Source organism: Schistocerca serialis, chromosome 3, assembly GCF_023864345.2.
Source record: "Schistocerca serialis cubense isolate TAMUIC-IGC-003099 chromosome 3, iqSchSeri2.2, whole genome shotgun sequence".
In the NCBI taxonomy this organism is placed as follows: domain Eukaryota; kingdom Metazoa; phylum Arthropoda; class Insecta; order Orthoptera; family Acrididae; genus Schistocerca; species Schistocerca serialis.
Window position 1 is genome coordinate 256,204,126 of NC_064640.1, and position 72,089 is coordinate 256,276,214.

At 37.7% G+C, this 72,089-nt stretch overlaps 2 protein-coding genes across 6 annotated transcripts; both read right to left on the minus strand.

The window, feature by feature from the left end:
- Positions 1 to 2,105: 2,105 nt before the first annotated feature.
- LOC126470023 (BET1 homolog) lies at positions 2,106 to 38,399 on the minus strand. 5 transcript variants are annotated; one of them, XM_050097507.1, is made up of 5 exons: positions 38,283 to 38,399; positions 21,860 to 21,925; positions 10,878 to 10,987; positions 4,812 to 4,868; positions 2,106 to 2,500 (listed from the first exon to the last, which is right to left on the minus strand). In XM_050097507.1, the coding sequence occupies exons 2-5, from the start codon at positions 21,876 to 21,878 to the stop codon at positions 2,345 to 2,347; spliced, it is 342 nt and encodes a 113-aa protein (XP_049953464.1). In that variant the 5' UTR covers positions 21,879 to 21,925; positions 38,283 to 38,399; the 3' UTR covers positions 2,106 to 2,344. The 5 variants fall into 5 exon arrangements, with proteins under 5 accessions (XP_049953464.1, XP_049953461.1, XP_049953462.1 ...); XM_050097504.1 differs by lacking the exon at positions 38,283 to 38,399 and adding an exon at positions 38,071 to 38,209; XM_050097505.1 differs by lacking the exon at positions 38,283 to 38,399 and adding an exon at positions 37,968 to 38,100.
- A 12,876-nt stretch (positions 38,400 to 51,275) lies between these two features.
- Positions 51,276 to 51,722, minus strand: LOC126470778 (uncharacterized). Its single transcript, XM_050098786.1, has one exon. It carries the CDS (start codon positions 51,720 to 51,722, stop codon positions 51,276 to 51,278), a length of 447 nt encoding a protein of 148 aa, XP_049954743.1.
- Positions 51,723 to 72,089: the final 20,367 nt, after the last annotated feature.

A 72,089-nucleotide genomic window follows, 5' to 3' on the forward strand; every position in this document is an offset into this window, starting at 1 on the left:
CACCCAGTGTAGATGGATGTTTGATGTGGATGGAAACTGTCAGGATGCGCCATATTAAAACTTGTCCGAGTTTCCCCAGCGATTTATTATTTCCAGTTACAGTCCCCTCGTTCCTCTCGGTCTCCGTCACCGGGTCCCGCAATGCTGAGGACACCACTTTGCTGTCTGTGAAACTGCTTGGCACGGAATGGCTGCCTCAGCGACCCATGCAACGCCCTGCTGTGCATCGACCTCGTACGGTCGCGGAGTTGTGATGACGTCAGGATGCGCCAGCAGCCGACTCACCGAGGTCCGTCCCCATTGCCTCAGCGCCGCTTGCTGCGTGCTTCTTCGCTGTCGTGGTAAGGATCGCGGCAACAAGTGCCTGCAATCTGACAGCCAAATCTGCAGCCCTCACCTCGAGATGCCTCTGGCATGTGTTAGAAGCCAACAAGACTGCCCGTGGTAGCAAGCTGTGGTGTGGCCCACCGGTGGCTGGTTGCACCCCCGCGTTGGCCTCAGAGGGTCAAACCAGCAACCTACCGTGACTAGAACACTGGCGCCCTATCTGCTGTTGCGTGTAGCCGGTGGTGTGACACGCCCTGCCGTCCAGAAGAGCTGTCACACTTGAATGCCTTGTTAGTGAATCAGCACCTATTTATACGTGGCTGTGCGCCTCTGGTTTGCTAATGCGCCTCTCCGAGTCATGTACTCATAGGTGTTGGGCCAGTGGGCCCCTTCTGCTTGCTTTTGCGCCATGCACACCGCTGCGTTTACTCTTTTCAGCGGACCTATGGCTCTGTGGCCTCCATTCTACTTCACAACTGCTGGTAGCGTAACTTACAGTAAACAGGCCCGCACCTGGCTGTAACTTGTGTGCTCAGAAATATTTCACCGAAGCTAACCTTTCCCCATCTTAAACGGCGGTGCTGCTACATAAAAAAATCCTTGGGTAATTAGAGTATTGAACTTCAAACCTTTGGATTCGTATTCTAGGGTTTACCCATGAGCCACCGAGATTACAGCAGAAAAATCGGAAGCCACATTCCATCCTGTGTAAACAACCTCCACACAAAAATACTTTCACCATGTGTCACAACAGCCACTGTTGCCTTCAGGTATGCATTGTCACTCATGTGGTTCTTGACTTACTTGTGCCCTGCCATTGGTGAGTGCCAATGTGTACCATGACTCCATTAGTCCAGGCAACCATTTCCCATACTTTGAGCATCTAAAGGTGCTATTCCTGTACCAATGCTAATCACAGCCCTGTGACAAGTGGTAAGTAGACACACACATGTGGTGTAGTGGCTTCTGCACTCCATATTAAGGTAATGTTTGGGATGGAGGGGCTTCTCACTGGTCCTCATTGTTTAACACTGGACTGTCAACTGATCTGCAATGCCGTGACCCCATTATCCACTGTCACAATGCACGACAGTCAACAGTGACCGCTATCATCAACATGACATTGTCCATGGCAGTTGGCTCTAGTGACAACATTTTTCCCTCAAGTGAGGTACTCACAATACTCCCTTGACATCTTGGAAGGAAAAAACCTGAGATGGAATGTCCATTGAACCAGGCACCTAAAATTTGGCATGATTGAATGCACTGATACTGTGTGTCTCACAAGAACCATGCCACTGACCAGTGTTAAAGTTTGATGACATCCTAGTCACACATCTCATTACTTGTTAATAATAAACATTTTTACACATGTAGCAATCACCTGCTGTATGGAGGTAAGTTTTCCAGTAAAAAAAGAAAAAAAAAAAAGAAAAAGTCTTCTGGCAGCTTACTTGTAGCAGATGTATGGCTCACCAGTCGAGCTCTTTCTAATTCATTTCTTACTATGCTGTTTACATTAATTACACTTTACATATTTTTTAGAGCATATCTAGCTTGAATTCTTTATTATTACTGGGCAGATTGTTCACTACATAAATTCTTTAAACAATCTCCTAACTTTAAAATATGTGAAAAAGCATATAAAAATAGATTTGGCTCCAAAGGAGAATAACTGAATTAAAGATTCTCAAAATGAAGAATGACTGAATTTTTTGCAGGTTTCTAGTAAAATATTTCACAAAAATCTCATATAATGAATTACTGAAAGACAGACATTGTTTCCAACATAATTTTTATATTTTGAAACATTTACAGTATACACATTCATAATACAATACGAATTCACACAGTATGGTATTAGTACAGTTTACACACGCTCCGTGCATACCATAGCCAACAACCACCTTCCACATGAGAACAAAAACATGTATATCACAGTTTAAACCAAAATACTAGCCATATTTTTGTTTCCTTTAGTAATATTTGTACAGCTTTCCATTTTAAAATACAATCCTCATCTCATCTTTAGAACTAACCAAAGCGTAAAAAAGACTGAAAATGAAAAAATGAACAGATACAATATGTAATGGTTATGGCTTCCTTTTCCGAGACGAACGACGCGATTCATTGTGTTCTTCAAGAAGCCACCTGTTCTGTCAAAATCATCTGCCTAAAACAAAGAAAGGAAAAATATGAAAAACGCTGCAGTCATTGAGTTCACATAGTTGCTTTAGTGATGACGTATACTCTTCCCCAAGTACTGTGTGTTATTAAGCCCCTGCTTTTTCAAAAATGAGACGTGATAGCAAATACATTTTCTGATATGGCATTACCAGTGAAACAAAAACTTTTTTTTTTAATTTTGCTTACTAAATGGAACATTTAATGTTACATTTTCATAAAAGCAAATTACCTTTTAAGTATCTAATACTGAAATGACTGCTGCACTTTGGCTAATAAATATTCACTCTTATTATCTCTGTTCTGTACTGTATTGTGAAAGTTCCAAGAGCAATATTAAGTAATTATTCATAAGTGTAACTTTTGATTATGATTTAGTGTAGACACCACATTTGGTATTTTCATAAATAGCTTTGTATTTTTGGTGTTTATTCAGAAGCCATATCACTTACTTGTTATAAGCTCAGTGTTAGTTGCAGCTCAAGACATGCCATAGTTGCTCTGAGAAATAAATGGCCCAAAGTACTTTAGAGAATAATTTTAATGTCATAAGAGTGTTTGTCAAAACCTTTTATCCATCCCTGTCAAAGATACACAATGTGTTGCCTAATGGATGTCCATCTATTTTTTTAGCCATGTAATTCTGCATTAAATATTTTTCTTCAAATTCAGAGGTGCCACAAAAAGATAACATTATACTGGAGCAACCTCAATAGTGCCATCCATGTCCTGCATGTCTTAAAGTGAATGAGATTCCATGCTCTGGGACCAACATGTTCCACTCTGCCATAATCATCCCCCGCTTTCCATCAATAGACATCAGATGTCAATATGAAATTCAGGGAATGGGAATGACTAACAGGGGTACGAGGCACCCTCTGCGATGCACTAATCTGTGGCTTGTGGAGTACATATGCAAATGAAGATGTTGAAGCTATCTGTATTTTTTAGAAACTGCGATGCATCTAATAACTCTACCGTGCCTACCAAATTAACAGCCAAATGACAAACAAAGTTTATACAGGCAAACAGTTAATGGTGCTATCCCATAACATTGTATGTTAAGAGCTGGATAAGCTCTAACAAAAAAGCTATGACATTTTCTCTGGTGCAAGAAATAGAATAGAAAAGGTGTACACAACCTAGTTACAGATGCTGGTCCAACCAATATGTAATATACTATGAATTTGGAAATATTTTGTTAATGTACATTTTGAGGTGAAAGTAAATTCATAGCCTGAACTTTCTACTAGTTACTGAAATCTGTAGCACCACAAAAGATTTCAACCTGTTAGGAAACTGTCCTTTAGTGTATATCAGCAATGGTTTAGAAGCAAAAGCTCTCAATGTAACACTTAAAACTTACCAAAGTGTTTCAATAATATTTGAGTTAATACATTAACCTCCTCATCTAACATACTATAGCTGGTCTTAATGTCTTCCAAATGTAATGTAATGTTCTAGTAATAATGTGATGTCATCTTTAAGGACTGTACACAAGCCTGGGAATAGAGCCTGTGTCATATGATGAATCTGCTTATCTGAAAAGCACACAACAGTCACTTGAAGTAACATCATGTTTGAATAAGAATGTGGTCAGTATGCTGGTTTCAGTCAAATCATTAAAAAATAGGGCTTTTGGACTGTGTGTGAGTAAATCCACAACAATTATGAAAAAGATGACACCTTACAATGTTCTACTTTTCTTCCAGTAACTGGATGTAACTTATGTACTCACTGCACCAGGATGGTTCCATAATCAAAGCCACACTCAATTTCACTCTCTATCCTTAGTCCAGCAAATCTTGATACTCTGTTATGAACTCAACAGCAAAGGAACGTTAAATTCTTATTCTTTCTTGGCATTTAACTTTTTCTTATAAAACAAGAAGCTTCCACTTGTACAAGAATTCTGTTGCCACCTACAACTGGGACTTTTATAGGCTCCTGAAACAATCATTTTAATGTTTGGCACAGCCCCCAATTGAGAACTGTTTCTTATTACTCTTCCTCTTATAGCATATTGATTTTAGATAACTTTTTTTCCTCTTATAGCATATTGATTTTAGATTTTTTTTTCACAATACATTAAACGAACAGGTGGTATCCACTAAAGATGCTCCAAATACATATTTCAAATTGTGAAAGATGATCAACAATGTCATGGTAGTGCACTGATTGTGAAAACTGGTTTGTGCGGTAAAAATAGAGTAGATGCAAGTATTATTTTAATGTCAGAATACCCCAGATATTAAAGACATCAGAAAAGTTTAAAAAATTAAAAATAATGTCACACATACCATGTGGTTTAGAAGTTTCTCCTGATATTTCACTTCATTTCCAATTTCAAGTGTAACCTAAAGAAATAGACACACAAAATCTACATAAGTATATAATGGATAAGTACATCAGTTTATAACTTCTTGTAAATACAGAATTATCTGACAGTTAAGTAAAGGAATCCCGACATTTAGCATATTTTATATTGAAATTATGACAAATTTTGCACTTACATGAACAGAATTTTCCATCTGTGCTTGACAGAATATGACATCAATAGGAAATAATTCCCTTATGTTCTGCAACATATTATTTACTTGGTCATGAACTGGCCTTCGGTTTCTTACATCATCAGGTGACAACTGCATGTCACAGGCACAGACAAAAAATATTTTGCAGAACATCAGGAAAGTGATTCCTATTTAATATTACACACATTCTGTTGAAAATCTATTACAGACTACCATCTTTTTCATCTTCTGTAATACCAACTGATGATGACATTTTGCATATGAAATATAAGACATATTTTACAAATGAAATGTGAAAGTTCTTGGACTGACACAAGTATGGTGGTAATATGACACAAATATGGTGGTAATATCAATGCTATCCTGTTTTGTAATGATTTTGTTGTATGTTGTAAATTAATGTAAGTCAACATGATCAGCAAATTAGTTCTGTTTGCATGGTTTTCTAAAGTAGTCTACAGGTGTTGTGTGATTTCCATTCAAAAAGATGAACTAGAATATTGTTCATGAAGGTGTATTCCATCTTTGCAACTAAATGAAAGACGGATTTTTTCCCCCAAATGTGTCTGTTGATAGAATACTGTGTTACCACAAATTTATTTGTTTTGGTTGTCTTACAAGAAACAGAAAATCATCCAAAATTGGTGAAGTTTTGTAAGGAGTCTGCTCATTCATTTTCATTTAAGAAATGAGTAGCTGCATTCAAACATGTTGCACAGATCTTGAAGATGATTCCCATGAAGGATATTCAAAAAGTATACATCACAGATAATTGAAATATTGATAGCAGTGTAGGTGAAACTATTATTTTAAAAGTTTTTCACTACTGTTGTATGAATATTTACAATTGTTACTGCTGGTTGATGCTGTTGAGTTTTTCAGATTACTAAGGCACAATATGAATTACTTTCTCAATTAAACATTTACATTTGACTGCTATTTAAAACTTAACTTAATAAATATGTTAATGCCTCCCAGTGAGGTGCTGCAAATTTCTGCTACCAAGAGACTTGTCAATGACAAATGCAAATTCGAGAGATACATCTAACTTCTATAAGAATTACTGGTGCCCAAAAATCCAAGCACAACAGCCAGTATGATTTTAATTGATGTACAGTGAGAGGAGGGGATGTGAACACTGTGTCTCTGATTGCATTCATGCGTTCAATTGTACCAATGGTATCACAGTGTCATACCCATTCCAAAATAATTCAAGCTTGTGGTAGAGGTGCATGAAGGAAGGCATATTTAAGGTAAACATCTAAAATTCCATTAAATGCCATTTCTTGATACAGGAACTTGGCAAAACTAAACCACATTTTGCTTTTTTTTTTAATTTTTAGATACTACGCACAAAATATTTTCCTCAAACATAACTCGTATAATCTATCAAACAGAACACTATGGTGCCCCGATTTATGCATCCCAGTCATACTGAAATTTGCTCATAATTTTTTGTCACTAGAGGACAACCTTCAGCCTTCTACTTCCTCTTTACTAGATGTGAAATGAAATATTGCTGAGCTTTTCCCAAATTCTGCTATGTTCTAACTTATGCAATAGTTTAACATGATCCACACAATCAAATACTTTCATTAAATCAAAAGTGATATCTAACTGCACTCAACATTTCATTCAGTCCTTCAGGTATCTTATACACAAAGGAATTAATTACATTTTCTATTCACACTCCTCTCCTGGAAACAAACTGTGAGCTTGGCAATAAACAGTGTGTACAGAGATATGTTACTAGTTTTTTTCTAAATGACCTACCGTATTTACTCGAATCTAAGCCGCACTCGAATCTAAGGCGCACCTGAAAAATGATACTCGAAATCAAGGAAAAAAAATTCCCGAATCTAAGCCGCACCTGAAATTTGAGACTCGAAATTCAAGGGGAGAGAAAAGTTTTAGGCCGCACCTCCAAATCGAAACAAAGTTGGACCATTGTAATATGAGACACAATTTAGGTCGAATGAATGACGATACAGCTACAGTAGTTTGGTTCGAGTCGTAAGCTTAGCAGTTAAGCTTTACCAGGTAGGCTGCTATGCATCAGGCGCTCTGTCCGTATTTATACGGGTACCCTTCCTTTTTCACGTGCTTCGTCTGGTTTGAATCGATTGCTTATTTTTCTTTGATCTGATAAGTGTCGTTCTCCTTGTTGTAGGTGTTTACGTCACTCTAGGCTGAAAATGCATTATTGTACTGTGTCATGCATTGTTTGTCGCATTCTGATAATGTGTGTTTACGACCTGTCGCCGCTTGCGGCATGGCTTGCTTTTGTACGTGCTACCGCCGCTTACAATAAAAAAGAGGAATTGTCACATTAGCGAAAAAACTGAAATTAGAGTCATCTTAGATTTAAAAATCTAGTCAATTGTCGTGCTTCATTTCTGACTGTATCACTATTAGGCATAAGAATAATACGAATATACACATGACATGATATGTAATTCTTCCGCGTTTGCTGTTCTCACACACTAGTTTCGTAGTTTATTAGGCAGACAGGATTTAAATGAGATAGCAGTAAACACAAAAGAATACATGGCAAAATGTTTATATTCGTATTATTCTTATGGCGAAGAGAATACTGCATGTGATTCACAATTCATAAAAGTTCCTATTAGCAACCATCTCTTCTCACAGGTAGGAAAAAATTCAGAACGTAGAGTTGGCCATATTGACAAACATCCCAAACAGTCTTGCCAGTCAGATTTTTGTAGTACATTGAAATACTGCTACATTCGAAGATGAACAATACGGAATTTGTATTTACTTCGTTGGATAATGTACGAAAATGCAGTGGTCGAAACTCGGGGCGGAGAAAAAAAGCTCGTCTTACACCTTTTTTAAAAATTTATTTACTGACGCAGAGGTTTTGGCGCCAGTATTTATCTTTGTGCCTGCAAAGCATGCCTGTGTAGCGCTACATATATTCGAAGGCTGAAGTTGTGGTGGCACCTACGAACATTTTTCAGAACTTCTGCTTACTTTGCACTCGATTCTAAGCCGCAGGCAGTTTTTTGGATTACAAAAACCGGAAAAAAAGTGCGGCTTAGATTCGAGTAAATATGGTACTCAAAAACTTTTAAAAACAATGATAGTAAGGAAATCAACCTACAATTCCCTACATTCTCTCTTTTTCCCATTTTGTCAAGTGGCCACACCTAAAAGGTGCATTGCACAGGTACTTAAGTATGTGTTTCATCTCATCTGTGTTTGTTACATGTAGCTGTCAGTCAAAGTAGATGTCTTGAAGTTAAGGTTCTGTGTATGTTCCTGGCCAATAAAACTTGGATATAACAGTTGACAGAAAGTGATTAATAAATATTTCACACCCAACTTCTGCTTCGATATGCTTCTCACAACTGTGGATACAGTTTCAAGTTTGTTGGAGTGGTCATTTTCCACATAACCTATATAACCATCTGTTTATAAAAATTGTACATTTTTCATGCTGCAGTATTTTCCCAGTAGTGTTTTGCCTGTTATGTGATGAAGACCTTCGCATAAAAGGTGAAATCTGTCTGACAAAGTAAATATTAACACTGCAGGAAAAAGTATTTTGTTTATAAACTAGTACTGATATTGTAATGGAAAGCACTGGAGGAATGTAAATAATTTAAGAAAAATAAAGCTAACAGCTCAGTAAAGTCAGTCAATCTCCCCCCCCCTCTCTCTCTCTCTCTCTCTCTCTCTCTCTCTCTCTCTCTCTCTCTCCCCCCCTCCCCTGAAGAAAAGCATTTGTTTGAAAGCTAGCAAAGTTCTCAGTCTTGTTTCTGTATTTGACAACAACTCAGCACGTCTACTATTCAGCAACCTTTGTTCCTTAAATTATTTAAACTGAATTGATATAGTTTCAGTTTTGTTGTGAAAGATCAATAGTTGGCATAATGTGTGGTTCTAGTCTGTTGAATTAAATTCTCGAGTACTTCTCAGTGTTGTATGTAGTGAAATTTATTAACTGGGCTACATTTAATTTCTTCCAAATGCTATTTTAATAGCATTAGCCATTGAAATGGCTCCTTATCACAAGTACACTTTGGTTTGAAATATTGTAATTGATGAGAAACTATCAAAGAAAGTGATTCAAGTTGTGAGTAATGTGAACTTTTTGGCAAGAATAGCTTTCAAGACTGTCTTTGAAAGTTTGTATTAAAGTAGACCCACGCCACTAAATCCCTTGTTGATCACCTTTGGATATAATTCTACTGTACTGCCTCCCAGTATTACTATTTGTCCATCATGATCTGATAGACTATCACTCACCCCCAGCATCCCCCTCAACCAAAAGAAGAACCTATGGTGGTAGTTAGGACAGTAACAAGTTGATAATTAATGGAAATTTTGAGAGATGGATGAGGGTTCATAGCAACTGCCTTCAGAACAAGAGGGTTGAGGGCGATAGGAGGAAACTATAGGGTCCTGGAAAGAGTAAGACCTGTGATAACTGAAACCGTAGGATATGTAAGGCTTACGTGGTTCCTAGGTCTTCAGATAACAATGTCAATAACTATAATTACTTTTAGATTAAAGAAGACCACTGACCAAAAACCAGAAGCATTGGGTTGTTGATAGGCACGCACAAAAGAAAGAAAACTTGCTAGCTTTGGGAGTTATCCTTTGATGAGCTAGAGTAAAAAAAAAAAAAAAGGCACCACCCACCCACCCACACACACACACACACACACACACACACACACACACACACACACACACACACACACACACACCTGCCTCGGCTCCTACATTCCTACATGGTGGACTAACAGTACACTGTGTATGTTTCCTGTATGCATTACTCTAGCTCGCTTTCTTTCATGTGTGCCTAACAACAACTCAATGCTTCTGCTTTTTGGTGAGTGGTCTCCTTTAATCCAAAAGTATTTGCACTGAACAAGAACTTTCATACAACATCAATACATATAATTATTTTACTGCTTTTTTGAGAATGTACTGCAATGACAATGTCTGTTTCAGTGTCAATGTGACCTCATGAGGACTGCCTTCCTCTTCCTCTTCCTCCTCCTCCTCAAGTACTTTTTGCAAAGATGATACACTGTAGCAACAAAGACTAGTAACCCAATAAAGACAGGCTATAAACAGTAATCACCAACCACAAGTCAGTGCATGATGATATGGAAGAAAATTTTACTACATATAAAGGCAAATCACCTCTGGCATGTTTTCATGTTACAAGAACTGATGTCTATTTGTAGGTGGCATTCTAAGAGTGGTTGGGCTTTCAACTCATATTAATCAAATACCAGATACATTTGGCTGTAACAACATGGGTTTTATTTGGAATAATATCGGAATTTTGCTTTCAGTTGCCCATCTGGGACTGGCACATGATAGAAATTATATAACAAAACTTCAACACCAATTCCAAATGAAAATTGTATTCCATCAGATAAGATTCTGGACATGAACAATGAACACAAAGAACAAGTATTTAATGTTATAATTGATGAAATGAGCCAGAAAAGTCAGCATGGCAGCTTATAGCCCAATTGATATAATAATTTAATTTGGAGTTTTTTTAATTTTTTTTATTAAGATTCTTCCAATAAATTCACCACTGTCATTATAACTGATAACTAGACACAAAATACATGCATTCTGCTTTTAATGGGGAAAAGAATGTTTCCTGGGCCTTTTAAATATGCTTTACAGGAGTCCAGTAAAATAGCTATCAACCTCACATACATTTCAATATTCACTGTATGGTGATAATGTTTCCAAATATATTACATGCTTTAAAAAATATTTAAAAAATGAGGATTTCTGTGCTCTTATAGAAAATAAAACCATTATTCAAAGTATACATACAGCTTTCAAATCATGAATCTTGTCTCTTAACAGTGCAGTCATCTTTTCATTTTCTTCTTCCAGAATATCTCCATGGTCTACGTTTGTAGGAACTGGTTCGTAAAACTGTCCTGTTAAAACAACATTTACAGTACTATGAATTTTGTGAAGTACAGGCAAATATTTTAAGTAAAATGTTTACTAAATTAAATACAAATTTCTGGATGAAAACAAATTTGTTGAAAATGAAGAACAGACTGCTTCAGAGTTCCACATCAGTATGTGTGTTGCAGTATCTAATTAGTAATTACAGATAAAATATATGGCAGGCAGAAAACTGAAATTCCTTTTTTTCTGCACAGATAGATTTTTAATTAAAATATAGTACATATACACTGACAGGAAAAAGAAATCACAACACCAAAGAGTAATTAAAGTACAGGTATGAAATTTTAGGAGTACATTTGTCGAGGTATCATATTCAAGTGATTAACATTACAAGATCACAGGTTAATGTAAGTGAGAGATAAGCCATAAATGAACATTACAAGATCACAGGTTAATGTAAGTGAGAGATAAGCCATAAATGTGAAATGCTGGCACATTAATAACCAGTGTAATGGCCAGAATGTTGAATGCAAGCATGCATGTGTTGTGTTGTACAAGTGCCGAATGTCAGTTTGTGGGATGGAGTTCCACGCCTGTTGCACTTGGTCAGTAAATACAGGGATGGTTAATGATGTTTGTGGATGATGCTGAAGTTGTTGTCTGCTGATGTCCCGTATGTGCTCGACTGGAGACAGATCTGGCGATCGAGCAGGCCAAGGCAACATGTCAACACCCTGTAGCACATGTTGTGTTACAACAACGGTATGTAGGTGAGTGTTATCCTCTTGGAAAACCATTCCTAGAATGCTATTCATGAATGGCAGCACAACAGTTTGAATCACCAGATTGACATAGATTTGTAGTCAGCATGTGTGGGATATCCGCTAGAGTGCTGCTGCTGTCATACAAAATCGCACCCCAGACCATAGCTCCATGTATAGGTCCAATGTGTATAGCACATAGGCAGGTTGGTTGCAGGCAAACAACTGGCCTCCTCTTAACCGACACACGGCCATCACTGGCACCAAGGCAGAACCAGCTCTCTTCAGAAAACACAAAGAAACCTCCAACAACCTGCCCTACAATGAGCTCTCGCTTGACACTACAGAAGCTGCAAATGGTAGTGGTTTGGGGTCACTGGAATGCAGGTTACAGGGGGCCTGGCTCGGAGCTGTCCTTTAAGTAACCAGTTTGTAACAGTTCGAGGTATCACTGTGGTGCCAACTGCTGCTCAAATTGCTGCTGCAGATGAAGTACAATGTGCCAGAGCCATATGTCAAACACGATGGTGTTTTCTCTCGGTAGTGCCTTGTGGCTATCCAGAGCTTGGTCTTCTTGCGACCGTACATTCTCGCAGCCACTGCTGCCAGCAATCAATATTCCTGCCAAGTCTTTCTGCAATATTGCAGAAGGAACATTCAGCTTCTCATAGCCCATTCACACTCAGTGAGGTACTGATAATGGTGTCTTTGTCACATTAAAGACATTTTTGACTAGCATGAACGACCATGTCCAACCTCAAAGGAAGCTACCACTTACGACCATTACAGTGTGTATTTAAAGCAAACCTGATTTGCATCCTCATAGTGGTGCTACTAGTGCCACTCTTATGTGACTGGTGCAAAATTTGAACAGACATCCTCTTTCAAATGTAGAAACATGCCTACCAACTTTCATCTATTTCAGACAACTCCTTCTTGATATTGTGATTTTTTTTTCTTTTGTCAGTGTGTACTGTAAAAGTCAGTTGTTTTATCAATGAATTTAATGCACTATGTTATGACAGTAATCAGTACATGGTCTGCACAGAGCCGTGTGTGTTTATTTCTCAATGTAGTCATCTTTTAGATCAATTCACTCTGTCCAATATTTTTGCAATGAATAGTTTCTATAATGTCTGTGTAGTACTTCTTTAGATGCAAAACAAGGTCTGAGTCAGAGGGTACCAAGTCTGGTACCCAACAAGTTTTACTTCAACAAGTTTTACTTCAAACTAACCCCAGCTTTGCCATTACTGAAGTACCTAAGTGGACTGTTGCATTTTCCTAGTGAAAGATTTTTTTTTTCCTTTCTATTGCAATCATAGTCTCTTTCCTCATACATTTCCATTAAGACCTTTCTGAAAAATGATTTCAAGCTCATCTTTTTTGGCACAAAGCCACCAGTTTTCATTCACTGCTTTGACAGTTGTTCACTTTTGCACACAGTAATCAAGTCGTGTCTCATGCACAATAACAAATTAGGGCACAAAATTAATAACATTCTTTTTACAACAGTTTAAACATTTCTGACAATTTTTTCTCATTTTCTTTTGACTAGCATTCAAGATTTCTTACATTTAATTCATACAAAATAGACCATACTTTCCCTTCTGGTATGAATACAATGTCAGCTGCTTCATAAACATTTAACTGCTGATTACACAATGTCATAGTGTGCTATTTTTTTTATATTTACATCAGTGACTGCAGAGTGGCAAGTCCTTAATGTGGATCATCTTCAAGGGAAGTAAGGACATATTTGAATACAGCTGTTCACTCTTTTAGTGTTGAAAATGAAGCAGTAGGCTCTTCATAAATGAAACTCCATTGGTGATAAACACTCCAAAACAAAGATTTTAGTACAATATTTTACGTAATACATTTGAACAATAAAGCTCAATAAACAATACTATTCTGTAGATGACACTTGCCTAACAGTATTATGCAACATGCACCAACACAAAAATAACATTTTTTTTCCTACTTGCTCAATGATCTCTGGAACAAAGGATGAACTTACTACCACTCTCAAGCCAATTCCAATCAACTGAAGAGCTTGGTCCAGACATATTGACCTACAATACCACAGAAACACAAAATACACTTATCTGAAGCTGACAAGGGAACCTCCCCATCGCACCCCCCTCAGATTTAGTTATAAGTTGGCACAGTGGATAGGCCTTGAAAAACTGAACACAGATCTGTGTTCAGTTTTTCAAGGCCTATCCACTGTGCCAACTTATAACTAAATTTAAGGGGGGTGCGATGGGGAGGTTCCCTTGTGAGAGTAACATCTCAAAACAGACACTTTCTGGCAGAACCATTGTATTAGTCATCTACTGTCATCATTTGCTTGTGTCAGCATCAGTCATGTGTGGTACATACTTAAATGGTTTTAGAAAAGTCCTCCTTGCCAATGTCATTGTATTATGTAGTAATTTATTATGACTAATTTATTAAAAACTTTTGTATTATATTCTCACCAATGCAGAAATTGTTACTCCATAATATTTAAAATATTTTGGGTGTAAGGATGATATCCAAATGGTATACCTGCTGTCAAGTGATATTTTTCCAGACCTGGTTATAGAAACGACACAGTAATGGCACACGCCTCCCTAACTCTGCATAAAGCTGAAACTATTCAGTGGTGGAGAAAGAATACTGGCTATTATTTAGGTCATCAATAACCTATAACACCATATTTTTTAGTTGTCATTATAGAGCACCATTTACTTTATTTGTCATTTAAAGCATAATCCTGGCCACCTTGAAAGAGGGGCTTGAAATCTCCAGGGGCATGGCATTATTGTGGTGCACATGAGTGGATGAAATCATAACTGGATGACTACATCTTTCTGAGAAATCTAGAAAAAAATTCTCAAGAAATTCTGCAGCACTGAATGGGAAACTGAACAACGGAATGCAGATTCAAAGCTGCCACCATGCCTCGAATAGTACTTTATATGGTATAATAAGAAAAAACAGGTGGGGTGCTTTGTTAAGAAGTATGTTAGAGACAACTGCTTGACATCTGTAAACCCAAAAACTTAAAGTTGAACAGTATCTCAATAACACCAACAGCTAGTCATCTAGCGCCTCTTAAGATTTACGGCACAATCAATAAATGATTTTATTGGCCACATCTATTCAGAGGTGTTCACCGCGTATAAAATGGCTGACAATGTCAGACATGGAATGCCTTAGGAAGGAATAACATGCAACAGACGAAACTGAATATTTGTTAGCAATTGTAAGTGGGCGTACTTTATAATTAATAAATAAATAACGCGTTGGAGAATTTCTTCCATTTAGTTGGCCGACTGGGAGTGTCATACCAATATCGAAAGGCACAATGCATTTGATAGAACTATAAATGTGCTCTTTGGATGATTCCCAATTATGTCATGAGAAATTATTATTAGTTACTGAAGTAGATATACTACCAACAACACTCTGCTCAGAAATAGTCATAAGAAGCCCAACTGATTGTGGCAGCTGACATACTGAAGTGCAAGTTCTCAATTTTTTTGCTACTGCAGCACGGTAAAATTTTTCAGTACAAGCCTTTATCAGAGGTTATTCATGCTGTCGAATGTCATACCCAGTGACTATCTATTACTCCCAAACAAATTCTGTAACCAAACGTTGCAACATAAGCCATTGGGCATGCTGAACATGCACATTACTGATAAGTAGAATAAGTAGGATACAGTACTGTCATTCATGAGATTTCCCAAAACAAAAGCCAAACAAGATACCTTAACAATTTACATCCCTTCTCTTACTGCATGGCTGTAAGGTACAGCTGATGTACACACTTGTTCCATTTGTTCTTTAACATCTGACTTAATGATACATGATAAAAGATAAGGTTGATAACTGACATCAATATCATGCAAGATATTCTACACTTACATACAGTACTGATAATCTCAGGAGGTCTTGAGTCTAGATATTAAGGTCTTCACATCAAAGAAGGTTCTGAAATAATATTTTGGATTGGGGTTTGGTGACGACTGGGTGTGAACATTTTGACAGCCTGTAGAACTGAGCAAAGAGCTGTCAACAATTTTTATGCTAGCCTTTACAATGACCCTAAACTTAGGATGTTCGTGGATTCTAACACCACCTAAGTTACTACTGACAAGAGGATAAGTTCCAGCCCATTGATAGCACTGGATGGTAAGAATAATTACCTGAAAACAAGACCACTGATATGTCACCAAAAACATCAGAAGACACGAATATCAGAAGAAAGAGTCCATAACTTGCTCACACACTATGTTGGCAAAACAAGGGGGCACCATTATTTTTCTACACAGGAAGTAATGCCATAGTTTTGAGGCTACGACTATAACATGTGAACTATGCCTCCAGCTAATGGACCTAACTTGTCAACGTCATGCCTGTTGCCATACTATTTAATTTTATGTTAGATGCTCAGACTCTGTGAGGTCACTGTTGTGCATTACAGTCAATACAAGCCTTTAAAGAGGAGTTTACAGATACAGTTGGTGGTTAACAGTTGGTCAGAGGAAGTACAAATTTTCTGGCTGCATGTCAGAAGGAAATTGAATAATAACTTGCACGTACGGAATTTCACCCAAGATTGGAGCATTCATGATGTTACTATAGCACAGTAATAGTTTTTGAGAAAGAATATATTAAACTAAACCCATCAATCTATTGTGCTTGATGAACTCCCACCAAGCAATTACTATTAATTATGAAACATTCCACATCTGGCAAGGAGAGGAGTAACTATTGACGAAGTGAGCAAGTAAAAAGGGATCGTCACAAATTCTAGAAAGAACAAGATTTAGTGTGTTGCACATCTCTGTACTCATATAATTTTTCAACAGATTGCTTCAGATATGCTCTCCACCAGCTCCAAGCAGTTGTGAATCTCAATCAATCAACTTTGCTTTCTGTATTTTACTGATGCCATGGTTTTGCATATATTCAGAACACAGCATCCCAACATTTCGCCAGAAGATGATGGGTATGAAACTCATCGAAACATTGCGACAATATGACGCCACCACTCAGCTGATAACCTGAGAAGAATTCATCAATCAATTTCTTGGTTCAATGTTTGATTGCCATACAGATTCACAAATGAATGAACTTGATACTGGTACCCCTCTCCCTCCCCCAGTATTAAGAAACAATTAAAATTACTCAAAACAAACATAGCATCAGACACTGATGGAATACCAGTTAGATTTTACATTGAATTAGCCCTTTCCTCGATCATATTTATGGACAATCGCTTGTGCAGCAAATAGTCCCGTGTCACTGGAAAACAGCACAGGTCACATTATTTTCAAAAAAGGTAACAGATAAACCAATATTGCTAATGACAATTTCTTGCAGGATCCTAGAGCATATTCTAAGCTAAAGAATTATGATGTTCCCAGAGGAAAATTAGCTTCTCTCAAAGAATCAGCAGGTATTAAAAAATAACTGCTCATCTGAAACACAGCAGTCTTTATTCATAAATGACACCTTGCAATCAATAGATGCAAGTGAAGAATCCATGTTCCTAGATTTCAGTAAGGCATTTGACACTACTACATTGTCAACTACTAACTGAGATACGATCATATGAAATATCTTCACAAATATATGATTGGCTTGAGGAATATTTGACTAACAGAAAACAGAATAGTCTTTTACATTATGACAAAGTAAAATACTCAGAAAAAAATTTATATCAAGAAACTGGTGTTATACTGGATGGCGGATGTTCCACAGAAATGAACGTAACATTAGGTATGCCATGAGGAAGCATGATAGGACCTCCATAATATTTTCCAAGAACATAAACAATTAACCAGAGAGGATTAGCAGTACTGTAAGATTGTTCACTGATGATACAGATGTGTATATGAAAAGTTGGACAGTCTTAATGAATTACAGAAAGATTTAAACAAAATTTCCACTTTGTGTAATGAATGATAGCTCTCCTTAAATGTGAATAAATGTAGATAATGCCTATAACAAAGAGAAAGAACAGTACAGAATCTGATTATAAGATTGGTGAAGTTTCTCTTCAGAAAGTCAAATTGTATGAATATTTAGGGGTAATACCAGAAAGGAATATGAAAATGGGATGATCACCTACAATCAGTATTAGGCAATGTGAAAGACTTAAAAGTGTTGGAAGGATTCTGAGAAAGTGCAGTGCATCTGTACAATAAATTGCAAGCAAGATGCTAGTGCAACCAACTCTAGAATGTTGTTCCAGTGTCTGGAGCCGTTATCAAGTAGACACAAGAGCAGACACTGAATGAATTTAGACACATGCTGCTAGTATCATAACAGGTTGGTATAGGCCACACAAAAATGTAAAAGATATGCCTGGAGAACTTAAATATGAGCAAAGTGATGGCTACTAGGAAATAGAATGCTGATACTATCTGCTCTCCAATGAAAGAAGTACAGAACACAAGAGTAATATAATCAGAACTCTGTAAACTGTACTGTGGGAGGACTATGACTGTATCTTGCACACACATGCCATAATCAATTGGTCACATAACTAAATAAACTGAGATATGGCTTAGAAAAGTTTGATCTTATCTTTTTTAATAACATGTGCTGCTTTTCAGAAGCAGGTGAGAATTTTTAAGTGCCAACAAAATTAATGATAACAATGTAACCAAATATTATGGTTGATCAGGAGAAGGCAGTTCATCACAGGAAGAACTGCAAACTTGCTCAATGCAAAAAAGTGTATGAGGAAACTTAATCATCAGGAAGGTGTTACGTGTGCTTCGACAACTGGTAAGCGTGTTCCAGCTAAATTGTGTTTGAGTGAAACCTTGTATTGCCCTAAGAGATGCAAGGATAAGATAGCTCAAGAAAGAAAAGAGCAGACATCTGCTACCTATTTTAAGGCAGATTATGTAATGAAAGATATATCTATTAAAGACCAAACAAATGTCAGAGACAAAAAGAAACTTAAGTACACGCAATCTATTTCATATGCCAAGAACTAAAGTAAAAACTGAAAATGGAGCTGGCAACATTGTGAAAACATAGTACTTTCATGACACAGGACACATTCGCAATGGAACTAAAACCCTAAGATAAAAAAAAAAGTAGTTAACCGAGTAACCTCTGCTACCATTAAAACTGTGTACTTTGCACTAGGTAACACAGTAATCTCATAATGGCATTCCTTTCTGGGGGTCAATGCACAAGCAAATATTTGTTATGCAAAAATTAATTGTCAAGATCATGATACGAGTACCACCACAAACACCTATCAAGCCAATCTTTAAAGAACTGGGAATATTGCCTTTCCCATGCATACACATCTTAGAAACTGTTTCATTTATAAATAAGAATCTCACATCTCTCTAAAACAACTCATGATGCGAATGATAATCACACCTGTGATTATGGTAACATTCATCTGAGAAATCATTCTGATGCCTAACTTATGGAGACTAAATTATGTCTTCTAAAACTTTAATTTTGTCCAAAATGTATTAACCATTAATGTGAAATAATGTTCAATAATAATAATTTCCATGTTGACTTTGTATTGTAAAAAGAAGAACACTGCTTAGAAACTAATGTAATGAAAATGTATGTATATTCTGTCCTTTGAAGTGCATATATATTTAGGAAGCTACATCGCAAAAAGGTTTATGCTCATTCAGCTATGTACTGTTGTGTCTTTTATCTCATACCATGAACATGATTTCATGGATAAATAAATACATACATACCAAGGCATTATTGGGGTATTTATTTATTCAAATCTTCTACTGACTTCCTTCTATTAGAAAATATCTTGACAAACAGGGTTAGCATATCTCCTATTGAGGCAAATCCTAAACAAGAAGTCATTTCCTAAAGAAACTTCCTGCATAAAAGTCACAATAATGCCATGGAGACCCTGTAGTACCATATTAGTGAAACTAAATGTAAGGTTACGGAATCTATACGAATTCCAGCAAACTTTTAATCAATCTAATCTATATTCTTAAAACCTAATGAACAATACTAGTTATAAAAGTGATAAACTGAAAAGTCAACACAATTCCTTGGTACAATGTTCTAGAAGAAACAAGAGAGAATGGAGCATCACATTCACTTGCAGCCAACAGATGTGAAGAAGGCAAACCCAGGAACCATTAAGGAAGCACAATTAAGTATCATATTCAATAAGTACTGCTGTTCAATTTGCAGGAAAATTAACTGTCAAAATGTTAATAACTGGAGTAGCGTATCATAAGCGATTTTTCTGTATGTATAATCTTGTTATTAACGATGATTATTCAAGTGTGAAGTACATGAATGTCCAAGTGAAAATGTGTCATCTAGGAATGGCTGAAAAATTGCATCATGTTTTCAGAAACAAATAAACCCAAGATTTTATCACCAAATAAGACTTGTTGCTGCTATTACAAAAATTCCTAATTTGTTCAGTGATTCCTGCAGAATGCAAAACATGTTATATTTTCGTTTGGCTCAACAAATAAAGGTAATTAAACATAACTTTTTAAAAATTCCTTGCCATAGTTTTTCTACCTGGACCAGTTTTTGAATGACGAAAAAAAGAAAAATCTCATCATCAATACACATTATACACTGATAATCTGTGACATAGTCACAAAAGAATAACATACTCTCTTGTTAACAAAATTACTACACAGGACATTCTCATCCTCAGTTTCAAGAGCCTATATCAAAAATTAAAAAAAGAAAAATGCAGATGAGCAAAAGGTAAACTGTTCTGACATTTATCAGCTATCACTGCAGTAAATTGAAACAGCAAACTTTTCATTAAATATAATTTAAAACATGCGAATTTGTAAAAGTTAGGCCATGAAAATTATTGACTCATTGATCCACCCAATGTGTTTCATAAATTTTGTCATGAAGGAGAGTCTTCAGGAGTGTGGAAGGAATCAGTTATACATGAACAACCAGAAGCTGAAGAGTGGTATTTACAGTTCTGAGCCCAAATATTCTGATAAATTGCAGCAAGAGTGGCTAATGAGGTATTCTTTTACTTTGTGAATTTTAAAATGTATTCTAAGAAATTTGGGGCTCACAGACGGTCATCGTCAACTTTATACTGCACAAGATTTCGACTGGGCATCTGTCAGTCATCTGCAATTTAGCCATCAGTCTTCGGTGGTTCAGCTGAGGATGACTGGCAGGTGGCCAGTTGAAACATATGGAGTGTAGCTGATGACGACTGGCTGCAAGCTTGAAATTTCTTCAGACATTCTTCTACTTTGTTTTTGAATATCTGGGATTTTCAATTTTCTTCCTAATTTCTTCCAGTAAGTTGTTGTTAATTTTTGTACCAGAATGTAACACTACATTCAGAAACCTAGACAGAGACACATTGTCCATGTGGAAATTGTTTTTATTTCTAGTATTGTGGCAGTGAACTGTACAGTTCTGCCTTAATTTGCCCTTGTTACTAATCCCAATGTATTGACTTCTGTACAAGAATCCCCAGGAACCTGTAAAGTTTCAACAATATGTTCCATTGTATTTACACAACATTCTTATATGCGTGTTTCTGTGGAATACATAATCTGTTGACTTAACTGTATTGTCCTAGAAGATTATGCCACAGAACTGTATTGGGTGAAAGTGTGTAACATATGCTAGCAATCCCATCTGCATATAAACATGGAGAGATTACTAAGTGCAAAGCACCACAATTTTCATAAGAAATTTATCACTGAACATATCACCGATGCTTATCTATGACAACCGTAGTAATGGTTCTCAATTAAGTGTCCCCCCCCTTTTTTTTATAAACGACGTTGTGGCTAACATAGCACAAATGGGCAATCCAAGATGTCCTTCATACAAGTCAGTCTTTTGAAAGTACAGTATTATTACAAATTTCTTTATTAAATGGTGCTGTTATACTTATATTTTATTAAATGGTTTGTAATTCTTTTGTAGCCACAATACAAGAAAGATATGTTCATTATATTGTATGCTGACTTTTCAGTAACGCTGAACCCTGAAACTAAATATCTCATTTCCATGAAAATGTAGGTTAGGCACCAACAACTCAAAGCATCCAAAAAAAAAAAAAAAAAAGCTTTCGACTTTAGTATTGTGATTTGAAACAAAATACTGTACCAGCATGTGCCCTCCTCATGTTTGGTGTTTTTTTGCCAGAAAATGTTGGCGCCAGTTTGTCCAAATCTGCAAATTGAAATTTATTAATTAATTATTAAACATGTAATCTGTGAATACTGCATAAATAAATAAATAGATTTCCTTGCACAACATTAGTCTCCTGTATGCAACTTGCTTTCTAAATGATATTGGACAGTCTCTAAAATATGACAAAGGAGGAGGAAGAGGATGAGGAATGAAAACAAATTACAGTGTGACATGTCATCAAGGTCGTTAGAGACAAGACACGTGTTCTTTTGGAATGACAAAGTGAAAAGAATAGGCTGTGGTATTTTCAAAGGATTCTAATATAATCTATATGACTACACAGAGATTTGAACCCCACTTTCCATGAATATGAGACCAGAGTCTTAATCATTGTACTAAATCACTCGGTTAGGGGTGAGAGGAAGATAGACAGAAAAACAAGAAAGAAAGAAAAGACGGAAAGGGAGAAAAGTACGAATAAGCCAGGTAGTGATGCTCTGGCTCTAAAGATTTAGAACTGTTGCTTACAGAATCACAATTTGGCAATAGGAAGTTGGTGGAATACTTTAACGATAAAAGCTCTTGATTCCTAAATATTTCAAGAGAGTTGCCTCAAGGTTCTATGCTTGTTCCTTTATTGTTTACACTTTATGTGTTTGACCTGCACAGTATCATACCATGCATGTCTGTTCCTTACACAGATGATACCACATTCATTACTCCTGGAAGCAACAGAGGATCTAAAAGAACAGAGAAAAGCCAACCTTATAGTTTTCAGTATCTGATTTAACTTTAGAACACTAATACTATGTAATATGCATGTATAGTGGTACACTACAAGTTATAGTTCCATAATAACCATCATCTGCAATATATGTCTGTGTCACATTAAGTGCTTCAAGCATGCAGTAAGGAAATGAAATCCAGTAGGAGCAGACATGACTAATAGTTGAAATGTCAACAATGGGGTCAAAAGGCAAATTCACTACATCAAATTTACGTATAGAGTTTATAGAAAATCTGTCTATGTAAAGAATATGTGCCATTAGTGTCAATGGTTGTTAGAAGTTATGTGCGATGCTTGGGAGTTTTAGCACTTGTGTGTACTATATATATCTGTGAAACAACATTTCAGTTTAAATGTTTACTCTATGAAGGTGGCATACAATATTTGTAAGCACTGAGCATCAGCGGGCTAAATATTACTGTGTTTTCAGTGTAATGGAGAGGGTCCTAAGCAATGATGAAGAAGACAGAATGTGTTAGATGTCAATGCAGTCATGAGGATCCTGACTTTTCTCCAGATGAGGAAGAAAATGATGAAGATGAAAATCCATTATATAGAGTCCAAGAGACTGAAAGAGGGAACAACATAACAAAGAGAGATTTGTCTGCACCTACAAATAAAAAAAGAATAAGAAGTAGCTCGAGAAGTAACTTTCTTATATCTTATAATGAAGAACAAGCTGTGGCTACTACTCTTTTAGTAACTGAGAATAACAAATTCACTGGGAAAGCATGTTACTACTGGAAAACACAACCAATTAGGCAAGGTGGGAAAATACCAATTAAAAATATATTACCAAAGATCTGGAGCCACAAAAAACACTGATCCTCATCCACTGAGGTGCTCCCACCTCCTTTTGACTGAAGATATCAAAAATGAGATTGTTCTAAGAACAAATAGAATGACATCAGTAAAACTACAAAATAATGAATGCTACACTAAGGGATATCTGTAAGTAAGAATTTCAAGCATTGATTGTTATCTTGAGTCCCTCAGCTGTTATGAAAGATAGTCAGCTATATGCTAGATTAGTATTTAATAACACCTTCTGTGGTGATTATTATTGTGCCATTATGTCTGGAGACAGGTTTATGTTCCTAATATACTGCACTAGATTTGATGACAGAGAAACCAGGGAAGAACAGAGGAAAGGAAGTAAACTGTCATCAATCAAACATATGCAGGAAGCATTTGTAACTAACTGTATGACAAACTATAAGCCAAGTTCTTACTGCAGCACTGATGAACAGCTCATTGGCTTTTGTGGAAGATATCCTTTTATGGTTTACATGAACAATAAGCCAAACAAACACGGCCTGAAACTTGTCATGATTTGTGGTAATGCTAATAACTACATGATAAAGGCTATTCCATATCTTGTGAAAGGAACAACTCCAGATGGGATGGCAGCTGTTGACCATTTTGTAGAACAATTGGTAGGTAAAATGAAGGGCTCGTGCAGAAATATTACCGTGGACAACTGGTTAGTGAGTGTGCCTCTTGTGAGGGAACTACAAGCTGATTATGGTTTAACTGTTGTAGGAACAATAAAGAAAATAAAAAAGGACTTCCAACAGAGTTTGTGGACTTGAAATACCCAAGCAGGGGAGACTAAACATTTTTCTTATTTTCAGCAGATATGACAGCTGTCTCCTACAAACCTAGCTCAAACAGACTTTTAACTCTAGTTTCAGGCATGCATGATGATGCCTCTATTTAGATCATATAAAAGAGACAGAAGTAGTACTCACATACAACCAGACAAGGCAGCCAGTGTTACTGTAACTAACTGTGGTCAGAAAACATGAATGGCGCCAATGTGTTTGTCTTACAGCATTCTGAATATTGCATCAATAAATTTGTATATCATATATGCCCATCAACACTTCAAAAAGGCTTGAAGCAAAACTCTGTTGACAAGATTGAATTTCCTGTTGGAACTGCATCAACAATTTACACGTCCCTGGCTCATCCAATGAGACTCTGTGTCAGATCTGAGCAAGGACCTAAAGAATGCAATAAAAAGGGATATTACAAATGAATGTGCAAGAACAGCAAGGACCTCTTCCGCAACATGCCTGAGGAAGTACTGTTCTTACTGCCACTACTCCAAGAAACATGTGACAATAGTTTGCTATGCACCCTGTAACAAGCCAATAAGCAGCAAACATCAGAAAAAGGTGTGTATTGATTGCCCACAATGCTCCCATGTTTAATTTCATACATACAAACTGTGATTTCCATTTTATATCTAAATAACAATCTGCATACAATATGTCATAAATATAACAGGCTAAAGATCGCAAAATAGCCGCATATCTGAATAAAACTGAAAATGTAGACTTTAGTTTATGTAAGTCTAACACCGACTGTACGTTCATTAAACTGCTTACTGTACGCTTGGATTCCAAATTAACATGGAACCACCACCAGACTTTATATTTATTAAACTATCAAGAGTCATATATTTATTACAAAGATTTAGAGCATGTCTGAGTGAAAACATTATGCTTAGCTCCTATTATGCATTTTTTCATATTGACATAACATATTGCATAATGATTTGGGGCAGCTCCTCCAGGGCAAAAGAGGGCAGTCAGATGCATAGGTCATGTTTTCAAAAACAATGTCTACTGTACATCACTTTCCAACAAAGTGAGTATCATGACAGTCTCATCATTATTTATACTCAACTGCCTACTCTACACAAAAGAAAACAAAGAGGGCTGCAACAGATGTCAGTAACTTCATTATCATAATACGAGTCACAAAGAAATTATTGACCAGACAAAGCAAGACTCCTAATAGGTACACATACCAGGGAGTTAAACTGTTCAGTGCACTGCCATCAGAATCAGACACTAGCTCATTAAAAACCTTCCCAACTGTTATGAAATAGGATTAAATGTGTGTGTGTGTGTGTGTGTGTGTGTGTGTTTTATTCAAGCTCAAAAAAGATTACTCTGAAACTTAGCAAATTTCCTTTTTCTCTGTGTGCCTATCAATAACTCAACACTTCTGCTTCTCAGTGAGTGGTCTCCTTTAATTCAAAAGTATTTACATTCTACCAGAAACTTTCCTATAGCATATGTATTATTTACTTTGTTCAAACTAAGCCACAATCATTAGTATGTAAAATACTCCAAAATCGAAAAAAATAGAAATAAATGAAGCAATAAGGTGTTTAGTGGCAAAACTGTTGAGCTGGACAGAGTGCGTGGATGATGAAAGAAGTAGCGAGGACCAAAGTTTTAAGTTAATATATGTGTACATAGCAACAAGTGGTTGAGTGTCAGGTTACAAAACCAAAGATCCTAATCAAAGTCAACCACAAGACTTTCTTCTGTCAATTGTTGCTCCTTTCACCACTGGCAATACTTTGTTCAAGTGAAAACTGTTACGCTGCACTGTAATTCAGATTCTATATTAAACTGTGGGTCCCCCTTTGACTGGCTGTGAAAGTCAGTTCTCTGGTTGGAGGAAGACAATGGCATACTAGATACTGTGTTCTTTATAGATAACTAAAACTGCAATATAAATTCAGAAATGTTGAAGTATATAAATGAAGTCGCTGAAATGTGCATATTATGTTCGTACACAAAAAAAGCAAAATACTGTGGTGAACCTCGAATCTCATCGCATTTCTTTCTCTTTATTTTTCTTCTGGACATTTCAAATCCAAAACTGCTTGCATCAACAGTTATCACTATTTTGCAAAATACACATATCAAAAAGACATAAAAAACAGCATGGCTGAAGTTCAGAAAATAGTAAAATATTTCAAACTATACAGCACAGACCATCCAAATGAAGATATTAGTAAAAAAAAAAACTACTTTCAAGCTGCTTTATTTGGTAATCACAAGTTGGTGACACAAAAACACAAGTGAAATCCTTAACCTAAAGTACAAATCTACAAGTAAAATATAAGGCAACAGCTTATTAAATTTCAAATCAGACAAAATGCCTCTACTTCCATCTCTAGTAAGGATCACATTGTTTATTACTGCTATTTGTTGATACACCCATCTCACAAAGAAATACTGACATGCAAGAAGACAAGAATTAATGCATGCCACTTCTTTGAACAAAAAGGTGATACTCATGGATGTGACATTTCTGCAGTGCTGATGGGAACAGGTAATTTCAAGGCATCTTGTTTTGGAAAGCCAGGGGCTCCACTGAATGAAATAATGAACTGATAAAAATTAACTGACATAGCTAGTTTGAATGAGGATGATTTTATCATGTTAATAGGAGGATCAAACAACATCTATAGCAACAAGATATACAAGGTTACTACAGAAATGAGGAAATGTTCAAGTAATTTAATTTACATAAATGTACTTGTGAATATCCCACATCATGATGATTTACCACCCTGATGATGTGTGAACCACGAAATTAGTGCTGCAACAAGAATATCATTGAAGTATGCACTCACCTTAAGAATCTCGTTACTGTAGACATAAGCAGCTTGGAGAGAAGTTTTCTTACTGTCCATGGACTTCATTTAAATGTGCCAAGAAAGGCATTGCTAGCCAAAAAAATATGTACTCACATTTTGAGGAAGAGTGAATAAAAAATGATAAATGGCAAACAAATGAAGATTACAAAGTGTTTTAGATGAGTTGCAAACAATAATGTCATGGGCCAAATGCATGATACCATGTGGTTTAAACTGTATAAACCAGAAGTAAATAATCAAGTCATCTGTCAAATGCAAATTATGAAACGGTTTAAACCAAAGAGGACACAGAAGAATGAAGCAAAATTTGTACAAGCTCCAGATGTTCTCTTACCTATTAATTGTCACCAGCAAATAGATGCCAGATACAAGAAAGACACCAAATTTCTTTTAGGGTATGTGCTGTATTAGAAGTACTCTTAGATCAAGAACTAGAAAGTTTCTAAATGCCCAGATTTTGTTGTGTTACACCATAACATTCAGTCAATCACAACTAAAATTACCAGGTTGGAGGCATTACTCCAGTATAAACTAAACATAGACATAATTTGAATTACTGAATATTGGATATGAAATGATGAAATAAAATTAACTTCACAAAATGATGAAGTAAAACTAATCTTAATCTCAGGATAAGCATTAGTAAGTCATTCTAGGCAAGAGTTCTCCAAATATGGTGGCTCTGCTACCTTTGTGAAAGAGCAAATATAAATTTCTGTGATGTCAATAAAAATTATATTGACCAAATTAAAAAGACTTCAAAATTTCCATTACCAAGCTGCCAGAACTTAATTTCATAATTATTAACATATATCGAGCACCTAGTGGAAATCTTCCAGTCTTCGTGAGTAAACTAGAGGTTCTGCTGAACAGCATCAGTGCATTAAATACGAATATAGTCCTTTATGGCAATACTGATTTTTTCAAAGACAGTGGTTCCAGAGATGCTTTGATAGATGTGACCTATACATACAATATGATCCCCACAATACACTGTCCAACAAGATTCACACAATGTACAGACTCCATCATTGACAAATATTCGTCTCATACACAAGTTACAAATTCACAAACAGAGTACTGAGCATGGGTTATAGTGATCATGAGGGGCAGCTGCTGTGTATAGAAATGACAACAGGTTAGTAACATTTACACAAAAAGGAGTTGAAAAAAGAACATTTTCTGAACATTAGAATTCTTAATTTCTTAGAAGCTAAGGAAAATTGGGAAAGCATCTAAATTCAGAATAATGTGGATAGAATTTACATGAGTTTTCAAAATATCTTTCTTTACTACTCCGAAGCACCAAAGACACTGGTATAGTCACGCGTATTCAAATACAGAAATATGTAAACCTACAGAATATGGTCAGCAATGCCTATCTAAGACAAGTGTCTGGCACAGTTGGTAGATCAGCAACAGCTGCAACAATGGCAGGTTATAAGATTTAAGTGAGTTTCAACATGGTTTTATAGTGGGTACACAAGCGATGGGACACGTCTCCAAGGCAGCAATAAAGTGAGGATTTCCCGTATGACCATTTCACGAGTGTACCGTGAATATCACAAATCCGGTAAAACATCAAATCTCCAACATCGATCCGGCCAGAAAAAGATCCTGCAAGAAAGGGAGCAGTGGCGAATGAAAACAACCATTCGACACGACAGAATTGCAACCCTTTAGCAAACTGCTGCAGATTTCAATGCTGGGCCATCAACAAGTGTCAGTGTGTGAGCCAGTCAATGAAATATCATCAATAATGGCTTTCAGAGCCGAAGGCCCACTCGTGTACCCTTGATGACTGCACAACACAAAGTGTTACACTTCGCCTGGACCCGTCAACACTGACATTGGACTGTTGATGACTGGAAACATGTTGCCTGGTCAAATGAGTCTTGTTTTAAATTGCTACTGCTTCCCAATATATTTATTCCTTAATGAAATTTGTCATTAAAAATATATCACTTTTTCAAACCATTCATGGAATCAATACTAGAAATAAGAATAATCTTCACAAGGATTTAAAGTCACTTAGTCTTGTACAAGAAGGTGTGCATTATTCAGGAACACACATTTTCAATAACTTGTCAGCAGCCATAAAAAGCTTAACAACCAATGAAATTTAGTTTAAGAGAAGCCTAAAGGATTCATTGGTGGCCAACTCCCACTCCATTGATGAATTTCTCAGTAGAACCAACTGATTTGTGTGTGTGTATATATATGTAAGTACAATGCAGCTTCTTCACAATTTCAGTGCAGTAATGTGTTCATTGTAAATAAGTGTGTGTGTTTCAGTGCAGTAACGTGTTCACTGTAAATAAGTATTATAGTAGTTGTATTACACATTTATTACCTTATAAATAAATAAAAAAACTTTTTATTTTAAATTCAGTGCACTAGTATTTGTAAAATGACTCTTTCATATAGCGTTCATTAAAAAATGATGATCATTCCACTTGGGACCTGTGGACTGGTACATTAGCTTATTTGTTTTAGTTGTAAATATTTGTCATGTATTGTTGTTTTTCTGACGTGTTCTACATCCTGGAGGACCTCCTCACTACGGATCAATTTGAATGAAAGTAAATCTAATCTAGTCTAATTTGTATCAAGTGGAAGGACATGTACAGGTATAAAGATAACGTAATGAATCCATGGAACATTCATGCCAGCAGGGGACTGTTCAAGCTGGTGGAGGCTCTGTAATGGTCTGGGGTGTGTGCAGTTGGTGCGATATGGGACCCCTGATACATCTAGATACAAGTCTGACAGGTGACACGTATGTAAGCATCCTGACTGATCACCAGCACCCATTCATGTCCATTGTGCATTCTGACGGACTTGGTATATCTGGGATGCCTAGAATGTGCTGTTCAGAAGAGATCTCCACTCCCTCATACTCTTATGGATTGATGGACAGTTCTGCAGGATTAATGGAGTCAGTTCCCTCCAGCACTACTTCAGATATTAGTCGAGTCTATGCCACATCGTGGTGCAGCACTTCTGCATGCTCACGGGGCCCCTACATGATATTCAGCAGGTGTACTAGTTTCTTTGCTTCTTCAATGTATTTTAATGCAGCATTTCTAAAAGAAGTACAAACTGTAAAATCTAACAATAATAAGCAATGGGTGACTAAAGGCATTAAAATTTCCAATGATAAACACAGATTTCTGTGGTACTGTTGTAAGAAATTTAGAGGTACCCACGAGTTTGCAGATTATTCTAAAGCCTACAAAAGATGGCAGAGTAGACTGAGAGGCAAAAATTATGTGGAATGACAGTTTGGTAATAAATTCATCTAATAAAATATGATCCATGTGGAGAGTTATAAAGAAAGAGAATTGTAGTTCAGTATCAGAAAAAGAGAATGTATCATTATCACCAGAAGGCTCAAAAGCCACAGACCCAAAATTAGCCATGACAAAATTCAATGAATACTTCACTTCACTAGCTGAAGACCTCATTCAAGTAAATTGTAAAGGATCAGTCCAAAGTTTCTCTAGCAAATCAGTGATCTCGGATGCCTCAATATTTATCAAACAAATCCTGATGAAATTGTAAGGAAAATTAAATCATTACACAATAAAATGTCAACTGCCCTTGATGAAGTACCAGATTTCATATTAAAAGCATGTGCTCACAACATAGCAAAACTGTAGGCAAAAATTTTCGACCTCTTTCTCTCTAGAAATTGGTGTCTTTCCAGATACTCTCAAAATAGCAAAAGTTTCACCATCTCTAAGAAAAAGGTTCTTCTGATGGAATATCAAACTACCAAATTGTGTCACAGTTAAGTTCCTTCTCAAAAATTCTACAAAAACTCTTTTATCAAACGATTTTATGAAAAACCATTTTATAACAGGTTTTTAAGTTTCATAAATAAATATTCTCCTCTTAATATACAACAACATGGTTTTAGAAAGCCTAAATCCACACAGACAGTGATTTTTGAATTCTTAGACTGTGCTTTGAAATCCCTTGATCAACATAAATTAGCTGCAGGTATTTTCCTAGACCTGTCAAAAGCCTTCAACTCCTGGACCAGAGCAGTCTCCTTGAAAATATACAAAGATGTGAAGTAAGAGGTGTAACATGTGGCTGGTTGTGTTCATACCTAAAAAAAACTGTAGGCAGAAGGTATCAGTTCAATATGAATTCAAGGCTAAGTATAAAACAAGACAACTCTTTCCTTTCTAGCAAATTACCAACAAAATGCAGCATACAGCAAAGCTCAATCTTAGGTCCACTACTCCTCCTGATTTATGTTGACAATTTTGTTGAATGTACGAGATCTCAAAAAAACTATCTTATTTGCAGATAACACCAGTGTATTGCCTACTGGATCCAGCCCAGAAACCTTGCAGTCAACAGCAGGAAGTTCTATGGAAAGACATTCAGAGTGGTTCACCAAAAATAAAACCTCATTGTAAATCCTGAAAAAACTGTGTGTGTCAACTTTTATTGATTTCTTCCATCTAACCAAATATCTATTCAAGGACAATCAGAAAATGATACCCAAATATAAGTGTCACAAAACGTTTTGGTCTGTGGATTCAGCAAGATTTAAAGTGGGACACAAATATAAATAACTTGTCTATGGAACTATCATCAGTGTGTTATGGTTTAAGAACATTAAAGTCAACAACAAGCAAAACAATAGTACTGCAGGTACACTATGCACAGTTCCACTCACTGATTTGATATGGGATCATTTTCTGGGGACACTCAACTCACAGTGTAGATGTTTTTAGTATGAAAAAGAGTTCTAAGAATAATATGTGGTCTTAAAAAAGATGGAGTCCTGTAAATCTCATTTTACTGAGATTGGTGTTCTGAATGTCACATGTTTATTCATTTACGAAACTATCTTCTTGAAAACAGGCAAACAACTACGGAACAAAAATATACACCACTATTGAACCAGAAGGAAATCAAATATACATAAAAAATATCACAGAATGACAGCCCGTCAGAGGAGCATAACTGAATTGGTATAATACTACATAATAAGATACGAGAAGAAATAAAAATTGGTACATACCCAATATTTAAAATTAAACTAAAGGCATTTCTAATAAAGCCTTGATCTATTCTCTAAAATAATTTCTGAATACATAGCAAAAAAGTTATTTAAAAATTAAATTTTAAGAATAGGTATCTAACTTTAATTTGGTTACTATTTTCTAATGCTATGTATTATTGCAGCTTTTCCTTTACCCGTTCAATAACAATTTTACAGTTTGTGCTGTATGATAAAACTGAACCAATTAAAAAAAAAACAATCAATCAATCAGTCAGCATCGAGGATTGTTGGTGCTTATATGCAACAAAAAGTGGTGGCGGATAGTCTTTTGCGTCCAGTGCAGCCAATACCAAACTTTCAACTCAAATAATACTGTGCATGGTGACACAGTCATAGCCATTATTGAACACTGTGCTTTATATAATTATGCAGTATTCAGACTCTTTATGCTGAAATGGGTGATGGAGTTTCTGGTGCCATCTACTTCTCAGAAAAGAAAGCTCACTATCCACAATGAAGAAAGCTGCTTGTTACAATACAAAAAGCAAAGGTATAGTACCTGCACTGCACAAGAAAGGTGCACCTTGCTCCTTCCACACTTTGTATCTGTCAACAGCAGTCTGTGATGTATGAGGCTTGTACCGTAACCCCCCCCCCCCCCTTCCCCCACTGCACAATTCCTATAGTGGCACTCTCCTCTATTAGCACATTAGCACACAATCAAAACTTAACTGACTGAATGTATACAGGATGTCCCAGGAGGAATGGTCAATAGTCAGGTACATAAGGGGGGCCTAGTGTAGCAGGGGATACAACCCGTCGGCTTTGGACAATGACGTCACAAGTCGCCAGAGAGCAGTTTACCATTTTCGCTTTTGCTGTTATGTTTGTTTCGTTTTTTTACTGATTGCTTAATAAAGTGGATCTGTTTATTCTATCTCGTGAGATTTTTTTTTTTTTAAAAAAAGCCAAAAAACACTTATCAGCCACTGAAGGGAGCTACAACACTAAGAAGAATCGCTTCTCGATTGGCCACTTGTGACGTCATTGTGCAAAGCCGACGGGTTGTATCCCCTGCTACACTAGTCCCCATAAGGGGAATGAACATTCAAAGCAAAAAGCTCTGGTAACCATAGGTTCTAAAGTGCATATCTTAAAAGCTATGAGCACTTGTTCATCTTTGCTACTGTGAAAAGCACCTCTTCTACTGAACCCATGCTCACAGTTCTTATGGTATGCATTTTAGAGCCCATGTTTACTATACAATTTTTTCTTTTTTTGGTCCATACTACCTTCTAACAAAACGTGGAAAGCAAAGAGCTTGCAGTAGAAGAGATTTTTTCACAATATCAAAGCTGAAGTGCTCCTAGATCTTAAGATACACATTTCAGAGCCTATGTTCACTGGCTTTTCTGCTTTGGATGGTAGTTGCTGTCACATTGCTGAATTTTGACCATTCCTCTGGGACACCCTATATACACTGAGGTGACAAGTCATGGGCTACCTCCTAACATCATGTTTGACTTCCTTTCACCCTGTATAGTGCAGCAACTTGGCACGGAAAGGACTCAACAAGTCATTCATAAGTCTCCTGCAGAGATATTGAGCCATGCTGCCTCTATAGCAATTTAGAATTGCAAAAGTGTTGCTGGTGCACGGTTTTGTGCACAAACTTCTCTCTTGATTGTGACCCATAAACATTTGATGGGATTCACATCAGGCAATATGGATGGCTAAATCATTTGCTTGAATTGTCCAGAATGTTCTTGAAACCAATTGCAAACAACTGTGGTTCGGTGACACGGCATATTGTCATCGATAAAAATTCCATCATTGTTTGGGAACATGCAGACCATGAATGGCTCTAAATGGTGTCCAAGTAGCTGAACATAACCATTACCAGTCAATGATCATTTCAGCTGGACCAGAAAACCCAATCCATTCCATGTACACACAGCCCACCCCATATGGAGCCACCACAAGCTTACACAGTGCTTTGTTGACAACTTAGCTCCATGGCATCTGCACCACAATCAAATCCTCCCATCAGCTCTTACCCACTGAAATTGGGACTCGTCTGACGAAGCCACGGTTTTTCAATCGTCTAGGGTCCAACCTGTATAGCCACGAGCCCAGGAGAGGCACTGCAAGCTATGTCACGCTCTTACCAAAGGTACTTGAGTCGGTTGTCTGCTGCCATTAATACCAAATTTCGCCACACCATTCTAATGATTAAATTTGTTGTACAAGACATACTGATTTCTGTGGGTATTTCATGCAGTGTTGCTTGTCTATTAGCACTGAGGACTCCATGCATACTCCCCTGCTCTCAGTCGTTATGTGAAGGCCAGCAGCCACTGCACTGTCCTTGATGAAAAGTAATGCCTGAAACTTGGTATTCTTGCAACACTCTTGACATTGTGGATGTTGCAATATTGGATTTCCTAATGATTTCCAAAATGTCCCACGCACTTAGCTCTGTGTTCAAAGTCAGTTAATTTCTGTCATGCAGCCATAATCATGTTGGAAAACTTTTCACGTGAATCACACTAGTATAAATGACAGCTCCCCAAATGCACTGCCCTTTAATTCCTCGTATACACAATACTACCACCATCTGTATACACTATGTGAACAAATGTATCCGGACACCTGGCTGAAAATGACTTACAAGTTCATGGCGATCTCCATAGGTAATGCTGGAATTCTTACGGTGTTGGACCACCCTTAGCCTTGATGACAGCTTTCACTCTAGCAGGCATACGTTCAGTCAGGTGCTGGAAGGTTTCTTGGGGAATGGCAGCCCATTCTTCATGGAATGCTGCACTGAGGAGAGGTATCGATGTCAGTCGGTGAGGCCTGGTATGAAGTTGGTGTTCCAAAACATTCCAAAGGTGTTCTATAGGATTCAGGTCAGGACTCTGTGCAGGCCATTCCATTACAAGAATGTTATTGTCGTGTAACCCCTGCGCCACAGGCCGTACATTATGAACAGGTGCTTGATCATGGTGAAAGATGCAATAACCATCCCCGAATTGCTCTTCGACAGTGTGAAACAAGAAGGTGCGTAAAACTTCAGTGTAGGCCTGTGCTGTGATAGTGTCACGCAAAACAACAAGAGGTGCAAGCCCCCTCCATGAAAAACACAGCCACACCATAACACCACCACCTCCGAATTTTACTGTTGGCACTACACAAGCTGGCAGATGACGTTCACTCGGCATTCACCATACCCATACCCTGCTATCAGATTGCCACACTGTGTACCGTGATTTGTTACTTCACACAAAGTTTTTCCACTGTTCAGTTGTTCAATGTTTACATTCCTTACACCAAGCAAGGAGTCATTTGGCATTAAACAGCATGATGTGTGGCTTATTAGCAGTTGTTTGAGCATGAAATCCAAGTTTTCTCACCTCCCGCCTAACTGTCATAGTACCTTCGGTGGATTCTGATGCAGTTTGGAATTCCTGTATGATGGTATGGATAGATGTCTGCCTATAACACACTACGACCCTCTTCAACTGTTGGTGGTCTGTCTATCAACAGATGAGGTCGGCCTGTATGCTTTTGCGCTGTAAGTGTCCCTTCACATCTCCACTTCACTATCATTTCGGAAACAGTGGACCTAGGGATGTTTAGGAGTGTGGAAATCTCCCGTACAGACATATGACCCAAGTGACACCCAATCACCTGGCCACGTTCGAAGTCGGTGAGTCCTGCGAAAGGCTCCATTCCTGCTCTCTCATGATGTCTAACGATTACTGAGGTCACTGATATGGAGTACCTGGCAGTAGGTGGCAGCACAATCCACCTAATATGAAAAACATGTTTATGAGGGTGCCCAGATACTTTTGATCACATAGTGTATGTGCAAATCGCTATTCCATGACTTTTGTCACCTCAGTATACCTCAATGTATAATTATGTTCCTAGTGGCCTGATAACTTAATATAACTGCACATTTCCATTCACAATGAGTTATGGAATCATTTTCTGTGGAAATTAGATGCACAGGGAAAATATTTTCAGAATACAGAAGAACAATATAAGAATTATATCTGGTATGAACTCTGAAACATTATGCAAAGGTCTCTTCATAAAACTCGGTATTCTGACAACTACTTCATAATACACATATTTGTTGATCTCCTTTGTCATTGACAATGTCTCTTTAACTAAATTGGACCCCTTGGGCCATAAACAAGCACTACAAAGACACCAAGGAGCTAACACTAGTACAAAAAGGAGTTGAACGCAATGGTACCCATGGATTCAACAACTGCTCAAAGAAAATTAATGCTATGTAGATAAAGCAGTGGACTTGAAGGCTGAATTAAATTATTACACTACTTTCTGTTGGTCAACTTCCCCTACTCTGGTGAAGAGCATCTTCACAGAATCTTTTAAACCTGATGTTTTAGGTTAGTTTGTATTTACAGTTAACACTGTAATACAGTGAGTACAGTCACTTTGCAATAATACACTTTAATTAAAATAAATACACATATCTGACTTCTTTACACATCTGAGAGACCACCCTCCAGGACATCCATGGAATTAAAAAGTTCAAAATGACAAGAAGATACATCATTGCACTTGTGTTCGATACCTGAATATGTGTCCCAATCTCCCTCTTACGGGTCTCTGTGAATCACCTATTAGCATTAACAATGTCATTTCTTAATCCATTCTTTCACAGAGTCTTTCACAAATTACATATAACTTATGTTTGTGGGTTGTTATTTGCAAATATTCATTTCCCGTAGTTGGTGTGTACAATATCATCATTTAAAGTGTCCAAAGTCAAAATGACTACGAAAATAGGATGTTAAGCATTAGTTGATAGTAAAATCAGACATACACCAAGTTCAAATTTAATTTTTGTATACAGTAACCATGTCTGTACCAAGTCCACACAAATCTAGATAGCAACATTGAAAATTAGATTGAATGGAATTACATGGTGTCACAAACTACATTAAACCAGTTGTAACCATTTTCAGTATTGTGTACGTATAGATATTACTGTCGGCTTAAAAAAGCAACTTCCTTGCGAGAGAGATCATTTGTGTAACAATTCAATTCAAAGAATTACTCCTAAACAGTATTATAACTGAAGGGATCATATGGCGTAAGAGAAATACCAGCGCAAAGAAAACCATGGATAGGAAGCAGGCTTGACCTTACTTAATCCACAGTGGCATTCACTTCACCTGACGAATTATACAGACAATCACAATTGAAAGTGGAATCCTATTCATAGAGAAAAACTGAGAACCCGATCCAAACAATACAGACTCTTGGTAGGAAACTCACTCTTATTGAAGAGAAAAATGTCAACACTTGTTCGCGTATCAAGCACCACACTTTTCTCGCTTTTTATTTCACTCTATACAGAACTTCACAGAGTTAACGCATTACACCCAGCATTCGTTGCAGATTTTAATGTGCCTGCGTTTAAGCGACAGGCTTTTGACTTCGATTGCGTCAGCCTGTTCCGGTGAACAGTAATCGTATAGTATGTGACTCTACAAGTTTTCACTTGAAATTGAAAGCAGGTAATATACTATTTAAAGCAGAACGGTTCGGATTAAAGTTTCACTATTGGTTCAAACACGTAACTCGCGCTCAAAGAAAAATTCCAAACAAAAACTTTATAGTCGCTGCAAATATTTGAAAAGTTTCATGTTTTAGTACGCATAACGCGTTACTAACCTGGTCACCAATACGTTTGTAAACACTTCGCAAATATTAATTGAACGCTTACAGATGTAAACACTACACCTTTAACATTTACCACAAACACTGTTTCAAAACACCCCCAGTGACGCTGTCATAGACACGTCCACACAAAGTAACTTCTTTGAAAAGACATACAATGTGGGAAAACAGCTGATCACCTGTTCCAACTCGTGGCTAACCCCTACTGTCTCCAAGATCCCGAACTTCCACGGAAAGAACCGATTATCTACAACATCGACGCTGTCAGCAGCTGTGTCTAAAGTAGCAACTTTCGGAACCTTACTTTTTTTCTAGATTGTTTTTTGTTTTGTTTTATGTATTTTATGCCTCTTACAACTCACTGAAATATGATACTCTGGCCATTGCTTACTTTATAGGGGCAGTTATTCGAGAAATAACGAAAGAGTTGATTAACAAGAGAGTTGTACAGGAATTCTTTTCTTATCAGACGCAAGGCTGTAGTAGTATACACGGGTACTGTCTTCTAGGCCCGCCCCCACGCAAAGGTCTGTCTGCGCACATGACGTCTGCGCAGACAAATCGATACGAGGAATTATTGTCTTTTCTTACCAAGGCTATAGTAGCATACATGCATATTGATTTAAAGGCTTGTCGACACGCAACCGTCTATCTACGCACAAAACATCTACGCAGATAGAATGTTGTGTGTGGACAGGAGATTTGTGCAGATATGAAATGTGCGCAACCGTGGAAGTTGGTAGTTAAAGACGTTTGAGCAACATTGCTCATGTCTGTGGGCACCAACCACGCCTGCGCAGACAACTTGTAACGTGTGGGGAGGAGAAACGTGTTTGAATTAGCAGTTCGTTCAGTCTAGTGTTTCTCACCTGTGTGTCCACGATTAACTTCGAAATGGCAAATACACGTCAGACTGGTATAGAGTTCAATGCTGAATTTATTAAAAAGTATAAGAGTAACACATGCTTGTGGAAAATTAAAAGGCAGGGATACAGCGATGGAGCTAAGAAGGCACCTGCTTATAATTCTTTGCAAGAGAAATTACAGGCAGTTGACACTACAGTAAATAGGGAAGCCAGAAGAAAATTCCTTGAGGACTGTTTGCCGCAAAGAGCTAAGCAATGTAATGAAATCCATTCCCTCTGACGACGGGGTCGAAGAAATACGTAAGTCAAATTTGTGGTATTGCGACCTCCTCTGCTTTCAGGTAGGGCATTGAAAATTCCGAATCAGAAACAAACAAAACTATAGCCCATCGACCAAGCCCACGCAGAGGAAATAGGAGTAATCCGCTGAATTATATACCCATACCACTAACGACGGTTAGCAGTTGGGTTTTCGACCATAGACTGCCTCCAAAATTATTAATCACTTCGAAGAAAACGATTTATTGACAAATAGTCAACATGGATTCAGAACATATCGTTTCTGCGAAACACGACTAGTACCTTATTCTCACGAAGAACATATCTATCTACATGGCTACTCTGGTGGTGGGTTCATCAAACCACCTTTGCAATAATTCTCTGTTATTACACTCTCGAACAGCGCGAAAGAGGGAACACCTATATGTTTTCACGCGAGATCTGATTTCCTTATTCTGTTATGATGATCGTTTCTCTCTATGTAGGTCGCCGTCAACAAAATATTTTATTTTCGCGTTCGAAGGAGAAAGTTAGTGATCGAAATTTCGTGAGAAGGTCCCACGAGAAACGTCTTTGTTTTAATGATGTCCACACCAAATCCAGTAACATGACCAACATGCTCTCTCCCTTATTTCTTGATAATACAAAACGTGCTTCCTTTCTTTGAATTTTTTCCGTGTAGTCCGTTAAGGATCCCACACTGTTCCGAAGTACCCCAATGGAGAACGGACAAGTGTAATGTAAACAGTCTCTTCTGTAGATCTTTTGCACCTTCTTAGTGTTACAGCAACAAAACTTAGTCTTTAGTTCACCTTCCCCACAATATTTTCTGTGTGTGCTTTCCATTTAAGTTGTTTCGAATTTACGACCTTTAGATTTGATTGATTTATCCTGTAACCGAAGTTTAACGGATTACTGTCGGCACTGACGTGGATAATCTCACACTTTCCATTGTTTAGAGCAAATTGCCAATTTTCATTCTACACAGAAATCGTTTTGAAATTTGTTTTGATCTTCTGATGATTTTACTAAACGATAATCGACAGCACCATCTGCAAAGAACCGAAAACGGTAGCTCAGATTGCCTCCCAAATCATTTATATAAGTAGATAGGGAGCAGCAGAAGGTCTATAAACTACCTTGGGAAACGTCAGAAATCAGTTCTATTTTACTCAGTGACTTTCCATCAGTTACTACGAATGTTGACCTCTCTGTCAGGAAATCACACTTGTCAAGTTCCCCATGTCTTACCAAAATATTTTTTATTCCACAGTCAACGAAAGAGAAGTAGGGCAAAATAAATAATAAAGAATACAATATCATCAAATGTCAGTATCCAACTAGAAGTGATTTTCAGCAATACAGAAGTTTTCAAAGGAAATTAACATTAAAGTCGTGTACCAAACATTCAATATCTAGTTAACAAAAAACGAGGTGTGGAAGTGCTTCTGAATGAACCACAAACAGATTTCTTATGCCTTAGCAAGCATTGACTAAATGAAGCAGAACTTTACAATCTAATAATAGGAGACTATGATATCATTAATTATCTGTGTAGACCAAAATATAAAGGTGGAGGTGGTGCTATATAGAAGAAGGAAATTGGTAGTTTACAAGATACTCAACACTGTAAATGTATAAACCTCCCAGCTTGCATGGAAAAAGATTCTGAAATTACTGGCATAATTAGTGAAGAACTAGGAATATTCTGTGTATACAGGCTTCCAAGTGGCAACATTGCAGAAAAAACTAGCAAAATTATTACTGAAGTTTAAAAGAAGTATGTTGTAATACGTAGAGACTACAACATAGATATGGCTAAAGAATGAAACAAAAACAAGAATTAAAAGAAACGCTATTACAGTGTAATATAAAGATAGTAGAAAATATACACATAAGAGTGACTCATCAAAGTCAGACCATTGTTAATAACATTATCACTAACATTGAAAATGAAAAGTGTGAAGTAAAAGTTCTGCAAACAGCAATCTCTGATCATCATGAGTTAATGTTTTGTATCTACAAAAATGGGTGCTCAAAAACAGCAACAAAGCAAGACAAAAGAAGTGTGAGGGCTATAAATATACAAAACACGAACATTTTTAAAATAACACTGAGGAAAGGAGATTGGCCGAAACAATGAAAGCACATAGGACAAATGGGAAGTATGATGCATTTTGTAACATATTAATGCATCGTCTCATACTGTCTTCTCCAAAAATGAGCTGTCAGAAAACGCGAAGTCACAGTAGGGAATGGAATGCCAAAGAATTAATTGAACTCACGACTAGAGCGAAGGAACTCAGCAAACGGGGACCATGGAGACGTAGAAACAGTATAAGAAGAAGTACAGGCAATCAATAAGAGAAGCAAAACCCAGTTCAATAAACAGAGCCATAGCAAATTCAAAGGACAGATGTAAAAGAGCTTGGGATATAATCAACATTGAAAAATGTAGTAAAAATAGTGTGAAGGATAGAAATCTGATTAAGAGAATGAAAACCGAGAACAATTTGGTAAGAGATGGAACAAAAATCGATAGTATACTCAACAACAATTTTATAGGTGCTATGAAAAATTTAAAAGTGGAAAGAAATCGCGAGGGGTCAAAGCATTCTAGAACGAGTAAAAAAAACAGAATTCATAAAAGTAATTCAGAAATAAAAATCTAAGGAGTCTGTAGGAGATGATGAACTATCAAATTATCTAATAAAGTCTGTGAATGAAGAAATAACAGAACCTGTTTTATAATATAACAAACACCTCATTCAGAGAAGGAGTATTTCCAGAAAAAATAAAAATAAGCGAAGTATTATCAATATATAAGAAAAGTGACAAAGATGAACCAAATAACTACAGACTAGTATATTTAATCTTTCATTTCGCAAAAATACTATAAATGCTCCTGTGTAGTAGGGTGACCACATTCCTTGAGAAACCTACGATTCTTATTCCAGCACAACATGGTTTACAAAAAGGGACAGAATCTATAATAGGTGCATAGGTGCAATAGATAATAACAACTCTGTGTCTCTTATGTTTCTGGATTTGTCTATACCTTTTGATACCATCACCCCCACAGTACTAATTGAAAAACATGCTATTAATTACTTAACTACATTGTTTACCCAGAGAGGAGCTAGGGAACGGGATACTGAGTGAGGGCAGGGGTACAAAAGAAAAAAAATTGCTTCTCGGCTTTTGACAATGCCAAAGTGTAATTTATTAACAAAACAGTTAAATATTTTACTTCTGCAGGTTCGTGATGTATGCTGTTCTATACACTATGATACACAGTCATATCACCAACAAAGGGACATGCATTGCAATGGATAAAATCGTTTGATCTTGACAGAAAACAGTAAGTGACAACACAATCTGGATGCATATCTGAAATCAAGTGTATTCAATACAGTGTGCCTGAAGGATAGATACTTGGTTCCTTCTGTTCAACCTACTTGTAAACAATATTAAAGTGAGTGACAAGGATAAAAAAATACTGTATGCTGATGATATAAGAGCATGTAGAAGAAAATCTGGAAACATTAGAGAGAAGTGAATTTACGTCAACACATAACACAGTGCAGTGGTTCATACAGAATGACTTAATTATAAATCTAAAAACGATGATGTTCATGGCATTCACAAATAGATGAAAGGAAGATCACACACATATATTCATAGCTGAAAGAGATGCAAAGAAGTTACCTCTATAACATTTTTGGGGATTACAGTTGACAATAAGCTCCAATGGAGGCAACATACAGACAATGTCTGTTGCAAACTAAGCACCTTAAAATTTATTATAAAAAACCTTACTCATCGTGCCAATAAACATCTCGTATGTACAGCGCACCATGCTCTATTTGAACCATATTTAAAATATGGATCTACTGTTTGGGGAAACTCTAACAGCAATAACACAACAAGAATTTTTGTGTTTCAGAAAAGGACATTAGGATCATTTTGAATTAAAAAAAACAGAATCACATAGAACTGCCTCCAGTAATCTAAAAATACTGATGTTTCCACCGATTTACTTGTACAAAACAATAAGTTCATCAATCATAGGCAATTCATCATCAGAAAAAATGCAGATGTTCATTGATATGACACAAGAAATAAAGGTCAGCTGAGAAGTATACCTCACAGACTGAGAGCTGCTGAAAAAGCTCCTTGATACTCAGATGTACAACTGATGAAGCATCTTACCAAGAGTCTACAAGATAGTATGAGCAAAGAACATTCCAGAAACTTCCGAAGGATCACTTAATGGAAAAAGAATTTTACACCATAGTGGATTGTATATGTAAAAAACTGAGGAATGCTGTTATTAATGTACATATGTACTGTAATCAGTTGGAAATACTGTAGTATCATGTAGTTAAATAACTAATAGTATGTTGTTTTACACTACACACTCTGTACATAATGTAATCAAATGGGACCAAATAAAAATCAGTCGATCAAATCAATTATGAATGCAGAAAAAATTACAGTATTCAAGATGCAGGAAGCATCACTCGAACCTGCTACAGAGTGTGAAGCACAAATTCATGTTCCTCAAAACTAGCAATTGAAAATATTTATCTTGTATTTCAGTGAGTGAAGTATAGTACCTACAGTAGAATTAGATCTGAATTACAAAACACAAAGAAATTCTACCAACAAAAATACAAGTAAAACAAGTTTATGCCATTTAACTGCTTTCATTGTTGCAAATTTGTTTTGATGTTATTTAACTGTTGCTGGTTTTTATGTAATTGTTGCTATTTTTTGTTATTTCGTTTTTGTTGTTCAATTTTGTTCATGTTTCTTGTTATTGTTTAGTCTGTTTTGGTGAAATGCTCGATAAGTGTGAGGAATAGAGTTCCGAGTTTAAAATGCAAAATATTCTCTATTCCGACATGAGGGAAGTTCATGAAATTCAGGACACCCATCTGTTAAAAAAAAGTGAAAGGCAATGAACTTTGTCCACATTACGGAATTGCATTTATGAGATGCAGCCCATTTAAATGGCGTCAAGTAACGGTGCATGGATTCAAGTTGGCCGAAAATGGTCAGATGTGTCGCTTTAGATGCTCTCAATGGTCTCTATCATTTAATGACTTTTGTTTGGCCACCAAGAGAGAGAATTTGATAGCATCAGAGGTTTGTATTTTGTATTTAATGTGTCAGTCGCGTTTTAGTGAACTTTTTTGGTCCTAAGTACATAACTTACAAATGCTGTCTTAACATTTTTTGAGACTTTCAAGAGTGAAAAATTTCTTACGAAGAAGAGATGGATGTTCGTTATGTTATGAACTGTTCAGAGTGGAAGTGTCCAGAAAAATTTGTCCAGTTTTAATCACTGCCATCAGTCGTTCAGATTCAATGCTAAAGAAAGAGGTTCCAAACGAACTCCTCGCCAGGCTAAGAAGGCCCAAGTGATATCCACCATCTGAGAGTCACTCTCTGCCTTTCAGCAGCAGGCAGATGCAGCATATACATCTACATCCACATAATTACTCTGCAATTCACATTTAAGTGCTTGGCAGAGGGTTCATCGAACCACAATCATACTATCTCTCTACCATTCCACTCCCGAACAGCGTGCGGGAAAAATGAACACCTAAACCTTTCTGTTCGAGTTCTGATTTCTCTTATTTTATTTTGATGATCATTCCTACCTATGTAGGTTGGGCTCAACAAAATATTTTCGCATTCCGAAGAGAAAGTTGGTGACTGAAATTTCGAAAATAGATCTCGCTGCGACGAAAAACGTCTTTGCTTTAATGACTTCCATCCCAACTCGCGTATCATATCTGCCACACTCTTTCCCCTATTACGTGATAATACAAAACGAGCTGCCCTGTGGTGCATGTCGTTAGCACACTGCTCTCTTGGCCATTTTGCACACTTTCCAGACCGGGGGGACGATATTCGATACTGGTCCATCAAGTAGCTCATCAATTGGCATCACAAGGCTGAATGAGACACAGGAGTCAGGTGTGTCAAAAGTGTGAGTATGAAAAAAATAGGCAGTACCTGTCCATCTAACACAAGTGACTACAACAGACAACAAATCCTTCTTACAGTTTTATGCTAAACATGTGGAACACACTCAGGATGTTGCAAAAACTAACAATAAAAAGTAGTGAACAACTTTTAACAATGGGGGCATGGTGAGCCCGAGCCAGTGTATTTTACGGTTTGTTGTCGTTTTTATTCGAACACACATGATTACTCTGCAATTCACATTTAAGTGCTTGGCAGAGGGTTCATCGAACCACAATCATACTATCTCTCTACCATTCCACTCTCGAACAGCGCGCAGGAAAAACAAACACATAAACCTTTCTGTTCAATCTCTGATTTCTCTTATTTTATGTTCATGATCATTCCTACGTATGTAGGTTGGGCTCAACAAAATATTTTCACATTCCGAAGAGAAAGTTGGTGACTGAAATTTCGAAAATAGATTGTTTTTTGTTTTGTTTTATGTATTTTATGCCTCTTACAAATCACTGAAATATGATACTCTGGCCATTGCTTACTTTATAGGGGCAGTTATTCGAGAAATAACGAAAGAGTTGATTGACAAGAGAATTGTAAAGGAATTCTTTTCTTATCAGACGCAAGGCTGTAGTAGTATACACGCGTACTATCTTCTAGGCCCGCCCCACGCAAAGGTCTGTCTGCGCAAATGACGTCTGCGCAGACAAATCGATACGACTTATCTTAGAAAATAGATTAAGGTATGGTAAACCTACGTTTCTAGCATTTGTAGACTTAGAGAAAGCTTTTGACAATGTTGACTGGAATACTCTCTTTCAAATTCTAAAGGTGGCAGGAGTAAAATACAGGGAGCGAAAGAGTATTTACAATTTGTACCGAATGACAGTTATAAGAGTCGAGGGACATGAAAGGGAAGCAGTGGTTGGGAAGGGAGTGAGACACGGTTGTAGCCTACCCCCGATGTTATTCAATCTGTATATTGAGCAAGCAATAAAGGAAACAAAAGAAAAGTTTGGAGTAGGTATTAAAATCCATGGAGAAGAAATAAAAACTTTGAGGTTCGCCAATGACATTGTAATTCTGTCAGAGACAGCAAAGGACTTGGAAGAGCAGCTGAATGGAATGGACAGTGTCTTGAAAGGAGGGTATAAGATGAACATCAACAAAAGCAAAACGAGAATAATGGAATTCAGTCGAATTAAGTCAGGTGATGCTGAGGGAATAAGATTAGGAAATGAGACACTTAAAGTAGTAAAGGAGTTTTGCTATTTGGGGAGCAAAATAACTGATGTTGGTCGAAGTAGAGACGATATAAAATGTAGACTAGCAATGGCAAGGAAAGCGTTTCTGAAGAAGAAAAATTTGTTCAAATCGGGTATAGATTTAAATGTCAGGAAGTCGTTTCTGAAAGTATTTCTATGGAGTGTAGCCATGTATGGAAGTGAAACGTGAATGATAACTAGTTTGGACAAGAAGAGAATAGAAGCTTTTGAAATGTGGTGCTACAGAAGAATGCTGAAGTTTAAATGGGTAGATCACATAACTAATGAGGAGGTATTGAATAGAATTGGGGGGAAGAGGAGCTTGTGGCACAACTTGACTAGAAGAAGGGATCGGTTGGTAGGACATGTTCTGAGACATCGAGGGATCACCAATTTAGTATTGGAGGGCAGTGTGGAGGGTAAAAATCATGAAGGGAGACCAAGAGATGATGAATACACTAAGCAGATTCAGAAGGATGTAGGCTGCAGTAGGTACTGGGAGATGAAGAGGCTTGCACAGGATAGCATAGCATGGAGAGCTGCATCAAACCAGTCTCAGGACTGAAGACCACAACAACAACACATCTATTCTTTGTGCCTACTTACATTCGATGTAGTTTTTATTTGTCTTCAGGTGAAGCTGGCTTCAAACTGTTTGAGTAAACGGTTTAAAAAAAGTTAAATTTCTGATCCATGGTGTCTTCATGGTAGACTTTTTCTAATAGTTTTCTGTTGTAGACTTTTCTAAACCTATTGGCAGATTCATTGTTTATTATTCTGATATGTCCAACTTTGGTGTATACATTAACTGGTTTTCTGTTGCTGAATTTTAGGATTGCTATTTGACCATCATGATAAGATAAGCCATTTGCTACAGACTGTATTTTTATATTGTAACGTACTGTGAGGTCCAGGAAAATATTGTCAATCACAGTCTTCCTGCAGTCATCTACCCTTATTGGGAATAAGCTCAATGGGTGTAAAAATTGTGCATGGTTACTGTTGGTTGGTAGAAAGTCAATGTTAAAATTCCGACATAAAATAATTTTGCTGTTGCTCTTGTAAAATTTTATAAGGACAGTTTCTAACAGAGCAAAAAAATTTGGACATTTCCTACGTGTGTCCTACAGATAGTAATAATTATGATGACCTGCTTTTCTAGTTCTAGTTTGACTACACAGCAGTCAAAATCTTATTCAATTCAGTAATGACTTATATCTACTGTGTGAGACCTAAGAGTGTTATAAATGAAAATTGCCACACCTCCATTTCTTAAGTTAGTTCTGCAATACTTAGATCTAATTTTGTAAGTTTCTAAGTGTTTCTGTTCAATTTCTGTAGCTTCTATAACATGCTCTATTAAGCAAAGTCCATCAACAGCTATTTCGTCTAAACTTCTTCTACCTTGAACTGAAAGCAACAGCTAGATCGTTTTCTTTTATCCTAAAAAAACATCTAGAATGAATGTTAGAAAGTATTTGGATTGGGTGGATGCTGTCATGCTAGTTTATAATGCTATTGGTGGTATTATCTGTATTAAATTTTTTCCCTGCTCTATTTAAATACAATTCATGTGTAACTGCCCTCACAAAATGTTTCCTCCATAACCTACTGAAATGTGGGAAGAGTGAAACTACCTTAACAATTGTGTGTGTTGTTTTCTGAGCAACGTTAGCGATATGTCCCTCAACTCAGCGGTTGTAACCTAAAATATTTCCAGCACAACCTGTTATCAATATATGGTCTTGTTTATCAAGATCCTTCCCAAAAGATTTTATAACAATTGTAACATAACTGAGTCCCGCATTGGGCTTAATTATATCAGTAACTTGATAGCTTTTAGCTATGTATTGCTGTAATAATTCTGAAATGCCTCTACCATAACTGCTGCCAAGTTTTAGGACTTTTTGGTTTTATTGACTGTTTTCTTGTCTTGCACTCTGTTGACAGATTTATCAGGCTGCATTGGATCATCCTGAATATTCTGTGTACTTTCATGATGGTCCCTCTGACCACTAAGTTTCTAAAGGTCATTATTACTTTTGGAGCAATTCACAACAGTCTTGCTCATTTTAACACTGTATATATGAGGCACTGTCCCATACGTTTCTGGTCTAATGGAAGGTGTAGCTAGTGGTTTAGCATGAAACAGTTAAGTTGGAGATTTGTACTTACGATCGTCACATTTCCATTTCAGAGCAAAGATCTCTTTATTCTTCACAGGGGGATCCACTTCCCTGCGGCGAAAATGAAGACTTCTCTTGCACTGTCTACACCTAATTCCAAATTTTACAGTTTTCCAGCATTTGTATCAAAATGCAGTTCCCAAAGCAGTACTTGGAATTGGTGTACTGTCCACTTTCTGCTTTATATGTTACTCATAGCGTCTAGTTTCACTTCACTGTCTTCTTGTTGCTCAAGTATCACTTCATATTTATGATTTAGATATATGACCCCATTAATTAATGCAGTAACGATCTCGTTGATGCCATCTTTGTTAGTTTTTGGCCTAAGATGTCGTCAAATTTCGCAAATACACAGATTTTATGTTTGGAGTCAGCCCTCACACAACTACTGAGTTAAGTTACCTTGCAATCGAAACACCTAATAATCTTCGTCGCAATTTTTTACACGAGCAAGACTTGTCTCGTGTTTTGGGCGAGTGATCGTAGTGAGACGTCCTGGGTGTGGTCTCGAAGCCATTGATGACTCCTTTTCTTTTCATCTTGAATTTTTTAGTCACTTTTCATGTGGTACATCATGAAGCACACTTATTGTCACAGTAAATGATAGACTTTTTACAACTACATCACACTGTCTCGGCAATATTCGTTATATTTGTAAAATACCTTAACTCGTGATTTTCAAGTGGCATCATTCTAAAACATAAACATTTTATACCCAGTTTTTATAGTTAAAAGACCGAAATGTACATTACTTCCGTTGCTACTGAAATTCTGTCACTGATTATGTGCACATCCTTGATATTACTTACACCACATGGTCAATTTTTCCTTACAATATTTTTCATTTTCACACTGGGTGCAAACTAAACACTTCTCTAGGTAGCCATCTTACTTTCCTGAGGTCTTTCTGAGAGGTCTCAACACGGCTAGTAGGTGTTCCATTGTCGTAACTGCGTAGAGTTCAAATCACTACTTACAGTTTCCATTAAAACTTCCAATTAATGGTTATACTGTCATTATACGGCAGACTAACACTCAACTCCTCTACCAGGGCATATTATACCAAATGTGTCACCTGTTGTGTAGCTTGTTTCACCAAATTAGTCTTGTAAAGGACTGTACTCTTTACCACAAATTACAAAGATCATGACTTATCTTTTGTTGTATAACTCTCCTTTGCCACAGAAAACAAATATCATCTAATGAAGAGAGTTTTTGACGAACAATAACAAATACTGCTTTTTGAGTATGTGTAAAATTGATGCCGGCCGAAGTGGCCGTGTGGTTAAAGGCGCTGCAGTATGGAACCGCAAGACCGATACGGTCGCAGGTTCAAATCCTGCCTCGGGCATGGATGTTTGTGATATCCTTAGGTTAGTTAGGTTTAACTAGTTCTAAGTTCTAGGGGACTAATGACCTCAGCAGTTGAGTCCCATAGTACTCAGAGCCATTTGAACCATTTTGTAAAACTGATGACTGCTAAATTCTTCTAGTGAAAATCATTCATTCTTCAGAAAAGGCTACCACAATTTCCAGATAATGTTGTTTCATAAATTATAGTTTTTCAGTAGCGTATACTATGAAAATCTTAGGTAAATTTGTATCATTGGTTTTTTGGAGATGTTACGAAAGCGTGGCAAACACATGGTCTCCGTGTGTTGCTCAGTATATGAATTAGCAGTTAGAGTTGACTCCAAAGACTGAGTGTCGTACATTTTCTTCTTGACTATTAAGGTGCGTCCACATTAGCGCGCTGCCCGGCTCGCGCGCCTCTCGTGCGCATTGAATTCGTCATATTTGGAATGTGCGCGCGCGCTGCGCATACGCGACGCACCGCGGTTTTTCGAACGAACACTTCGAACGTCAGCAGTTCAGATTTGGACGGGAGGGCGAAAGGTTCGCCGTTTTTATCGCGCATGTGAGTATTGTTTTGCAAGATATTAATGAGGAAAGAGGGATTTTTAAGTTGAACTAAAATATTACATTTTAATTATTACCTTTAGATTATTGTCAGTCTTCAATAAAGGGATTTTATGATTGATTTTCCAGCGATTAAATATGGAGTGGTCGGAAGAGACTTTAGTTAAACAAATTGATGAATACAGAAAACAATCCATTCTTTGGGATCCTCAGCATAGGGATCATTACAGGAAACACATGAAAACAGATGCTTAGCGAGAAATATCTGCGGAGATGGATGTATTTGCAGACCAGAGCAGAAAAAATTAAATATTTGCTGTCTTAATACTGACGGGAAAAGGGCAAACTGAAAAACAGCATGTGAACAGGAAAATGTAAGTTGTGAATCTAATAAGATATTATGTATGTAAATCTCTTAATTGAGATAATTAAATTAGATGACAAGTTTAGCGATGTGGCCAATCACAACTGTCATTTATTATTACTTGAAGAATTTTGTATTTGGAAAAAAATATATTAAGAAAATGAGTGGTATTATAGAATAATAAGCTTCATTTTCATTTTAAGTGATTTACTTAGATACATCATTTCAACTTTTTAATAACAATCATAACTGCTATAAAGTTTTTTTAGACAGGGTTTTATTGCATTCTATATTCTATTGTTTCAAAAAGAGACGACATTTACATAAGCAGGTGGTTTGCTTATGAAGCTTTCAAGTTTCTGGAGGACAGGGACGTACCAAGAAAGGACTTACGATGGTAAGAAAATGTTGATGTACTCAAGCATATTTGTATTGCCATTCTAAGAATCCTCCTTTCATACAATAATCTGCTATTTCATCCCTAATTTTTTGAAAATAACTTAGGTATCGTCAGGGGACATGTCTCAGTGGTAACAAAGATGTCATATTATCTTCTCCCTGGACACTACATGACCCTTCAATTGAAGCTCCATTCTCTTTGTGGTCAATGCCAGCAGGAGTGTACAAATTTGGCGAATTGGTCCTTAGACAACTGTGTAACAAAATGACTGCCATCACTATCACCTCAGCTTTTTCAAGTGACAGAAGTATTGGTTTTCTTAGAACCTGAAACACTGAGCTTGATATACCGAAGGCGTTCTCGACTGTCTGTCGGGCCGTTCTCGAGCGATAATTAAAAATTCTGTGAGGGATTCCTTTGGCAAAGTCTCCAGAGTATGGCTTCATGAGGTTTTCACTAAGAGAAAATACACTATCACCTGCAAAGAAATAAGGTATTTTCATATAATGGCCTGGCAGCAGCTCCACTACCGGCAGTCCCAATGTGCTCCTAGTCATCATACTATGTAGCTTGCTCATCTGAAAAATTCATCCATCCGAAATTCTTCCTTGGCATGCCACGTCAGCAAACATAAAGTTACAATTCCCGTCCAGTAATGCAAAAAGCACAGTACTGAAGCTGGATTTACAATTGAAGTACTCTGTACCCTAGTTCATTGAAGCTTGTAAAACAACGTTTCCCGTCCAGAGCACCAACACAGTGAGGTAGGTTCCAACGTCTACAAATATATTGCTTACTTCCTTCCAAGCTGCAGGTGTCGAAGGGAGCTGAAACATAAATCATACTTAAACTTACTTTAAGCATGGGGTAGGTGGTTGAGTTTACATATTATATTTGTAATTGTTTTGGCGACTGGAAAATTACTGCGTTATTGGTCTGAGGCGAACGACAAGACTTAATGTTTTTTAATAGGCTCCTATTTTTACGTTAGTCACGTAATACCAGTAATACATAATTAATATTGGTTACTATTGGTTATTTCTTGTAATTTACAGGAGACAGATGAGATTATTAGAATTGAACATGACATCGAGTCAGGACTCAACATTTCTAAAGACCGCCAACAAGACCCAACAGGGAACAGGGTCAACATCCACTGCCAGACCTACTAAGCGTAAGCGAACTGATGCAATGATGAGTAGTGCGTTTGACATTTCACAAACTGCTGCAGAGAAATTGTTGAAAGAGCTGTGAAATAAGTCCAACGAAATCGATGCCTTTTTTACGTACATCGCATCAAAAGTGAAGAAATATTCGCCTGAAACACAGAAATCAGTACGGCATGCCGTGTTTGATGTACTTGTGAAAGCCGATAAAGGGTTTTTTGACTGGGTTCCTCCAAATGCTCGGCATTCCAACAACTGGCAAATCCCTCCAGAAAGTATATATCACCCTATACATTCTCAACGCTTTGCACACTTTGCAAACAGTACCTGCTCCCATACAATCGCCATCTGATTCCTTGACACCTATCTCTTCTCAACCATCTCCTGCTGCATCAATAACTTCAGAACAGTTTTCGGATTTTGTGTAACATAACTTTAGTTTAATGGATTTGATGCGTTTCAATTTGTACTTATAAAAATATTTAAAAAATAAAACAACTTCCAAAATTAAAGGAGTTAAACAGCAGTGTTAATATGTTACCTTGATATATCCTTGTAACGCATGCACAGACTTGGGGTATTATTAGTGCAATAAATTGTTTAGAAATCCTGGAACAGAAATAGTAGATCAGTCAATTTTTTATATCCACGCCCACCATTGCTTATTTGGTCAGAATCTTACGACAAATACACAGCGAATTATAAACAAGAAGTAAAGCAAATTATGTACAACAAATATTAATACTCACCTGTCTTGAGCGGAAATTTCTTTTTTTATAAAGTTCAGTGTGCACGAACGTCGACATTTCGTTCTGTTTTTCGACAGACTTGCCATTAAAAATGCCGCACCACTCATCGCCATAATCCCGAGATTTTCCTGACGCTTAGACATGTTTACAGCTTGGCTGCAAACTGAATACTTATATGTTTCTGGGTTTTCTGTGGATCGCTGGAGGTTCGTTGTAACGCATAATTCCAACGAACGAAAGGAGAGTGGCGCACGTGCGGCTCGCGCACAGATCGGGGTTCGTGGTGCGCAAGTGTGGACGCGGCTTTACTGAAGCGAATTCAGTATCGTTTGTGCAGAAGAGTGGGAAAACTGCATCATGCAGAATTCGACTATTAAAATGTATGTTCTGTACTTCGTTTCATAAAACTGATTCACTGGTCGCTAATGATTAAAACAGTGTGTTAGGTTGCATCTTCAAATTCACTAGGTTGATATGCAATTGGCGTTGTAAGAATCTCAGCAAAACAAAAAAAAACGTATATTATTCTAAAGTAACTTGTTCCACTAATAGCAAGCACTTGAAAGACATTTTATTCCTTAACTTCCCGAATCATCTATTTAACTTCAGTATTGCTTACGACCTGGCACAGTAAGACATTTTTCTACCTCGAAACTGTAATCCTCATCTCACAGCAGTTAAATACTGATTAAACTTCCTTTGCAACATTGTAAATGTATTAGTGAAAGTCCATCTCACATGGTATAAAAATCTTCATTGAATGCAACGCAAAACTAATCAGTGTTCCAGGCAGCACTACAGCATGTCCCTCACTTCAAACGCCATCTAAATCGTTACTGAGTTAATCTCATCTTGGTACTGAATAGCAGCACCCTTACACTCTCTTTACTGGGACTTTATTATTACGAAACAACTGACGTAGCTGCTCATTAGACTATTGTCCACTGCATAAGCAATTGCTTCTCGTAATCATTCTGAAGTTTTACATTATCAATTTGTCACTGCTCTCATTACTTTGCTAGTAATATACAAAACTTGCAACACAGGTTTAGAAAGCAAATACTGCACCCTGCCACGCAGCAAAACGACAAAAGGAGAACAGCAAAGTAATTTCATCTGGAAACTAAATCTAACAAGCTAGCATGACTCCCTTATTCCAAAATGCAGAACTAAAGTGACTAACTGAAACAGAGAATTAATATTCATAATAACATTAACAGACACATTTCATCTCCAAACGAAATCGCTTGTGCACAGAACAAAATACACACAAAAAACATTTGCAGACTATATTTTAATCCATTGACCTCAGAGCATAACGGCGCTAATTTATTAGACCATATCGAGGATGTACTGGCAGTGGATTGTCCTTTCTCTTCCTATATTCCTTCACAACAGTACCTCTATTCAGCCTCTTCTCTTCTGCTTGCATTAAGAATCGTAAGATTGCGTTAATCTGCTTATTCTTCCCTGTCGCTACTTCTGGCATCGATGACCATGAACTCATTATGCTGTGGCGCATCGGTGGTGAAACTGGCCTATCAATATGCTTTCCAGCAGCATTACTGATAAAGACTGTGGCACCAACATGTCTGGAATCAACTCCTCCTTCGTCTTCCATGTCATCAAACGCACCATTCGGTTCCTCAGGATCTGAAGCTGCTTTGTCCATACTATCACCGCTTCTACCTGACTGTCCCATATGAAAATCGGTCCATTTGTCACCAGACTCATGTACTTTTCTGTTTTGTTCCTGACCCATATTACCGAAACTTCTGTTTTTACTCTCTTCCCATTTTAATCATGCTTCACTTCTTGTTATTATTCACGTGATCCTCTAAAATAGCTTGCTATTGATGGCATCAGTTGTCTACTATACTTGCAAAAACCTATACTAAACTGACGCATATATATCTTAAAAATAACCCACAAAAGTGAACAACGCTGATATCGACGCCATACGTAACAACAACATTTATTGCTAAACCACAGACCAACACATACACAAAAACATTTTGCTGAGGAAGAAACACATGGTTTATTAAATTTGTGCCAGCAACTATAACTACCAAGGATCTAAATGGTGACAATCTTCTAACAGAAACTAACTGTTAATTAAATTGTAATTACCTGGCTGCAAATCAATTCTACATAACAACACCTGATCTCCAAGGCTTTGATTTTTTCATGGTATTAGTTAAACATTATTGGCCTCTTTGCATCACAAAACATTTCAAATATTTCTGAACCCTGGCAGGAAATGATAATTTATACAAAGTATCTTATTTTGTGGGAAGGTATGTGAGATAATTATACTGAACTTCTGAAGCAGAATATTCTATGGTACAGGAACCCCATTCAGTTATACTACTGTGAAATTAAACACAATAGGATATTTAAATGCAAATGACTAATTTGGGGCCCCTAGCAGTGAAACTGAGGTTGACACAGTGTATAATATTCGAAAATAACTACTATTATCTCCCACATAAATGAATCAAATTAATAAGTGACCAAAGAATGGTATCTTTTGAAATAACAGATGACATTCAAAATAACGACAGACTTATTAAAAAAGCAAGGCTGATACTGAACATGAATAGGCAGAAACGATCTTGATTATATAGAAGCTCCTGTTTAATGAAATAAAACATGTTCCGATGCACGACTGCCAAATCTGGGGAGAGTTGGAAATTAACTTCGACTCTAAATTTAACTAAGGATAATGCGATCTGACTCATTATTTCGTCTGACAGTGGCTGTTAATTGCCAAGCTGCAAGCTACCACAATATGCACATGTTGGATACCGACTGTTGATGTTTGAAAAAGCATGCTGTGGACTGTGAAACTTCACCTTACAGGTTCCTAATGCGATAGATTTGCGAAATGCTCACCATAAAACAGTGGGCATCTGCATTTTGGCAACCAGTGCGCCTCTATGCCAACTCGACCTATGGACCTCCAACTCCTCCTCACATCTCATGGTCGATGACCATGTCTCCAGTTCAAACATGAATATATAATCATAACTGCTTCGTGGCAAGCACCTGAATGAATAAAAACATCAGGGCCAAACCTGAATCGATCTATTCGTGGCCAGACCCCAAATACTCGCTCTAATTTCTCAGTCTCTCTACTACCATTTCCAAAAACACTTGTCTTGGAATACCCTCAAAAAGCTAAAATAACCACTCACTCTGCAGCAGTGCTTCTATACGACGGCTACACAATTCTCCACTCTCATTTTAGCCTACCTCAAGAAGACATTCCAGTTCCATTCCTCGAATCCTCTCACTTTCCATGACATAGAACAGGTGCATGGCGGTGCGTCTTCTGGCGTCACTGTCAGCACCCCAACCCAGATGATGTTTCTTCACTCGCTCAGAAAGTAGCTTGGTCTAGGATATGGATCTTTCAGGAAGGTCCACAAGAAAACATCAGGTGGATACCTGCAGAATCTGAAGAATGCACTCTCCTTGACAGTCAACAACAACTTGTCCTTTGCTATTCGGCTAAAGAAGTTATAAAAAAGTGTGCCAAAAGCCTCTGAGACAAATTATCTTGGCCTACTGGAAGCACTTCTCTGCCTTTGGATACGGGCCTCCTGCTCGTTAGGCCCTGTCCACCAGTATGCGTACTTCTGGGTGAAAACAGTGACTGAGGTTCGCAAGTGCAGTCACTATACCTACGTCCACGTTCCTTGCTTGACACTAAAGCGGCCTTTTTCGCCATCTACGCTCTGCAAGCTATCCTTCGCCCAGCTGCGGTCATAACTGGCAAGAAAACACAAACTCAGACTTGTCACCTCAAAATTACTTTGTGCAATTGACTACCAGCGAATTCAGTACATAACCACTGTCAAAATTTAATAAATATCATATCGATCACAGTGCCATCCTAACTCGAGAGAAATACCCTAATTGCATGTGTGCACGTGAACTAAGTAATTAAACTGAAAACTGGAAAGTCCAAAGGACTACCCACCGTCCAGTGTCATTATAAAACACTAAAATGTGTAATAACAGCTCAGCAATTATGACAGTAAATAATTGCGAACATGTTCACATAAGCATGTTGTTCTCTTTCCACATTCAATTGACAACTAAAGTGACATAAAATTTGTCATTTCATGAGCATACAACATTAAATTTACGCTGAAGTATAGTAATACCAAACATTGGAAAAGGTGATCGAACAACAGCCAGTAGACAATACGAAATTAAACAGGAAGATTACAAATTCTTTGCTTAAACTCTACAATATACAGCAAGATTCATTTTTGGAGCAATCCCTTGGCTGTAGCTATACCAGTTCTTCATGATACACCTATTAAGAATGCTAGTCCAGCAATAACACAGCAGATTTTGTATGAAGTTTGGAAAGTGCCAGAGAGATACTACCAAAATTTTAGGCCTGAGGGGTGGTCATGAGTGGTGCTTGAACAACTCAGATAGTAATAACATTGCTGCACTAAGTGAGATTCCGGGATCGAGTCTCAGTTTGATACAAAGTTTTCACTTTGTGGCAGTATTGATAAAATAGACAGTGCTCCCAAAAATGGTTTGGGATAACAACAAACATAGGATGATATTCCAGCAAAACTATGTGTAAAACTTTATTCAGCTTTGAGCATCTTTATATGCAGTTAGTGTCCTCAAAAGTGAAAGAAAAAACATATAGGAAAGCAAAATAAAAAAAAATTTAGCATTATATCACTAAGTACTAGAAAATAGTAAAGTCTGATACACTGCATAACAAAGTAAATGACACAAACGCTAAACAATTCCATAATGGAGGTAGTACAAGATAAATGCACTACATAGCTAGGTGTATGAAAAAGTACAAGACAGCAATAAAATAGTGATACCGCATGACCTACATGATCATGATATAAAGTATGTTGCTTATTTATAGTTCATTCTCATTATTCACACACTCAAGGAACTCTTGAGCAGAATAGAATCCGTTGCTTTTCAACCATTTCGCAATAGATGTTATCAATTTATTTCCTGGCACTATTTAGGCACTTTGAGGTAATTTCTTGAAGTGCAAATGACCAATATATTTGCATCATTTGTCAGTCTGTACCAATCAAGCATATAGCACATTATCTGTGTGTCCACTTCTTGTCTTATTCTAATAGAGTATTAAAATCAATTTAGAACATGTATACAACGAATTAATAAGCCAAAATATCAGTATTTGAAAGGATTTTCAAGAAGGTATAGTCGTTTCAAAACTCAAAATCCCAACTGAGAAAACAATCGAAAATATTAGACCTATTATAGTGTTAAGCACTGACTACAAAATATTCTTCTGTGACTTGGTAAATCGTCTCAAAATAATGATGAACACAATAACTGGCCAACACCTAACTTATGCAGGCAAAAACTGGACATTTATGAATGGTAAGTGGGCAGATTGAGTGCACTTGGGAGCTTTTTTGAGAGCCTAGTTTTTGAGAGCAGAGAAATGACAAATTTTAAGTGTAATATATTTTATTTCTTATTTCAGCTTATATTTCTTATTTTATAAATTTTTTGCTTTATTTATATGTATTTTTTAATATTTTTAATAATTCCATTGGGAAGACATTCTTCCTCTGGAAATACGATATAAAAAAGCATAAAAACCATTAGGAACCAATATATTTTTTTATACAAATAAAGTAAGGTAAAAATTTAATGGTATTCAGTACCAGCTGCATTGACATTAAAAATTCCAAATCAAGAAATTCATTATCGTTATTTTTAAATTTCTTCATTCTCTTGCATCTCAGCTCAATATTTCCATCTTCACAAAACTAATTAATTCGTAATACCTGTTTGGCAAAAATTTTAAAGTTGTTACTGAGCTCCACACAAATTTTCTCCCCATATCTGCTATTGAAATATTAATATCCAATCATGTTATATAAAACGTTTACATGAAGCTTACTAATTTTTTTAAAAATAAATTAGAATTGCTAGCATTTCTGAGTTTTTTGAATAAGGGCTCCATTTACATATGGAAAATTTTTATAAGAGTACAGAAATTATATGTTATAAATTGACAACAGTGACAGCAAAAACAATATGATTCAAGATATCGAGTTGTTTAAGTTATATATATTGTTTTTTGAAAAAAGAAAATTATTTCAGTGAAAAAGTGAAAATATTTGTGACTATAAATTGTTTAAAAATAATTATGCTCCAAACTCTGTTGAAAAAAAAATAGAAAAAGCAAAATATTCTTATTCTCACAACGAACAGAAGAAGAGCTTAAAAGAAGTAATAAAAAACTTAAGAATAATCGAATTAGGCATATATACCAAATATGAATATTTCTATAATGATTATAACTTTGTTCATAAAATATTAAATATGGAAGAAATGGAGCTTTACTTATATTTCATCAAACCTGATATCTTAAAAAAAATATTTTAAAGATTTCTTCCTTTCTGGTTTTCACATTTTTAATGATTTTTATGTAATGGATTGCAAGAAAACTAGAGAGGAAACAGATTAGGGAACATAGAAGACAATAAAAACTTTTATTGTACTTATATAGGGTGGTCCATTGATCATGACCGGGCCAAATATCTCACGAAATAAGCGTCAAACGAAACTTGTCTGGCTTGAGGGGGAAACCAGATGGCGCTATGGTTGGCCTGCTAGACGACCCTGCCATAGGTCAAACGGATATCAACTGGTTTTTTTTAAACAGGAACCCCCATTTTTTATTACATATTCGTGTAGTCAAAAAAAATGGTTCAAATGGCTCTGAGCACTATGGGACTCAACTGCTGAGGTCATTAGTCCCCTAGAACTTAGAACTAGTTAAACCTAACTAACCTAAGGACATCACAAACATCCTTGCCCGAGGCAGGATTCGAATCTGCGACCGTAGCGGTCTTGCGGTTCCAGACTGCAGCGCCTTTAACCGCACGGCCACTTCGGCCGGCATTCGTGTAGTCCCCCCATGAACCATGGACCTTTCCGTTGGTGGGGAGGCTTGGTGCCTCAGCGATACAGATAGCTGTACCGTAGGTGCAACCACATTGGACGGCATTCTGTTGAGAGGCCAGACAAATGCGTGGTTCCTGAAGACAGACAGCAGCCTTTTAAGTAGTTGCAGGGCCAACAGTCTGGATGATTGACTGACCTAGCCTTGTAACACTAACCAAAACGGCCTTGCTGTGCTGGTACTGCGAATGGCTGAAAGCAAGGTGAAACTACAGCCGTAATTTTTCCCGAGAGCATGCAGCTTTACTGTATGGTTAAATGGTGATGGCGTCCTCTTGTGTAAAATATTCCCGAGGTAAAATAGTCCCCCATTCGGATCTCCAGGCGGGGACTACTCAAGAGAACGTCGTTATCAGGAGAAAGAAAACTGGCGTTATACAGATTGGAGCATGGAATGTCAGATCCCTTAATCGGGCAGGTAGGTTAGAAAATTTAAAAAGGAAAATGGATAGGTTAAAGTTAGATATAGTGGGAATTAGCGAAGTTCGGTGGCAGGTGGAACAAGACTTTTGGTCAGGCGAATACAGGATTATAAATACAAAATCAAATAGGGGTAATGCAGGAGTAGGTTTAATAATGAATAAAAAATGGGAGTGCGGGTAAGCTACTACAAACAGCATAGTGAACGCATTATTGTGGCCAAGATAGACACGAAGCTCACGCCTACTACAGTAGTACAAGTTTATATGCCAAGTAGCTCTGCAGATGACGAAGAAATTGAAGAAATGTATGAGGAGACAAAAGAAATTATTCAGGTAGTGAAGGGAGACGAAAATTTAATAGTCATGGGTGACTGGAATTCGGTAGTAGGAAAAGGAAGACAAGGAAACCTAGTAGGTGAATATGGATTGGGGCTAAGAAATGAAAGAGGAAGCCACCTGGTAGAATTTTGCACAGAACACAACTTAATCATAGCTAATACTTGGTTCAAGATTCATGAAAGAAGGCTGTATACATGGAAAAAGCCTGGAGATACTGACAGGTTTCAGATAGATTATATAATGGTAAGACAGAGATTTAGGAACCAGGTTCTAAATTGTAAGACATTTCCTGGGGCAAATGTGGACACTGACCACAATCTATTGGTTATGAACTGTCGATTAAAACTGAAGAAACTGCAAAAAGGTGGCAATTTAAGGAGATGGGACCTGGATAAACTGAAAGAACCAGAGTTTCAGGCAGAGCATAAGGGAACAACTGACAGGAATGGGGGAAAGAAATACAGTAGAAGAAGAATGGGTAGCTTTGAGGGACGAAGTAGTGAAGGCAGCAGAGGATCAAGTAGGTAAAAAGATGAGGGCTAGTAGAACTCCATGGATAACAGAAGAAATATTGAGTTTAACTGATGAAAGGAGAAAACATAAAAATGCAGTTAATGAAGCCGGCAAAAAGGAATACAAACGTCTCAAAAATGAGATCGACAGGAAGTGCAAATTGACTAAGCAGGCATGGCTGGAGGACAAATGTTAGGATGTAGAGGCTTATCTCACTAGGGGCAAGATAAATACAGCCTACAGGAAAATTAAAGAGACCTTTGGTGAAAAGAGAACCACTTGTATGAATATCAAGAGCTCAGATGGAAACCCAGTTCTAAGCAAAGAAGGGAAAGCAGAAAGGTGGAAGGAGTATATAGAGGGTCTATACAAGGGCGATGTACTTGAGGACAATGTTATGGAAATTGAAGAGGACGTAGATGAAGATGAAATGGGAGATATGATACTTCGTGAAAAGTTTGACAGCGCACTGAAAGACCTGAGTCGAAACAAGGCCCCGGGAGTAGACAACATTCCATTAGAACTACTGACAGCATTGGGAGAGCCAGTCCTGACAAAACTCTACCATCTGGTGAGCAAGCTGTATGAAACAGGTGAAATACCCTCAGACTTCAAGAAGAATATAATAATTCCAATCCCAAAGAAAGCAGGTGTTGACAGATGTGAAAATTACCGAACAATCAGTTTATTAAGCCACAGCTGCAAAATACTAACACGAATTCTTTACAGACGAATGGAAAAACTAGTAGAAGCCGACCTCGGGGAAGATCAGTTTCGGTTCTGTAGAAATATTGGAACACGTGAGGCAATACTGACCCTACGACTTATCTTAGAAGAAAGATTAAGGAAAGGCAGACCTATGTTTCTAGCATTTCTAGACTTAGAGAAAGTTATTGACAATGTTTAGCGGAATACTCTGTTTCAAATTCTGAAGGTGGCAAGGGTAAAATACAGGGAGCGAAAGGCTATTTACAATTTGTACAGAAACCGGATGGCAGTTATAAGAGTCGAGGGACATGAAAGGGAAGCAGTGGTTGGGAAGGAAGTAAGACTGGGTTGTAACCCATCCCCGATGTTATTCGATCTGTATATTGAGCAAGCAGTGAAGGAAACAAAAGAAAAATTCGGAGTAGGTATTAAAATCCATGGAGAAAAATAAAAACTTTGAGGTTTGCCAATGACATTGTAATTCTGTCACAGACAGCAAAGGACTTGGAAGAAGAGTTGAACAGAATGGATAGTGTCTTGAAAGGAGGATATAAGATGAACAGTGTTCTGTCTTGGGTCCCTTAGTGTTCTCAATATATATTAATGACTTGAGACTCTATATTCATGAAGATGCAAAGTTAGTTCTTTTTGCTGATGACACAGATATAGTAATACACCCCACAAGCAAGAATCTGCTGAGGAAATTGTAAAAATGTCTTTCAGAAAATTATTAAGTGCTTGTCTGCAAATGGACTCTCACTAAATTTGGAGAAAACACAGTAATACAATTCTGTACTGTAAATGGCGAAACACCATTGATAAATAAAGGATTTGAACAGAAGTCTGTTGCTAAGACAGAATATTCAAAATTTCTAGGATGTGTGCTTTGATGAGAAATTGAAATAGAAGAAACACATTGATGATTTGCTGAAACAGGTTCATCTACTTGTACTACTAGGGTTATTGCAAATTTTGGTGATAAAGATATCAGTAAATTAGGCTACTATACTTGTTTTCATTCACTGGTTTCATATGGAATAATATTTTTGGGTAATTCATCATTAAGAAAGAAAGTCCTCATTTCACAAAAGCATGTAAGGCAGAATAATAGCTACAGCCCACCCAAGATCACCTTACAGACATTTATTTATTGAACTCGGGATATTCATGTTACCTTCAAAATACATATATTCACTTATGAAATTTATTATCAATAACCTACCCGAGTTCAAAAATAATAGCGAAGTTCATAGCTGCAACACTAGAATAAAAGATGATCTTCATTATTCTGGATTAAATCCGAATTCAGTACAGAATGGGGTGAATTATGTTCCCTCAAAAATCTTTGATCATTTGCCAAATAGCATTAAAAGAGTGACAGATAGCCGATCAACATTTAAAAACAAGTTAAAAGAATATTTGAATGACATCTCCTTCTACTCAATAGATTAATTTTTAGGTATGAAGTATTAACTACGTGGAGAAAAATTGTCACGAAATTTTAACCCTGATAGCTGATGCCACTAGAAAACAAAATTAATAATGTTTTGTAGGTCGACAACGCACCATGGAATGCAAATATGGAAACTTGACTGCTCCCACATCGAATTGTCGTGGGATAGCCCTGTTGTTGGATGCTCTAGACAATGCATAACCACAAATCCTTTGCCTGCCAGAGATAGCAATGTATCCAAGGTGGCCACACACTCGTGGTTGCATGCCAGCTGTCAACCAATGAACGGCAACAAGGGAATCCCACATACAATTGGAATCCGTGGCGCCAAGTTTCCATAGTTTAAAAATGGTGCATTGTCGTTCTACGCAACATTAGTAATTTTGGTTAAATCCCAGGGTTAAAATTTTGTTACACAATTTTCCTCCACCCTATATATATAAAGTATAGTCTAAAGGAAATATGTTAAAATGACACATTCCACATCACTACGAAATGTCATATTCAAGATCTATGGAACAAGTATTAATGCAATGTAATGTAGATACGATCCCACAGGGAAATATGTCACAAAACTAAAGAAACATCTTTAGTTCGCATCTGTTTTTTCATGTCCCTATCAAAGAAAATGTCGTTGACATCTATGAAACTGGAGGCACCACGTCTCAGGACTGCAATGAAGTTCCATAAGGGTAATTTCCAGACACATCCCATAGTGAACGCTAGGCATGGTGCAGGCTACCGCTCAGAGAAATTGATTGTGTAGTATTTAAACAAATATTATGCTTACCCTTCTGATTTATCTTTACATAATATTACCCACTTGGTTTCTGTGCTTTCCAGTTTGAAGATTCCACCTGAAATGAGGTTAGCTATGTTGTACATTAAAAGTATGTATAGTTATATCCCAACAGAGCATGTAGTTATGACTGTATGAGAATTTAAGTAGCAGCAGTAATCATCCCCCATCTGAGATTAATGAAGTTATCAAGTTGTTGGAACTGGTGCTGAAATACAATTATTTTAGCTTTGGAGATACTACATAAGTTCAGGAATGTTGATTGGCCATAAGGTCACCCCTGTCATACTGTTTAGCTAACATCTTCATGACCAGGTTTGAACACGATCATGTCATTCAACACACCTCGTTTGGTATACAAACTGGATTAGGTTTACTTACATGGATGACATCTTCTACTTTACAGTATCTTTACTGCAGATTGTGATTCTTTCGTCTGTTATTTAAATGCACAGCACACTGATATTCAGTTTACTCAAGGTCCAGTTTGTCGTTACATTTGAGGGAAATGGGACATTTGGTAACAAGTGTTGAAAACTACCTTGACATTTTATGCAGTGAGAATAAAGGGAGAATGTTAGATATTTTAGAAGAAATACTATCCCTTACCTGGGTCTGGCCATAACTTTAAAAGACAGCTTTTTTTTATATTTATAGGAAGCACACTACGGCTGAATTTGTCACCCATTCTTCTTCCAAGTATCCCATGAGTTACGAAAAAGCAGATCTCAGCATGTTCTTACATCGCATTCACAATGTTCCACTCTCCTCTGAAGCTTTTAAAATTGAACATGATACTATTGTCCACACTGCTACTTCCAATGGATGTAACAGCAGTTCTGTTCAAAGCATTAACAATGAGATTCTCAAAAGGAAGTCTGGTTCGTCTCCACATGAGTCAGGGATTTTCTCCACACTAGTTCTCTTACACCTTGACCTGCCCATGGTCAGATATCACCATATGCCTTATTATGGAAGTTGTCAGAATGCATATGCAGACACATAAGAAAGAAGGGTATTATACACTCCTGGAAATTGAAATAAGAACACCGTGAATTCATTGTCCCAGGAAGGGGAAACTTTATTGACACAATCCTGGGGTCAGATACATCACATGATCACACTGACAGAACCACAGGCACATAGACACAGGCAACAGAGCATGCACAATGTCGGCACTAGTACAGTGTATATCCACCTTTCGCAGCAATGCAGGCTGCTATTCTCCCATGGAGACGATCGTAGAGTTGCTGGATGTAGTCCTGTGGAACGGCTTGCCATGCCATTTCCACCTGGCGCCTCAGTTGGACCAGCGTTCGTGCTGGACGTGCAGACCGCGTGAGACGACGCTTCATCCAGTCCCAAACATGCTCAATGGGGGACAGATCCGGAGATCTTGCTGGCCAGGGTAGTTGACGTACACCTTCTAGAGCACGTTGGGTGGCACGGGATACATGCGGACGTGCATTGTCCTGTTGGAACAGCAAGTTCCCTTGCCGGTCTAGGAATGGTAGAACGATGGGTTCGATGACGGTTTGGATGTACCGTGCACTATTCAGTGTCCCCTCGACGATCACCAGTGGTGTATGGCCAGTGTAGGAGATCGCTCCCCACACCATGATGCCGGGTGTTGGCCCTGTGTGCCTCGGTCGTATGCAGTCCTGATTGTGGCGCTCACCTGCACGGCGCCAAACACGCATACGACCATCATTGGCACCAAGGCAGAAGCGACTCTCATCGCTGAAGACGACACGTCTCCATTCGTCCCTCCATTCACGCCTGTCGCGACACCACTGGAGGCGGGCTGCACGATGTTGGGGCGTGAGCGGAAGACGGCCTAACGGTGTGCGGGACCGTAGCCCAGCTTCATGGAGACGGTTGCGAATGGTCCTCGCCGATACCCCAGGAGCAACAGTGTCCCTAATTTGCTGGGAAGTGGCGGTGCCGTCCCCTACGGCACTGCGTAGGATCCTACGGTCTTGGCGTGCATCCGTGCGTCGCTGCGGTCCGATCCCAGGTCGACGGGCACGTGCACCTTCCGCCGACCACTGGCGACAACATCGATGTACTGTGGAGACCTCACGCCCCACGTGTTGAGCAATTCGGCGGTACGTCCACCCGGCCTCCCGCATGCCCACTATACGCCCTCGCTCAAAGTCCGTCAACTGCACATACGGTTCACGTCCACGCTGTCGCGGCATGCTACCAGTGTTAAAGACTGCGATGGAGCTCCGTATGCCACGGCAAACTGGCTGACACTGACGGCGGCGGTGCACAAATGCTGCGCAGCTAGCGCCATTCGACGGCCAACACCGCGGTTCCTGGTGTGTCCGCTGTGCCGTGCGTGTGATCATTGCTTGTACAGCCCTCTCGCAGTGTCCGGAGCAAGTATGGTGGGTCTGACACACCGGTGTCAATGTGTTCTTTTTTCCATTTCCAGGAGTGTATCTGCATGTTTTATTCCTTGTAGAGTCTGCACCAGATATAGACATAGACAGTGATGTGACATCAACTTGTATGGTGTATTCCATATAGTGTAATGATTGTGAGGGCACATGTACAGGTCAAACAGGTAGGGTTTTTAGCATGCAGTGGAACATCTCAATGTGAAGAACTTGAGGTCCACCTTGTGGTTACATCTGATTGAATCAGGACATTTGGTAATGAGTGTTGAAAAATACTTTGACATTTTATGCATTGAGGACAAAGGGAAAATGTTAGATGTTTTAGAATAGATACACATTTTTAGGGCTATCAAGGAGTCCCCTTTATAGATATTGAACAGCCAGATGTGCTTAAGACATTGGAGTCTGTTACTGAATCTGGACTACTTATACTCTCCTCCTGCATAAGTAATTGTTACTGTCAGCTAGACCAAGTTTTGCTATATTTCTTCTCTATCCCCAACCACCTCCCATCCACCCTCCCCACCCTCACCCTGTCCATGAGGGTTTTTGGTAGGTTTAGAGAGATTATACTTAGGACGTCTTTGTCAGCTATGGTCTACATTCACTAACATCCATCATAAGGTCTCTATTTCTCCATGTTAATTTGGATTGTTCAAAAATGATAGTGGTGGAGTTTTACATTAACTTGGTCTAGCATTACTTTCCACCATTTTAGATATTTTGTTTTTATATTTTTACACTTCTTATATTTTATACTGGTATATCTTTTTGGATTTTTGTTGGTTTAATACACTCTGCTATCAAGAAGTAGGACTTAAGTCGGGTTCTGTTACCTTGTTGTGGGTGTAACCAGTTAGTCGAGTTTCCACAGTTGTAATTCTATGTGTACCTTTGTTCTCATAAGTGTAATTATTAACATTTTCTGTCTCTCATACTGGATTGTTATTTAACACTGAGAACCATTTTGTTACGGCAATTTCCAAGTTCTCGACTGTGTGTCGTTAAACTTAGTTTCTACCGCTAGATGTCGCGATTTTCAACCCTTGAAGGGCTGACACATGCTTGGCTTCCCAGTATTCGGTGTGTTGCTAGTGCGGCAGCATCTAATTCTATTTGGCACTTGCCAATATATTTTAGTATGCTGACGACTCCAAATGATTATGTGCGTTTTAATTCTTTGTTTACCCCGTAGGATTTCCCTCTTTTATGCACTATCAACACTGCGAGCTGTAATTTAATTTCCATTACGTTCATCCTGCAGTGTTTTATGCTTATAGGTTTCATCCTAATATAGGATTGTCATGTGCTGTCCTGCCTCGCCTTTTGACAGTGTTTTGGAAATGTTTTACTGCTCATGCATAGTTCAGATGGATGTCCATCTGCCATTTCGTCCAAGGTTTTACCGAGGAGTAACATGTTTTTATGTGCACTTGCACATTGGACGTGGTGCCACATAAAGTGCTAGTTTTGTGAGTACATGGCTTCACTGTCCACTTTGTTCAGTAGGTTATGTTGACTATTAGCGCTTTTACTTATGTAGTTTTATTCTATATTCATTTATGACCTTAAGACATACCTCCAGGGTATGAATCCGGTCGTCATACAGTGAAAAAAAAATTAACAGCTATTACGGATTCGGAATTTCACTCAGTTTAATATAGACTACTTTACCATCTGTGATTTTAAATTGCTTCGGTTCTAGGCGCTGCAGTCCGGAACTGCGTGACTGCAACGGTCGCAGGTTCGAATCCTGCCTCGGGCATGGAGGTGTGTGATGTCCTTAGGTTAGTTAGGTTTAAGTAGTTCTAAGTTCTAGGGGACTGATAACCTAAGATGTTGAGTCTCATAGTGCACTGAGCCATCTGAACCATTTTTTTTAAATTGCTTATTTGTCCTTCACATTATGTACATATTCTGATTAACAAAGTTTATATCTTTATTATCTAATCGATCATCCAACTCTATCTCATAAAATTGTTGTAAACCTGTAACATACTCTGTTTTACTCATATTTTGTCATTGCGTAGTAGACTAGCCTCCACGTGGTGCACCCCGGGCAACGTGAGTATATCGCGGCTAAATAGTCTACAAACTTGGCTACCAGACTATCCTTTGGGATCTCCTGGTAGTTCAAACATGCAACGAAGTGACCAAACGAACGATTCCTTTGGGAACCATTCGACTAGAAGATTGGGACCATCAGTCCGGATCTGCCAGCTAAATATTGAGGGAATTAGTCGATCCAAATCTGAATATCTTTCAAAGTTTGTATTGGACAATAGCATCGATGTGGTACTCCTTCAGGAAACACATACCGACTCGCAGGAAGACTTACAAAGAAGAGGACGTATTCAAGGCTTACAACAAATAGTCGCAACATATCATCACTCCTATGGCACCGCCACATATGCCCGATCCGATATTGAACATGCACACCTGCTGTCCACAAGCACAGAAAACAACATCCATGTTGTTGATATAAAAGTAGACAACATAAGATTTATAAATCTCTACAAACCACCAAACCAAATCTGGCCAAGTATTGTACTACCCGTACATGAACACCCAACGATATATGCCGGTGATTTTAATAGCCATCATGAAATGTGGCGATACACCCAAAATAATGAACATGGAGAAGCCCTGGTGGAATGGGCCGACGAGAACAATTCATGCCAAGGAGAGGGGCACATTCCACTCGGCCGCCTGGCGCAGGGACTACAATCCGGACCTCTGCTTTGTAACTACCGATAACGAGGGAAAACCAGTGCCTATACATAGAAGGGTTGCCACAGATTTCCCACACAGCCAGCATAGGCCTGTTATTTTAGACATCGCTGTCACTATACCCCTGATACGGTCCTTCCCTCGACATAGATGGAATTTCCAAAAAGCTGACTGGGAGAAGTATTCAGCGGACCTTGATAAATGCATACGGTTTATACCGTCACTACCTAAATGCTACGATTGTTTCAGGAAAGCTATAATTACCACAGCTAAAAAACACATCCCTAGGGGGTTTCGAAAAGAATACATCCCAGGATGGGATGCAAAATGCCATCAGCTATATGAGGATTTTACTAGTAGTGGTGACCAAGAAATAGCTGATGACCTCCTCCACAATCTAGATTCCGCAAGAAGACAACAATGCACTGAAGCAACTGAAAGAATGAATTTCACTCAATCAAATAGGAAGGCATGGAGTTTGTTACGTAAACTCGGAGGTACGACAAGACCAGCCCAGAAAAATCTAACCATAACACCAGAGAAAATTGCAAATAACAGTGTCGAAATGTCAAGAGCTCCGAGAGACAAACCACACACCAGGATGATTACGCGCGAACTCAGAACACTAAAAAAGAATACTCCAAATATATCAGAGCTTTCCAGACCATTCACTGAGGATGATGTCATTACTGCCCTCAAGGATATGAAACCGGGCAAAGCCCCAGGTTTTGACAACATACATCAAGAATTTCTAACCTACGCTGGAAAGAACGTAGTCAAATGGCTGGCAAATTTCTTTTTGAACATTTTGACTACAAACCATCTCCCTAGAGAATTCAAAAAGGCAAGAATAATAGCTTTGCTGAAACCAGGGAAACCAGCAGACCAACCGCTAAGCTACAGACCAATAGCACTTCTTAGCTGTACATACAAACTTCTCGAACGACTTGTCCATAATCGAATTAGCAGCATTATTATGGAGAACCTACCTATAGAACAGGCAGGCTTCAGACCTGGCCGTAGTTGCTGTGACCAAGTTCTGGCATTAACATCCTATATAGAGGCTGGCTTTCAACAGAAATTGAAAACAAGTGCTGTATTTCTAGACTTAACATCTGCATATGATACTGTTTGTAGAGATGGAATAATTTACAAACTCTTAAGAGTGATTCCTTGCCAGATTCTAACATCCTTAATACATAACATGCTGAGTAACAGAACCTTCCAGGTCACCCTAAACGGGAAGACAAGCAAAACATAACTTATTAACAACGGGCTTCCGCAAGGCTCCACATTGGCCCCTCTTCTGTTTAACCTCTATATAGCAGATGTCCCAAACACAAAGTCAAGAAAATTTTGCTATGCGGATGACATAGCACTGGCTACCAGAGACAAGTATCTCTTCAATACAGAGGAAGTCCTTAATAATGACGTTGAAATACTATACAATTATTTCAAGAAATGGAGACTCAAGCCAAACCCTAACAAAACTGAAGTATCTACATTCTATCTTAATAACAAAATGGCAAATGAAATTATTAACATAAAACTCGGAAACACCAACCTCAAACATAATAAGTTTCCAAAGTACTTAGGTATAACATTGGATCGCACTCTTTCTTACCGAAAACATCTGGAGAACACCACAACAAAAATTGGAACACGGAATAACATCATCCAAAAACTTAGCGGTACTACTTGGGGAGCTAACGCAAAAACATTACGCACCTCATCTATCGCCTTAGTGTTCTCTGTTGCTGAGAACTGCGCTCCAGTCTGGATTAATAGCTGTCACACCAAACTTATTGACAGGCAATTAAATAACACAATGAGGTTGATTTCTGGAACTGTTAAATCAACGCCCACGTACTGGTTACCGGTGCTATGTAATATCCTGCCCCCGTAGAAAAGCGGCCCTACTGCACGAATTCAGAAAGATTGAGACAAAACTGGAACTACCAATTAAAGAAGAATTCTCACAACTGCGACACACTCGATTGAAATCAAGAAAGCCACCCATACGCACAGCTGAGCAGCTTCAAAATAATAACTATGACCACATGAAACAATGGAGACTAGATTGGAACCAAAAGACAAATGACCAACTACAGACCTGGTTTGAGAGCTATAACTGCCAAATATCTGGAATGGAACTAACACGGAAAACATGGTCCGCATTAAATCGAATACGTACTGGACATGGCAGGTGTGCAAATTCACTACACAAATGGGGAAGAGCGATGTCACCAGAATGCGACTGCGGTGCCCCTAGACAGACGATCCAACACATTCTTGGTGAATGCTCCTTGCGAGCATATGCAGGCATCCTGGAGGCATCCCCATCGGCGCTAGAATGGATCTCAAACCTGGATATAACCTTTTAACTGACCAATATAAACATAAATTATATTCATGATTGTTATAAGATTTTAATGTCTAACACTTGATGTATTAATGTTGCATGTATAGCCATACGCTAAATAAAATAAAATAATTGTCGAAATTCTACCCATTATGAATTCAGCCATGTCGTAGCAACATCTTGTTTCCCTGGATATCCCTTTATCTTATCATAATCGAATTCAGTACCACTTTTCTCTTTCACTATTTTCATATATAACTTATCATGAGGATT

Excerpts from the sequence above, each read along its gene's own strand:
- LOC126470023 (XM_050097507.1), bottom strand. Across the intron at positions 4,869-10,877 it reads AGATTCATGATTTGAAAGCT|GTTACACTTGAAATTGGAAA; the intron begins GTATGTATACTT and ends CTATTTCTTTAG. Across the intron at positions 2,501-4,811 it reads AGAAACTTCTAAACCACATG|GCAGATGATTTTGACAGAAC; the intron begins GTATGTGTGACA and ends TCTTTGTTTTAG.
- LOC126470778 (XM_050098786.1), bottom strand. The coding sequence starts at position 51,722 with ATGACTAGGAGCACATTGGGACTGCCGGTAGTGGAGCTGCTGCCAGGC.